Source organism: Salmo salar, chromosome ssa25 (assembly GCF_905237065.1).
Source record: "Salmo salar chromosome ssa25, Ssal_v3.1, whole genome shotgun sequence".
In the NCBI taxonomy this organism is placed as follows: domain Eukaryota; kingdom Metazoa; phylum Chordata; class Actinopteri; order Salmoniformes; family Salmonidae; genus Salmo; species Salmo salar.
Window position 1 is genome coordinate 17,939,128 of NC_059466.1, and position 72,089 is coordinate 18,011,216.

Below are 72,089 nucleotides of genomic sequence, written 5' to 3' on the forward strand. Positions count from 1 at the left end.
AAAGCAACTAGCATGCATCACAAATACCCAAAACACAGCTAAATGCAGCACTAACCTTTGACAATCTTCATCAGATGACACTCCTAGGACATCATGTTACACAATACATGCATTTTTTGTTCGATAAAGTTCATATTTATATATAAAAACAGCATTTTACATCGGCGTGTGACGTTCAGAAAATATTTTCCCTCAAATGCTTCCTGTGAATCAGCGCTACAATTTACAAAATTACTATTCGAAAACATTGTTAAAATGTAATATTGTCATTCAAAGAATTATAGATTAACATCTCGTGAATGCAACCGCATTGCCAGATTTAAAAATAACTTTTCTGGGAAATCACACTTTGCAATAAACGAGGTGGTATGCTCAGAAAAATAGGCTAGGCGATACATGTTAGCGCCATCTTGGAACCATCTAAAATCAAATATACTATTGTAAATATTCCCTTACCTTTGATTATCTTCATCAGAAGGCACTTCCAGGAATCCCAGGTCCACAACAAATGTAGTTTTGTTCGAAAAAGTTAATAATTTATGTCCCAATAGCTCCTTCTTGTTAGCGCGTTCCGAAGGCTACTCATAATGTACGAGGCGCGCTGGACTTGTCGTCACGAATGTGCAAAAAAAATAAATTTACGTTCGTTCAAACATGTCAAACGTTGTATAACATAAATCTTTAGGGCCTTTTTCAACCAGAGCTTCAATAATATTCAAGGCGGACGATTGCATTGTCTTACTAAACGTTTCGGAATGAGAGGGTACCCATGGGCGCCCGCGTCATAGTAGTAATGGCCCTCCCCCTGTGACCAAATTTCCAAGCCTCTCTTTCGGTCAGTTTCTACCGGAGAAGACTCAAACCACTTTGTAAAGACTGTTGACATCTAGTGGAAGCCTTAGGAAGTGCTAAATGAATCCTAACTCACGGTGTGTTTCATAGGCAAAGTGTTGAAGGTGATTCCACAAATCAGATTTCCACTTCCTGCATGGAATCTTCTCAGGTTTTGGCCTGCCATATGAGTTCTGTTATACTCACAGACACCATTCAAACAGTTTTAGAAACTTTGGAGTGTTTTCTATCCAAATCTACTGATTATGCATATTCTAGTTACTGGGCAGGAGTAGTAACCAGATTAAATCGGGTACGTTTTTTTTATCCAGCCGTGCAAATACTGCCCCCTATCCCCAACAGGTTAAGAACAAATTCTTATTTTCAATGATGGCCTAGGAACAGTGGGTTAACTGCCTTGGTCAGGGGCAGAACAACAGATATATTTTTTTTACCTTGTCAGCTCAGGGATTTGATCTTGCAACCTTTTGGTTACAAGTCCAACACTCTAACCACTAGGCTATAAGCCAACAACATAATTATGACCATAGAAACATCAGGAAACAGCATGGAAGTCCCATGTGATCAACTTTCAGTTAAATATGTTCGCTTCAATCTCCACCTCTTTCTGTTTCACTCTCTTCCTGTGTAGGCCATGTGGAAGCCAGCCTATGACTTCCTGCTGACGTGGGCGGCCCAAATCGGGGACAGCTACCGGGACGTGATCCAGGAGCTGCACATGGGCCTGGACAAGATGAAGAGCCCCATCACCAAGCGCTGGAAACACCTGACGGGCACGCTCATCCTCGTCAACTGCTTGGATATGCTCCGGAGCTCCGCCTTCAGCTCCGCCTCTCAGGACGACTGTGCCATCTAGACCAAACTGGCCATCATCATCACCATCGTCATCCCTCACAGGTTGCAACTTGTCTCTTCCCCTTTCAATTTCTTTCCCATCAGTATCGATAAAAGAACAAGGAAGAGAGAAAGCCCCTTTATACTGTTGAGTTGGACCTATAGACTCCGCCTTCTGCTGTCCTTCCAACGTCGATCACCATCCTAACCCAACCCCTGACCCTACCCTTCTGGATCATTTTACATATCTACATAAAATGTAGAACATACCTTATTCCCTGTTTGTATTGGAGATTCTGCACAACAGCTGCCTGTCTGTCTGCTCCCTCTGAGTCCTGCTTCCTCCGATTCTGCCTTCAGTCCCTCACCCCCAGGAGGACGAGAGCACTAGACTGCCTCCCTCACCCACCAACCTTCGTATTGCCACCAGCCAAACTACACAATGCTACAGTCTCAGTATTCACAAATACTATTTTAATTGTCACTGTCTGGCGTAGTATGTATTTTTTTACTCTAAATATGGCACCACATTTTTTTAAGACTCTTTGACACCTTCCGTTCATAACTGTGGACTCGACCCATTACTAAGAGAATAAACATTTTAAATGGTATCCATGTTCTTTAGTCTTGTCACGTGTGTCAAACAAGCTGAATATGTTTATTTATAAAGCTTTGTAATTGTTAAGATGAACGCGCACTCTTATTGTTCAGGGTTTCCTCCAGCTGTGGTCCATTTTTTTATTTCAACTAATTTGTTTGAGAACTGTGTATATTTCAAATAGTCTTTCTGCTTCTTCTCTCAGCTCTTTATCACCTCTTTAACGCTCTTTTAAAAGGAACCTTTCTTGCCTGCCGTTGTTTTTTTTTACTCCTTTTTTAAGATATTTTGTACCAAAGCTTGTCAGCAGTTAATATGCATCTACATATAGCTACTGTAGATGGCCTCATTCAATGTCCAACCACTGTTGTGCAATGCTAACTCTATGTTAAAGATTATGTATATGTTTTGACCCCTGTATGTGTTGTATTCGGTGATGAGTACTGTATAGCTAGCTTCATGTTCATCCACATTTTGCATCCGTTTTGACTGCCTACTTTTGTGGAGAATAATATGAATAAAATGTAAATATTTATACACAATTCCTTATGCTGATTGCTGAATAATTGGATTTATTACCGCAGTATCCATATTTTATCTTCATGTCAGATTTATTTGTGTTTTTTTATTTACATTTTGCCTTACAAGCACGCAAATAATGTTAAAGAGACAGAAAATTACAAGAAAGGTATTATCTGAAAGCGAAGTGACAGGTTCTGTTTAGTTTCTAATCAGCATTCAGTTTGCGCAGACCACCCAACAACATCCCAGAGAATACAGCATGTTCTGCTGAGAACAAAATAAATGTACTGGCACACAGGGAGATAATCTCTCACCCCATCTTCCCTTTGTCTAATGGCTAACTGGGTGATACAGACAGTGTGAAAGAGAGGTCAAAATACACCAGAGAGGGGGATAGATAGACACCCATGAAAGAGAGTTAGAGATAGAGACACGTATGGAATAGAGGAGGAAGGGGGATGTTTTAGTTTCAGTCTGGATGACCTCCAGCAGCCGGTTTGCTTATCTAACTTTCTGCTTTGCCAAGCATTCCCATCACTCAATACGTCTGATATTGAAAGCAACCATGAAACCGTTTACAGCTCCAGCAAAACGGTTCCGAGGGGTGTCTCTCTCCGTGTCCCATAAAAGCAAGGAGGGCCTTAATTAAATACACAGATTAATGGAGGAGAAAAAAAGCCAAAAGGAGTAGAATTAATTACGACAGAATATGGGCAGACATGCATCAAAACCCTGCTTTGAGGGTGGGTAATGAGCTCCCCCAGGCAATGGCAGGGAAAATACAGTTTGCCACTTTGCATAGCACAGCCAACTTTCTGTATACACTTTCTAAATGTGTGTTTAATCTTGTATAATCCATAAAATGATGTGAGTTCTTGGTGTGCCACTGGGAGTCAAGTTTAAGCTTGTCTTGGTGTTTTGAAATGACACTTGTCCAACTTGGTGTTCAGTTGTTATTAGTCAGTTGCCTTGGATTTAGCTCCTCGTGCTAATGTTTAGCATAGCATTTTTTTTTGCTTAGTATGGAGATTGCTCATTTTCAGACGTGTCTTGGTCTAACCAGTGACTGGACAGAAATGTTAAGCTTTTAGTCTGAGCTGATGGAGTAATGGAAATGCATAGATCATTACTGTCCTGGGCGCTAAAGATCTGAGGGATGAAAACATAATTCCTTACTTCTTACACACACCCATATACTCTCTTCTCATTTGAGAGGGATAAGTGTGATCCCTTATTAATTCCCTCCCTGCTACTATCTCTTGCTCACTCTCTCTCTCTCTCTCTCTCTCTATTTCTCTCTCTCGCTCTTCCTGTATATAACTCTCCCTGTCTCTCTCTCTCTCTCTCTCTCTCTCTCTCTCTCTCTCTCTCTCTCTCTCTCTCATAGCTCTGATCTAAATGTGGCCCTTTGTGGTGACCAGACAGGAAACACATCAAATCAAAGTGCAGATTTTATGGGGCTTGCAGCTTAGGCCTCTAATGTGGTGTGTCATCTATATGTTGCTTGAGGTGGCAGGTAATTGAGTGTAAGGACTAACAGTGGGATGAAGGGATACACAGAGATGAAACAGAGAAATGAAGGTGAGAAGAAGAGCTAAAGCAATACAATTGATGATAGCTTCCCTCTGTCATTATTATCTCTTTCCTATTTAGACGTTATCCATCGAACAACAACTATATTTCCAAGAAATACCTCTGATCTCTGTAGACAGCCTAGTTTTAATCTTAACACAACTTTTGTCACATTTTATGAGGTGAAAAAACAGAGGGAACACAGTTGGGTTGTGAAAATAAAGCTAAGAAAGATCCGACTTTGATTGTTCATAGAAAGGCTTCACATGACCTCAAATCATTGCTTATGCACTTTATCCTTTCCATCATCTTTGCAAGGAAATATTAAAGTATGAATAATATCTTTGTTCATTTTGACATCTGACGCAGGCTAAGATAGCCACTCACTTGTTATTGACTGAGATTAGTGGGCTTGGAAGTGGAATGGTTCTTTCTATCATCCTCCTGCTGGCAATTAAGTGTATGCGGCTGAATTTCACAGGTAAGACTTGTTATTGACTCCTCATTCAATCCTGACCATCATTCACCCAATCAACCTAACAAGGTAAGTAAACACCCTTTCACCTATTTATAATGACACAGATCTACTTAGGCATTGCAATCACACCTACTGTCTGCTTATCCAAATGACATATGAATCAGAGATCATTGCTAAAGCCAAATAAAACCTGTTCCTTTAATGTGTCTATGTAGGTCCAACTGGCTGGCTTTGAACAATAGGGTGAGCCAGTGATAGCGAGCAGAAGTCAGCTGTGGTGAGTGTGATTATATTTTATCTTTCTCCCAGAGGCTTTAAAATGGCTGTTGATTGAGACAGAGTGATATTGTCACGTCCTGACCAGTAAAGGGGGTTATTTGTTATTGTAGTTTGGTCAGGGCGTGTCAGGGGGTGTTTCTTTTATGTGTTTCGGGGTTTTTGGTTTATGTTCTATGTTAGTATATTTCTATGTTTGTTCTAGTGTGTCTATTTCTGTTTAGTTTCTTGGGTTGACCTTCAATTGGAGGCAGCTGTTCCTCGTTGCCTCTAATTGAAGGTCCTATTTAGTAGGGGTGTTTTTTTCCTGTGTTTTGTGGGTGATTGTTTCCTGTTTTGTGTATGTTGCACCTAACGGGACTGTTTACGGTCGTTTTGTTTGAGAGTTAAATAAAAGTGAAGATGAGCACGTCACACGCCGCGTCTTGGTCCCCATTAGACGACCCACGTTACAGATATAGACTCATCAATTTCACAGCGGGTCACCCGCTGACATTTTCCAGACATTTTCCCAGACAGGTCCCCCTTGAATTTTTATTTTTAATTTAATCTGACATTAGGTGAACAATAGGTTGCTTGTTCTCTTTGTGTGTGTGTGTATCAAATGGTGAGCAAGATCGAAACCTTGTCCTGCTCCTGCCTGTGTACATAAGACCCTGTGTAGACCCCCCTTTTGACATTGCCTTAGTGGGATGGCAATGGACCCGCTTAACCCTTTCTATGGTCTCTCAGAGAGATGAACAATATTTCTAATTGATAGGCCATCTAACCTGTGCATCAGTTTCTAGTGAAAAGGATTTTGGTTTCACACTTTAAAAGAGCTAGGTTTAGAGGTGAGAGACATGCTAAAAGACTTTGGCTTTGTGTTCCTTCAAATCCTATGTGTCATTGTCAGTTTCACCACAGCTGACTCCTCTCCACCCGAAGGCCAGTTAAGTGTCCATTTTTCAGTCCTTAAATGACAGACATGGCATAATACGATGTAGGGGTGAATTGTTGGTCTCCACGGAAACAGCTTTAATGTTATTGGCTACAGGGAGAAAGAACAGTGAGTGTGTGAGAGATGCTCCTGAAAATGCCACTACATAATAAATGTAGGTTCTATTCTACCCTACCCACACAATAGTCAAACTGCCACACTACTTGGTTAAAGTGCCATGTTCCTGTGGAGACAATTCATATATTTACCTGATCAGACTTCATTAACACTTCCTTGATACGTCAATGCCTATTTTTCCAACACACGTTTACCACAATCACTTCATTTCAAGTCAAACTCTCAAGAATTTATTTTTCATTAAAGACGGATTATAAAAGGGATATAAAGGGCATAGGACAGAATTAAGTAACAATGGAAAAAGATATTGGAAAAACAAATGATTAGGATGAGCAGAGAGGGGAGAGAGTATTTTCTCACTGTGTCATTATCTGTGAATATGGGGTAATGGTCTGAGAGAGGCTGGATTTCACCGGGTTCAGATGGTCTCTCTCTCTCTCTCTCTCTCCTCCTGCAGAGACATTCTCTCTCTCTCTCTCTCTCTCTCTCCTCCTGCAGAGACATTCTCTTTACTACCTGCTCTTCCCTTTAATGTATCACTAGACAGAGGTATCCAGCCATGAAAAAAAGTTATATCATTGATAGCCTGGTATCATATCTAGATAACTCTGGAAAAATACACTTTGTCTCAATAGGCAAAAATATGAAGTAAAATGGTGACTACGTTTAATATATTACTTGCAAATGTTCATCTCCAAACGTTGGTGAAAGGGGATAATAACTGTGTTGTCTGGTATTGACATTTGCTTTATCTCAGGATAAAGGAGGTAGATTGTTGCCACATAAGGCCAAGGAGAGAGGGCCCTGTCTTGTTTCTGCCTCATGAATTCTTATGGGGCTTGCAGCTTAGGCCTCAGTCCAGCTTTGAGGTTGTTTGGTGTGAGTCTGATGATTGTCTGGAGCAGGAGCTGAAGAATGGAAGGGATCAATGTGTACTGTCATGTGTCTCTCTCTCTTTCCTTCTGCCGTTCTCTTTGACACTGTCTTTCTGTATCTCTCTAACTCTCTCTCTCTCTTGTTATCTCTCTCTCTAAATCTAACTCTCTCTCTCTCTCGTTATCTCTCGTTATCTCTCTAACTAACTCTCTCTCGTTATCTCTCTAGCTCTTTCTAACTCTGTCTTGTTATCTCTCTAACTCTCTCTAACTATATCTCTCATCTCTCATTATCTCTCTAACTCTCTCTAACTCTCTCGTTATCTCTCTAACTCTCTCTAACTCTAACTCTCTCTGCCTCGCTCTCTCGTTATCTCTCTAACTCTCTCTCGTTATCTCTCTAACTCTCTCTGCCTCGCTCTCTCGTTATCTCTCTAACTCCCTCTCTGACTCCCTCTCTAACTCCCTCTCTCTCTAACTCTAACTACCTCTTGTTATCTCTCTCTCTCGTTATCTCTCTAACTCTCTCTGCCTCGCTCTCTCGTTATCTCTCTAACTCTCTCACTAACTCTCTCTCTAACTCTCTCTCTAACTCCCTCTCTAACTCCCTCTCTAACTCTAACTACCTCTTGTTATCTCTCTCTCTAACTCTCTAACTCTAACTACCTCTTGTTATCTCTGTAACTCCCTCTAACTCCCTCTAACTCTAACTCTCTCTCTCTCTCGTTATCTCTCTAACTCTCTCTCTCGTTATCTCTCTAACTCTCTCTAACTCCCTCTCTCTCTCTCTTGTTATCTCTCTAACTCTAACTACCTCTTGTTATCTCTCTAACTCCCTTTAATAACCAGCCAGTTGAATCCTGTGGCGCGTTATTCAAATCCTTAGATATGCTATTACTTCAATTTTTCAAAAATATGACTATTTTACACCATTTTAAAGATAAGACTCTCGTTAATCTAACCACACTGTCCGATTTCAAAAAGGCTTTACAACGAAAGCAAAACATTAGATTATGTCAGCAGAGTACCGAGCCAGAAATAATCAGGCACCCATTTTTCAAGCTAGCATATAATGTCACATAAACCCAAACCACAGCTAAATGTAGCACTAACCTTTGATGATCTTCATCAGATGACAACCCTAGGACATTATGTTATACAATACATGCATGTTTTGTTCAATCAAGTTCATATTTATATCAAAAACCAGCTTTTTACATTAGCATGTGACTAGCATGTGACTAGCATTCCCACCGAACACTGCCGGTGAATTTACTAAATTACTCACGATAAACGTTCACAAAAAGCATAACAATTATTTTAAGAATTATAGATACAGAACTCCTCTATGCACTCGATATGTCCGATTTTAAAATAGCTTTTTGGTGAAAGCACATTTTGCAATATTCTCAGTAGATAGCCCGGCATCACAGGGCTAGCTATTTAGACACCCAGCAGGTTTAGCACTCATCAAAGTCAGATTTACTATAAGAAAAATGTTCTTACCTTTGTTGTCTTCGTCAGAATGCACTCCCAGGACTTCTACTTCAATATGTTGGTTTGGTCCAAAATAATCCATCGTTATATCCAAACAGCGGCGTTTTGTTCGTGCGTTCTAGACACTATCCTAAAGGCTAAATAAGGGTGACGAGCATGGCGCCATTCGTGACAAAAGAATTCTAAATATTCCATTACCGTACTTCGAAGCATGTCAACCGCTGTTTAAAATCAATTTTTATGCCATTTTTCTCATAAAAAAAGCGATAATATTCCGACCGGGAATCTGCGTTTAGATAAACAGACAAAGGAAAAGAAACCATTCAGTCGAAGCGGGCACGCGCCTAAGCCCATAGTACTCTGAGTGGCCACTTGCCAAAAGCGATAAAGTGTTTCAGCCAGAGCCTGCCTCGATATCGTTCAATGTTTTCCCGGGCTCTGAGACCCTATGGACGACGTAGGAAGTGTCACGTTATTGCACAGATCCTGAGTCTTCAATAAAAAGAGCCAAGATGAAACACTACTTCTCAGACAGGCCACTTCCTGCTTGAAATCTTCTCAGGTTTTGGCCTGCCATAGGAGTTCTGTTATACTCACAGACACCATTCAAACAGTTTTAGAAACTTTAGGGTGTTTTCTATCCAAAGCCAATAATTATATGCATATTCTAGTTACTGGGCAGGAGTAGTAACCAGATTAAATCGGGTACGTTTTTTATCCAGCCGTGCAAATACTGCCCCCTATCCCCAACAGGCTAACTCCCTCTAAATCTAACTCGCTCTCTCTCGTTATCTCTCTCTCTCTCTCTCTCTCTCTCTCTCTCTCTCGTTATCTCTCTAACTCTCTCTAACTCCCTCTCTCTCTCTCTCTCTCTCTCTCTCTCTCTCTCTCTCTCTCTCTCGTTATCTCTCTAACTCTAACTACCTCTTGTTATCTCTCTAACTCCCTCTAACTCTCTCTAACTCTAACTCTCTCTCTCTCTCTCTCTCGTTATCTCTCTAACTCTCCCTCTCTCATTATCTCTCTAACTCTCTCTAACTCTAGCTGTCTTTAGTTATCTCTCTAACTCTCTCTCTAGCTCTCTAACTCTCTCTCTAGCTCACTCTCTAACTCTCTCACTCTATCTCTCTCTCTCTCTCGTTATCTCTCTCTCTCGTTATCTCTAACTCTCTCGTTATCTCTCTAACTCTCTCTCTCTCTCGTTATCTCTCTAACCCTCTCTCTCTCATTATCTCTCTAACTCTCTCTAACTCTAGCTGTCTTTAGTTATCTCTCTAACTCTCTCTCTAGCTCTCTAACTCTCTCTCTAGCTCACTCTCTAACTCTCTAACTCTCTCACTCTATCTCTCTCTCTCTCGTTATCTCTCTCTCTCGTTATCTCTAACTCTCTCGTTATCTCTCTAACTCTCTCTCTCTCGTTATCTCTCTAACCCTCTCTCTCTCGTTATCTCTCTAACTCGAACTCTCTCTAGTTATCTCTCTAACTCTCTCTCTAACTCACTCTCCAACTCTCTCTAACTCCCTCTCTCTCTCTCTCGTTATCTCTCTAACTCTCTCAAACTCTAACTCTCTAACTACCTCTCGTTATCTCTCTAACTCTCTCTCTCTCTCTAGTTATCTCTCTAACTCTCTTTCTGGCTCTCTAACTCTCTCTCTCTCGTTATCTCTCTAACTCTCTCTAACTCTAACTCTCTCTAACTCTCTCTCGTTATCTCTCTAACTCTAACTACCTCTCGTTATCTCTCTAACTCTAACTCTCTCACTCTCTCTCTCTCTCTCTCTCTCTCTCTCTCTCGTTATCTAACTCCCTCTAACTCTAACTCTCTCTCGTTATCTCTCTAACTCTCTCTAACTCTCTTATCTCTCGTTATCTCTCTAACTCTCTTTCATTATCTTTCTAACTCTAACTCTCTCTAGTTAACTCTCTCTAGTTCTCTCTCTCTCGTTATCTCTCTAACTCTCTCTCTCATTATCTCTCTCTCTCGTTATCTCTCTAACTCTCTCTCATTATCTCTCTAACTCTCTCTCTCTCGTTATCTCTCTAACTCTCTCTCTCTCGTTATCTCTCTAACTCTCTCTCTCTAACTCTCTCTCTAACTCTCTCTCTCTCTAACTCTCTCTAACTTTCTCTCTCTAACTCTCTCTCTCTCTAACTCTCTCTCTAACTCTCTCTCTCTCTAACTCTCTCTCTCTCTCTCTCTAACTCTCTAACTCTCTCTCTCTCTAACTCTCTCTCTCTCTAACTCTCTCTCTCTCTAACTCTCCTTATCTCTCTCTCTCGTTAACTCCCGTTATCTCTCTCTCTCTCTCGTTAACCCTCCTTATCTCTCTCGTTATCTCTCTAACTCTCGTTATCTCTCTCTCTCGTTATCTCTCTCTCTCTCTCTCTCTCTCTCTCTCTCTCTCTCTCTCTCTCTCTCTCTCGTTATCTCTCTCTCTCTCTCTCTCTCTCTCTCTCTCTCTCTCTCGTTATCTCTCTAACTCTCTCTCTCGTTATCTCTCCCTCGTTATCTCTCTCTCGTTATCTCTCTAACTCTCTCTCTCTGTGTGTGTTCTACATCTAATGTGGTGTGTCATCTATATGTTGCTTGAGGTGGCAGGTAATTGAGTGTAAGGACTAACAGTGGGATGAAGGGATACACAGATGAAACACAGGGAAAAAAAGGTAAGAAGAGCTAAAGCAATACAATTGATGATAGCTTCCGTCTGTCATTATTATCTCTTTCCTATTTAGACGTTATCCATCGAACAACAACTATATTGTTGCTGTAAATGGAGATGCAATCAGAAGACATGAGAACCAATCTTCTTTTCTGTCCCCTGCTACTAGAGGCAGAGGGACTAGAGAGACCACCTATTGAAGGAAACACAGTTACTGTGCTCCTAGTAAACACTGATGCCATGGCAACCCCCAGAGTGCACTAGCAAATCTCACTAGCCTTTGTGTTGAAGAGTCTGTGTGTTTGTGAGAGAGATGGGGAAAGGGATAGAGAGAAAAGAAGAGAGAGAAGGGAGTGCAATATTTACTCATAAATTTGATTAGTTTTTGTTAATTTTGTTTTGTGTCTTCTAACTTTTGTTTATTTCACTTGCTTTGGCAATGTAAACATGTGTTTCCCATTCCAATAAAGCCCATTGAATTGGAGAGAGAGAGAGAGAGATAAATAAATAAATATGGGGTGCTATATGCTGTTCCTAGCGGCAGAATCTGAGAATGCAAATGAGAACTATAGGATTTATTACAATCAGAAACCACCAGTGACTGATGTATTCAATTACTAGCATTTGTGATACAAAGTGCTCAAACGGCTTTAATGAACAACAACAATGTACCAGTACACTAAAATATCTAAACATTGAGTGATGGGGTTTGTTAGAGCATGAATGTTCATTATTAGTTGGCATCACAGACACCATTAACTGAAGCTATTAACTCTGCATCCAACATTTTTTGCCCCTTCATTTATTTATACGTAACATGGTATGTAAATGAAATCAGCAAACTGTGGCTGCGAGATGGCTTGGCATATTCACATTAATATAGGAGTAGTATATGCCAATTAGATTGCCGTCTCTGCAGACAGTTGTGTGGAAGGGTAAAATCAGTGGTAAATTTGTCGCATCCTGAGGCAGAGTCTATTATTATGTCCCCCAGTTTGAGTGACGGCTAAAGCTAGACATACATTAGACGACAATCAAAATCTTGGGAGCACTCACATTCAAATCTTATCCTGAAGTCTGCTGACCGGTGCGCTCACATTATGCACATTTTCTCACATTGCGACCTGTCTAGACCCCTCCCCTTTCCTGGGATTTCCAGATGTGTCGTGGCCCTTGAGCTATAGATCGCTATCACAAAAACATCACAATACGGTGCAGAGCGTTCGATTTGGCATGTTAACTATTTGGTTTTAATTTCCTCACCTTTTGAATCGCATAGTCAGAACAACATATTTACGATTATTCCACATTTAGCTCTATCATCAGAGTTATACAGCAAGTAACTGCCTGCTTTTCATGATCAATAAACATAAATTGATCATGCAAATTCACATACATGAGGGTAACCTATTCATTTGGGATGTAGCTAGCTAGCTAAGCAAACAACATGTGCCATTTAGCTTGTTTCATCAGAGATCAGGCTTTTGGAAAGACCTTGACACCGGCAAGTCCTCATCCTGGTAAAGTTGTCTGTTGGACTACTGTCATCACCACTATAGATGGCAAGCAAGATGGCATGCAAAACAAGCAATATAGCCATCTAGTCTATCCCCTAAAAGTTAGTTTGTTAGCTAGCCATATTGACGTGATCTGTTATTAGCTAGCTAGCCAATTTGATGTGGTCCATCAATCAATGTTGCCTATCATGTCTGTCAGCATCAGTTGTGTTTAAACACTGAAAAACAATGTTGAAAAGAGGATGTTAGGTAACTTCGCTGGGTAAGCCTACATTGTTTGGAGAAAAAAGTACATTAGGTCTACTTACCACTATGTTTAGCCAACTGTACAAAGTTTCTACTGAGCTTGCAAAGCAAACATGTTCAGCTAACAGTAGGCTACATCGGCAAATGTGCCCTTCTGCTGCTCTACAGCCAGTCCACAAGGATGGGAAGTTAACCTAAACCACTCATATTTGTCAGGTATAGTTCACTTTTATTTTATATCACTCAAATATCCAATTAATGGTGGCCAATATTGAGAGATATCGTGAGCCTACCCTCACCAATCTGAATTTACATGATCAATTGATGTTTACTCATGAAAGCATGCAGTTACTTGCTGTATAACTGATGATAGAGCTAAATGTGCGCAATTGTTTTGCACGGAATAATCAGACATTTGTAGTTCTGACTATGCTCTTGAAGAGGGGATGATATTACAACCAAATAGTTCAAATGAATTTAACAATCCCTTGAAAACGACATGCAGTTGTCAATGGTATTTAGCGTAGCTGGGAGTCTCCTTACCCCCCCAGCAGGCAAATCGAACGCTCTGCACCGTATTGTGACATTTTATTGATAACAACCTATACAATATATGAATGCCCATGGCTTTAAGAAGTGTCCCCTTCCACTCTGTGGTTGCAGCCGAGCAAAGGAGCACAAGTTGCATTGTAGCAGCTCCCTTACTACACACATTACGTAAATGGCTAGCATGTCAGAAAAACTATTGGGACCTTCGATGCGGATCGGGAGAGAGCAAAAACCATATTGCACATCTTTCATCCACTCACATTATGTGACCTATGACATCTTGGTCAGAGCCTACGACTATACAATTCACCAGTGATCCCAGGAGTTGCTTGTGGATCCCAAATTGTTTCAAAATCGCAGTTTAAAATGGTGTAATGTGTGGCCAGCTTATGTTGATTTGGCTGGCATACATTTGGAAAGGCTGCTGGCTTCGAATACCAGGGTCATTTTCTTTGTGGAAACTTGAATTTCTTATCTCTGCATTGAGATGATATTACTCTGCTTGAAGTGCAGGGCAGAAAATTACAAATGGCATCCTACTCCTGTATCCAAACCATGATCTTAATGGATATTGCAACCTTCCCAGAATGCTCTCTGTCAAACAGAAGCCAGCTCCGTTCCCATGCAGCCCCTCTCTGACAAGACCCTGGTGAATCAGCTGATTGTCTGCCGCCGTGCCGCCCGTAAAACATTTACCATGTCAACGTGGGGAAATAGGCCACAGCCTGAATGGATGCCATCATCCCAGAGTCTCTTTGGTACAGCTTCCCTTTCAGCTACTACTGTATATTTCTGTGCAATGGGATGGGAGGTTGATGAACTAAGGCAAGCTTTGATATCAACAGCAGTAACCTAGTGGCTACCCTCCCAAACATGAACCCTAACTCACCATCTCATTAATCTCTTTCTCTGTAGAAAGATGAGAATTGTATCTGTCACAGTTGGGACTCAACTACCTTCACCGGTTTCCCCATCCTCCAGCCTATTGGCTTTGCAGACGGCACTCATTGTAAGAGCGAGGTAGTATCATTTATTAAAAGCCACTTTATGGGCTGTTTGGCTTTGTGCATAGGCCTACAGGCTCTCCATGTCATAGTGATGTCTGCTCTACTTTCTCAGATCATGTAATGCCATAACATCAACCCTCTACAACGTATACACTACTGCCATACATTGGGTAGCTTTTTCGCACATCTTACCTCCTCTGCCTTGTCTCTGCTGAACGTACTATGTGAGAGTACACAAACTACGAGCACAATGTGTGAGTACACACACACGCACTCTACATCCTCCACCTTTCCATCAAAGCATTTCAATGCTTTTGTTGATACATGAAGCATGAAAGTGGGATTTCATTCAATCTTCCTATCCTCCATACACCCTCTCTCCCAACCCCCAGAAAGCACTCTCATGCTCCACCTGAGGATAGAAGACAGGATGCTCTCTTCAGTGATGCAAGCTGGGGATGTCTGCTACCATTATCCCCCATTACAGCTTATGGCGAGGCGTATCTACCATGACATAACCCAGGCTTTTATCTCCAACTGTCAGCCTCAGAATAATATCAACATGGACCTCTTTTAAAGTCAGCACGGGTGCGTGGTCCTGTGTGCCTGTGATAAGGAACGGCTAAGCATGTGTAGAAGTCTATGGATATCCATTCAGATGCAGAATTGTTGTTCCTCTTGTTCAATGTGTAAGAATGTATGATGTGTGTTGTTTAATGGGTGGGGTAAACATGTGTGGTAGTTGTCTATGAATGAGGAAGCTCATGAAAATAGAGCCTTCACGAATCTGGAGGGCTACACGCTAAACGTCCATAGTTACATCAGAAGTTACATCAGTGTATTATAGATACGATCTCACTTGTATTCATTTCAACATCAGCAGGTCCATTTCAACCACAGCAATAGTAGTGAATGATGAAAAAGATGGACATTAAAAGGCGCATAGGCTAACATGGCAGCTTGAGAACGTTTTCAAAGAGCATTGGTTGAAAGAAGTCTCAGGTATGCCTTATTGAATATCAGTAGACATTTCTAGAGATAAATGGTGCACTGTACAGGGGGTTGTGTGTGTGTGTGTGTGTGTGTGTGTGTGTGTGTGTGTGTGTGTGTGTGTGTGTGTGTGTGTGTGTGTGTGTGTGTGTGTGTGTGTGTGTGTGTGTGTGTGTGTGTGTGTGTGTGTGTGTGTGTGTGTGTGTGTGTGTGTGTTGTGTATCTGACAAGATAACTGCGTAAACTGGCTATAGATTACCAGGACCTACAACCTGCTATGGGCCACCCTATTATAAGTACTGAACATGATGTCTTTTTGTCCTCGAAAATCTAGTCATTAATATTCTCATTATCTTTTCCTCCTTCATCTATTCATAAATTATAGCTTGTTGTAAACCTGGTGTACTGGTTCTAGATGGTGGAAAACCTGGTGTGCTTTATTAGTTATGGAGGAAGTACAGTAGTAGAGCTGCAAAAATGTTACTTGTAGCCGTGGTGTGAAGTACTTAAGTAAAAAATACCATAAAGTACTACATACTCTAAGTACTTTTTTGGAGTATTTGTACTTTGCTATTTATACTTTTGACAACTTTTAGCTCACTACATTCCTTAAGTAATATATGTTTTACTCCATACATTTTCCTGACACCCAAAAGCACTCGTTACATTTGAATGCTTCACAGGACAAAACAATTGTCAAATTCACATACTTATTAAGAGTCCGCCCTGGTCATCCCTACTGCCTCTGATCTGGCGGACTCAATAAACACACATGCTTCATTTGTAAAGGATGTCTGAATGTTGGAGTGTGCCCCTTGATATCCGTAAATTAAAATAAAAAAAATTGAGCAGTCTGGTTCTCTTAATATAGGAATTTGAAATTATTTATTATTTTACTTTTTCTTTTGATAGTTAAGTATATTTGAGCAATTAGGCCTAGATTTACTTCCAATACTTAAGTATATATAAAACCAAATACTTTTTTACTTTTACTCAAGTAGTATTTTACTGTATGACTTTCACTTTTGCTTGAGTCATTTTCTATTAAGGTATCTTTACTTTTCCTCTTGACAATTGGGTAGTTTTTCCACCACTGGCCATTGGTTTGTACCGTGGTACACAGTTCAATGTGACCTAGTTCCATTCATTTAATTCATGAATGTTTAATATCTTGTCTTTGCATCACAACGATACCATGTTTAGACATGATGAGCTGCAACATAGCATGAAATTTGCACAAGGCAATGTAGTAACTGGAGTGTAGACTAAAACGATTTAACCACACCTTGTGGTGTACTCTAGAGACTTGGGCTGACCGAAACTAACAAAAAACATGTCCAAGCACAGTCCAAATATTTGGGGTAAGGCTCACTCCCACACAAAGAAAAATCTTAAAAACAAAATGCTTGGTGACATAAGAAAATGCTAGTTTTTATTACTCTCATTGGAAATTGTAGGATTTACTCCAAAAGCACTCAATGATTGCAGGTTCTTGAAATGAAACTTTAATGAATCTTTAAGAGGTCTTATCAAAAGCAGGAGGAGCGGAGGTAACTAAAAGGAGATGGATTATTACTGACAGCACATCTGCTGGGTCTCCTCTGAGAGTCCAGGTTGAAAAAAACTCTTTCTCCCTCCCTCTAGCTCCTGCTGCAGGATGAAACACACCTGGGAGTATGTGTGTGTGTGCACTCGTTGGTACGTCCGTGTGTGCGAGAGAGAGGGGGTGGTACAATGTTTCTGCAGTGACTGGCACACCGAGGAATAGTGATAAACAGTCGTACCTGGGGGGGAGTGTAAGTGTTAGCATGAGAGTGTGTTTTTGCTGCTTTGACTGATGTTACATGGCACGGTGGTTGACTTTGTAGTGTGTATGTGTGTGTGTTCTGCTGTGGCTGTGAAAATACAAGATACAGATGGTATTAAACCATCCATCTATTTCAGTTGTGAACTAGACATGACCCTAATCTCTGATCCTGGCTAGTGTAAATAGTGCGATTTTAGCTTATTGTAATAACCTCTAGAGAAGATAGCGAGAATTTGATGCAGGGGTTTTGTGTCAGAGTCTGCCATCTAGTGGACAAATATTCAAATGTATTTGGGTTCTGTTCTTTGAGCATTAAAGTGCTGAAGTGCTAAAACATTACCACCATCATAAATGTATGAAGTTATTACCACCCAACCTAATGTCACATCGCTGATCTCCACCATAAACCTGAAGCATAATGTACTAAAAAACGTACAATTTCACCCTGATAAGGCAGTGATAATGAGTTGTGAACTAAAACATCTTCAGTCCTTCACAAAAGCCTTTAAATCTTGAAACGTAGAGAAAATACATTCCAATATACTCCCACGATAATGAGCCATCTTCTAGGTAACCTGTTCCTCCCGTGCCTCTCTGTGGGGGATTGTGTGTCCATTAACAGGCTTGAAGCATCATGCCAGGCGTGCAGGCTGGAGCTCAGAGAACCATTCCATTTGGCAGGGTCAGCAGAGGGGAGGCCCAGAGAGATGAGATATTAACCAGTGCCCATTACCACAGTGAGAGTAGAGGCTGCATAGGTTGAGGGAGACTAGGGCTGTCCAATTTCGTTATTAAGAGCTCCTCGTGACTTCAGGAGGAGAGGAGTGTGTGTGTGCGCGCGTGTGTGTGGTGTGTGTGTGTGTGTGTTTGTTTAGAAGTCCTCACAAGGATAGTAAAACAAGGAAAATTCGGACAAGTGTGGACATTTTGCCAGTCCCCACGAGGAAGAATACTATTTTAGACTTAGGGGTTAGGTTCAGGGTTATAGTTAGGGTTAGGGTTAAAATTAAGGTTAGGGTTAGGGTTAGAATTAGGGTTAGGAAAAATATAATTGTGGATGGGAATCAATTATTTGGTTCCCACAAGGATAGCGGTACAAAACTGTGTGTGTGTTTGTGCGCGCACGTGTACACCTTTCTGCTGGGAGAAAGGGAAAAGGACGGTGAGGACTGAAGAGGGAAAAGATAGGGAGAGAGAGAAAAGAGAGGGAGGCCCCCTCCCCTCCAGTCTTCAATCAGAGTGAGCACTCCTCTGTTGCTACTTCATTAGATTATATAAAACAAGGCCTGTGGAGGACAGATAAATTCTGATGAAATGATAAAGTGGCTAACGAGGATCCCTTTAACATTATTATAAATCTGGGTTCATAGCAACTCTGCTAATGGCAATTAACAATCACTTCCGTATTCCCATATGTTCACAATGAAATAAATCAAACATCAATTGCTGAAATTGAATATGAGTAGGCTATTTTATGTTTTTACTAGGGTCAAGTGGAGCATTAATTTGTACAGCCTATGCCCTTTCATGCCCTCTGCTAATATTTTGAGTTTCAGACCCAACCAGGAACATATGGGATGGGGCACCTATCAGATACAGTATGTGCATGTGTTGTGTTCTGTTAAGTAAGGGGCTTATCTCTTTGTATTTGTGGAATGAAGGCTACTAGAATACAACAGGATTACAGTTGGTTTTCTGGGGCTTTTTAGGGTCAGAGTGAATGACGATACCAATGTTTTTCAACTGTTTTTGACAGTTTCATGTATTGTAAGCCTATCAGTTCTAAATGTGAAAAATCGAATAAAAGTTTATTGGTCAAGTACACCGTTTATCAGATGTCATAGCATGTGCAGCGAAATGCTTATGTTACTAGCTCCTAACAATGCAGTAAAATGTCAAACACGTCCACAAATAATCAATTACATTAAAGTCATTTAGCAGACACTCTTATCCAGAGCGACTTACAGTATTGAATGCACACATTTCATGCATTTTTTGTTGTTGTTCTGGCCCCTGTGGGAATCGAACCCAGAACCCTGGCGTTGCACACACCATGCTCTACCAACTGAGCCACAGGGAAGCTGCAGTAAGAGCAACAAGAAATCAAGAAATGTTGGAACAAATCCAATTAACAACCCAAATAGCACTGTAATAGTAATCCACATGCAATCAAAACGCATCAACACTGGATTAATTTACACAGGATATTCTAGGAATTATATGTACAGTAGTAGATATATTAGCGTGAGCTATGTCAAGAATCTTGTATATAAATAAATATGTGGTGTGTATAAACAGTGTAACTAAAATGCACTGTACAGTAGTATAAACATTAGAATAAGCTATGTCGAGGATACAGTATATACAGTGCATTCAGAAAGTATTCAGACCCCTTGATTTTTTCCACATTTTGTTACGTTACAGCCTAATTCTGAAATTGATTTTTGTTTAAATCCCCTCAGCAATCTACACACAATACCCCATAATGACAAATTGAAAAAATGTTTTTAGAAATGTTTGCATTTTATCCTTGAGATGTTTCTACAACTTGATTGGACTCCACCTGTGGTAAATTCAATTGATTGGACATGATTTGGAAAGGCACACACCTGTCTATATAAGGTCTCACAGTTGACAGCGCATGTCAGAGCAAAAACCAAGCCATGAGATCAAAGGAATTGTCTGTAGTGCTCCGAAACAGGATGTATCGAGGCACAAATCTGGGGAATGGTACCAAAACATTTCTGCAGCATTGAAGGTCCCCAAGAACACAGTGGCCTCCATCATTCTTAAATGGAAAAAGTTTGGAATTACTAAGACTCCTGGATCTGGCCGCCAAACAAAACTTAGCAACCGGGGTAGAAATGCCTTAGTCAGGGAGGTGACCAAGAACCCAATGGTCACTCTGACATGGCTCCAGAGTTCCTCTGTGGAGATGGGAGAATCTTCCAGAAGGACAACCATCTCTGCAGGACTCCACCAATCAGGCCTTTATGGTAGAGTGGCCAGACAGACGACTCTCCTCAGTAAAATGCACATGACAGCCCGCTTGGAGTTTGCCAAAAGGCACCTAAAGGACTCAGACCATGAGAAACAAGATTATTAATATTCAAAACAAAATACTTTCAGACTTTTACTCAAGTAGTATTTTACTGGGGTACTTTCACTTTTACTTGAGTAACTTTCTATTAAGGTATCTGTACTTTTACTCAAGTATGACAATTGGGTACATTTTCCACCAGTGCCACACAGTCATGAGTGAACAGGAAGTACAGGAGGGGGCTGAGCACGCGCACCAATATGGGGCCCTGTGTTGTGGATCAGCGTGGCAGAGGTGTTGTTGCCTTTCTTCACCACTTGGGGTTGGCGTGTCAGGAAGTCCAGGACCCAGTTGCACAGGAAAGGGTTCAGACCCAGTATGTATGACCCAGTATGTATTATGTACCCAAATGTATATGGGTGTGTAGGAGGGTTATTATTGTGTGGAATCAGGTCAAAGGCACCTACCGTATCCCTACTACACCTATATAGGACATCCTCTACCTCTACAACACAGCTTTCACACTTGATTTTTCAACACTGTCCACAGTTCTAAATCACCGTTTTGGATACCTCGATTTCTATGGTTTGAAATAGTAAACCCAGTCCCATAACACTCAATAATCTGTGTTTTTTGAGAATGACAAGCATAACCTGGAACAGCATGTTTGGAGTGTTGCTGAGGGGATGGATGCTTTTCACATGAGGCAGGTGCAGTCCTGCTAGTGCCCTGCTGTAATTTGTCACCTCAAATTCCTGTATCATGGTTAGCAAACGAACGCTCTTGTAGCTTGGATTAGTAAACCATGTTTAACCAACACAAAGTCAAATGCTTTACCCTTTCTGAACATAAACCTATTATATCATATAGGTTAGGGGAGGCCTATCACATGAGTGGATTTGTTTATGAACCTATTCAAACATGACTTGATAGAGGTGTCATTGAAATGTCCCCAGTCCCCACAAAACAGCATGCGCTTGGGTTAGACAACAGGCGCACATGCGCTTAAGCGGCTAGGCATGCATCTATTTATTTACGGTCTGTTGTTGCTGGGCTTCGACAGAAGGTGGCGTCGTCCTCCATGTATAGACTTTCAAAAAACCTCTTTACCCTTATGAAAATATTGCATTAAAATCTCAGGATGGAATTCTGAAATTGTTAACCCTATACAAATGCTCTCTACTGAATATAGGTCAGTTATAGTTAATCGTTTAATTGTGCATGTATTTAGGATATTAGGCATATTACTAGAACCAGTTCATTTGTTTTTACGTTATAATAATGTTATGCACATAAAGTGACATCGAAATAGTAACTCGTAGCCAATACCTACAATAAGGTGCTCATTCTCAATATTAAAATACCTACTAATGTATTAACTAATAGCATTGTAATTGATCAATAGCTTGCACAGCTGTATAGGCGTATGCTTTAAACCTAGGCCTATGCTTTGCACTGTATACATTTTCGTTATCATTATCTGATCTGGAATATTCTCACTCCTTTAATCCACAGGCCTATTGGTGAATCGAATCAAATTAAAAATACGCAAAGGGCAAAGGGGTAGGCTATTTATTACGCCTATACATTTCTAGCTATATGGATTTCGATATGCATGTCGATAAGCACGACCATAGCAACGTGCATGTGGCCATAGCAACGTGCATGTGGCCACCATAATAATAAATGTGCACTTTGTTTGGCATGGCCCGAATGGGTGGAGCGTATGTTATGGTAGGCAGGCTACTGCGCTGTTTTGCTTTCTGCTCCCTCATCCTCTCATCAGTGTGTATGCTGCGGCCGCAGTGGTAGGAGTCGGACCGCATGTGCCGTCACGTAGCCCACCATAGAGCTCATAACATCAACCCAAATTCATAGCTGCAATAATTGTCATTTTGTTTATGGACGCAGTGTAGCCATTTCTCGGGATAATTTGGACTCATCCACGACTCGCAGGTGGATTTCTTTTTCTTCATTCCCGGAACGGAGGCTCGTTTTTTGGACAGCCAACGTGCCTATAGAGGAGACTTGGGGACGGGAGACAAGTGCCAGTGCTCACGGGGAAAACAGTAGAGCGAGACAGCAAGCAGTGTGTTTATTGTAACCCACCAGGATCGTCCTTTAGGTGTCTGGTGAGTGTGGGGAGTTCGACAGTTGCAAAATGAAATGAATCTTAACTGGAGTGTGGAGAAGAATTCTAATGAAGCCCGCGCTGCGTCCTACAGACGAGAACACTGTTCCCCAATGCTTCTGAGGGGAAAACGAGGATGAACCATCCAAAGCGCACGTCGGGCCTGTAAACACATTGACTTTACGTTTTTTGATAGGCTATCATTGTGTATTCAACGACGAGCGTATTGAACATTGGAACGCTGTTTTAGGTCATCACATAGGTTCTGTAGAGAAGCTAGACGTTCCTTTCACCTGCTATTGAAAATGGGCAACAGTTTCTCCAACATATCTGCTTTCCAATCCCTTCACATTGTGATGCTGGGGTTGGATTCGGCTGGCAAAACGACTGTTCTTTATCGTCTGAAATTCAACGAATTCGTAAACACCGTGCCAACGATTGGATTCAACACGGAGAAAATCAAACTCAGTAATGGTACTGCAAAGGGGATCAGCTGTCACTTCTGGGACGTCGGAGGCCAGGAGAAGCTCCGACCCCTATGGAAATCCTACAGTCGGTGCACGGACGGCATCATCTATGTGGTGGACTCGGTAGACGTCGATCGGTTGGAGGAGGCTAAAACGGAACTGCATAAAGTTACCAAATTCGCGGAGAACCAGGGGACACCGCTGCTGGTGATAGCCAACAAGCAGGACCTGCCCAAATCTCTTCCAGTCGCGGACATCGAAAAACAGCTGGCTCTCCACGAGCTCACCCCATCCACCACATACCACGTCCAACCTTGCTGCGCCATAATTGGCGAGGGACTCCACGAGGGTATGGACAAATTATATGAGATGATAGTAAAGCGGAGAAAGTCTTTAAAGCAAAAGAAGAAACGATAACGACCGCCCATGGGTGGTAGCCTATGGACCATTCATTAACCTAAACCTACGCAACATTACTGTATCTAAATGCTGTTTGGGTATGCCAATGTTGCCCTAAAATGACATTTACTTTGCGGTGATTGTTGTATTTCCTTTCATTGGGTTGTAAAAGTTGCTGACGCTGTGAATCCTATAGCTGAATGATGCTTTTGCACGCAAGGGGGTGATCCTATTGGTGCAAGATATTTACTAAGGTTAACCAAAACAAACTTGATATTACTTTTATCATAGGAACAAAAGCATTGATAAATGAATGCGGGCTGGCCCGTCATTTGCTGCTTTACCATGGACTATAAATCTGTAGCTCGACATGTTATTTTGAAGAAGCATCCCATACAGTATGGGCCTATACTGTGATGGACTATGGACATTCTGACGGAATGCTTTTGTTTGGACAGCAAGTTTTACTTTGCACGTTAAGTGGATGTGGGTCACAATGAAATGGACCCTGTTCATTCAGAGAGAAGAAAAAAACTGAAACCAAGATATCTGTATTATGAAAGTCACACCTCAGTCCCTGTATGGGTTTATTAATGCAGAAGTCAACAAGGCTTTGGAGCGTTGAAGTTTACTATGCGTGGTGGACTGAGGATAACATTGTCTGCAACGTGGTCCACTACTTTGCACTTTTAATTTCCTAACAAAATAGTAGAGTACTACACTGTATAGCAAAAAAAAAACAGGCTGTATGTACCAAAAAGCCAAAATTGAATTATTTTTTGAATATTAAAATATATACAAAATGCATTGTGACTGATTACTTTTATTTCCATGATGTGATATAGGAATGTAAATGTAATCTACAGTAAGAGGATAATGTCAACAGCTGGCCAAGATGAAGGTGATCAACAGGAGATGTATTTTAAACCTGGTGAACTATTGACCTGAACACATGGACTGGTTTGTCTCTACATCTCCCCTGAGAGACCCTCACATTTCAAAGGTGTGTATTAGGGAGGGGAGAGGAAGACAGGAGGGGTGGTCACAGTCTATCAATGAACTAATGGGAATCTATTCAATGTTGTCACTTGATCTCCCAAAATGTCTCTATTTAACACATGCTCATACCCATCGTGGTTTGTGAGTTGGTGTTAGAATGTAGGTGTTTTGGATAGGCCTACCCGTTGGTGTTGGATGAGTCTCAACATTCTTTTGTATTCGCAGTCCAACATCAAGCAAAGCAAGGGGTTCATTTGTGTGTCATTTTTAGAGCTGCAATGCGTTGTCAGATGTATTCGTGCACAGACCTTGTAAGGAGAGGTCATTCAATTCCCTGCTGGGTAGCAGTAACTATCTTTGTGTGTACCAGAGTTTGGAAACTTGAGTTTCCTAGCATGCTGTATCACTCTCACTCACTAAATCACTCTCAGCTACGGCACGCACACAGCAGTCTTTCTCCCTCTTTGGCACTCATACACGTGCATGTGCTCTCTCTCAAACACACACACACACACACACACACACACACACACACACACACACACACACACACACACACCTCATCCCCTCTCCCTGTTAGTGATTAGGATATCCATTGGAGTGTGAAAGAAGAAAAGAGATTCTTTGGGAGGGGTTTTGACTAGATGTGATACAGCTTTAGTCAAATTTGACATTTTGTTGCAGGTTAGGAGAACTTACACAACAGCGTTGGATAATTAACATAGCAGGTTAGGATAATTAGGTTAAGGTTAGGAAAAGAGTTTATGGTTAGATAAAATGCAAAAACGTTTGACGTTAATTGGACAAAAGCTGTATCCCTTCTAGCCATGACCTGGGTAGGTGAACATTCCCCCTGAGTCAGAGAGGTAATAGTACCAGCTGTACTTTGTGTGACTCAGCCAGCCATACCCTGGTAATGTATTTTCTCTATAGGTCAGGTCACAGGAGGGGATGGTTACACTGATATTGGCAAGACAGTTTGATCAGTCAGTCTGTGTGTAACTATGTTCCTACTATACAATCATTATTGCCGTGTGTGTGTATGTATTGACCATGGCACTGCCATATTCTGACCATTAACACTATGAAAATAGTTTTCTTAGTCATGACTCATGAGGATGGGGATAGTAACCAGCGGTTCTTACTACAGTATATTCCCTCACTCAAAGGCCGTGTGGTGTTTTTCCATAAGTTGACCCGACTTGCGTGAAGTACAGAGGGAGAGAGTGTGTGCATGTCCTTTTGATGTTATTTAGTCTTCACTGTAGATACAGCACGTTTTCCTGTTGGGTAAACTGGCTCTGACAGATGACTCAATAGTAACTGGTATATTCCCAGAAAGAGACAGACCACACTGAGCAAAGGAAGCCATTGTGAAAGCACTAAAGCACACACAGTTAGAGGCGGTTTTCTTAGGACATCCAAGTTCTATGGTAACAACAGCAATGGGCAAACCCTCAGTGGTTTTAGAGACCTGGCCATTTTGTTAACCCTTTGGTTTGGTTGTAACTTCATAACAAAAAATAGTTTTGTAACTATTATTCACTATTAAAAATACACATTTTATTATCGATTCCTAATCTAAATCCTAGTCTAAATGTTTGGCCTTTGAGGGTTTACCAGAGTTTGATCATCATAAATGGATTGTATATACAAAGGTTATTTGTCAGGTGATAGATTTTACACTCAACTGAACAGATGTGAGTGCTAATGATAGGAAACTTCAGAGGTGACATGAGCGAACCCAATACCCATTTGTCTCCTCACATTTAATGCCTACTAATGAACTACTGCTGTTTCCTTCTGTTTTATGTTGTCTCTCACTTTTCTGTCAATTCATGAAAAACAATGAGAGTCAACGACATTCTTTTGGCAAAACATACCAAGAGTATGCAAATGTTAATAAAAGGAAATGAGCTGATATCATAGGATCTGCTGTACATTTGAGTCTAGACAACAATGTGACCTCCAAGTGCTTGTTTTGTCCCTTCTATAAGCTAGTTTCTGTTGATAAGGACGTAGTTATACTGTTACAAAGACGTTTCACGGGTCAAGAGAGACGAGGGCAAGGCAGTAGTGTACAGTTACTCCACCCAGCCAGTAGAGCAGATGGTTCCCTATTTCACAGGGCCTGCTCTCCAACTGGGCGCTAATGAAGTGCTAAATGTATCAGTTTGTTATTATTTGCTTAGCTTGAGTCTTCTTTGCTCTAATAATTATTCTCCATTCATTTGACGCAGAAGGAGAGAGAAAAAAAATCTGTGAAATCCACATTACCATTTTGGGAGGCACAGTTGTGTCAATAGCTCGCTGTTGCCGGGGAGACGGTTACCAAAATACCTACGGTAACAACAAACATCTATTAATAAAGGGATTATTATTTAATGAGCTGTGTATAACTGTTGAGGAGTGTGAGGGGCTCGCCTCGGCCTCTTGTCTGATACTGGAGAAGAGGGTTAGAGGTGGGTGGTGGCCCCTGGCCTAAACTTGATGGAAATTCCATTTGAATGGTAATCCATTTTAAAAGTTACTCTTCAATTAGACAAGGAAAGATGGTAATGCTGAGCTAGTGGGGCAAGAGGGATATGTCAGTACAACAACACTGTATGCTGCAATCCAAAGACAATGCTTCACAACCCACTCTACTGTGATGATGATCATGAACATTTTGCAAATTCGAATTATTTATATTTTTCCTCGTTCTAGTTCTTCTTCAATAGCCTATATGGTGGCTGACATACAGGACACATATTCAACATACCTTCTCACCTGGACAATGGGTTAGTTTATACAGGATGCAAAGAAGCCAGAGATGGTGAATGGAGGAGTTCAGAACATCCCAAGACATTTGACATGGTTGTTTTATTACCTTGTGTCTAAATATACAAGGGACGGTTAATAAGGCTAATAAGCCGTTAGTTAGTTGCACACGTCTAACAGTTGGAAACACACACTCCCCACGCACATTCCCAATTTGAACTCCCATATTTAAAAGGATATCTGAGGGGGAAGTCCAGGATGTTAATAGTTAGGGTGTTTGTGTAAAAGACACTCCTTAACCTCCTGGTATAATAAACCTTATGAAGCAAAGATCATGCTGATGGAGATGTAAAGTTAGGCCAACAATAACATCTAGTGAGTGGGGAGGATACTGGAGACTAGAGGGTTCAATACAAAAACAAACACGGTGTACACTCATTTCTGTCATGACATTGTGTTCTTATAAAGTAGCTATTTTCTCTTATGTGCCCCAGGCATGTTTGTGCAGGACATAGCACTCCCCTCGCAGATACTGTATTATTCTCTCAAGGACGGTATGTACAATTGTATAATATTCAGATGGGGTCAGAAGAGCTAAGTTGTTGACCATATTAGAAACATTTAATCTTTGTTAGCTACAGTACAACTATGCAATTTCGCCTCTAACTCTGCTCTCCTTTGCTCTCCTTCTTTTTTGTTTCTTTTTCTTCCTCCTCCCTTCTTTGTTGTTTTCCACTAGCTCTCTAATTATCCACTTACAGCAATAGGAGTCGTCGTGTCAGGGCAAAAGAAACCGCCTCAACAGGAGTGAGGAGGATAAACACACTGCATAACTATCCAGCAACTTGACAGTCTTTATTTTCCTGTTTTGCTTGCTGTGTTCTTATTGTTCATAACATGCTGATTGTATTATTCCAGATTCCTAAACGTAATCTTTTGCACTCACCCTGCAATCAATACCACTGAATCTTTCACTGTTGATAATTCCCATGGGTTTAGTTGTCTGTTATGAACCGTAAGCAACAACTGATTGCATTTATATAGCACCTTTCCACCTACATAAATGCACAAAGCACTTTACATAGTAAGGGGAGAAACTCATCACTAATGTGTAGCACCCACTTGGATGATGCACAGCAACTATTTTATGCCCGAACACTCACCATACATTACCATGTTGGAGATATAAGAAGTGATATATGCAAATTGGGGAAGTTATTAGCTAGACATGATTGAAAGAGGCCAGGTTGTAAATTTAGCCAGGACACCAGGGATAACACCCATACTCTTACGATGAGTGCCATGGGATGTTTAATGACCACAGAGAGTCAGGACACCCATTTAACATCTCATCCAAATGACAGCACCTTAGAGGGCTACGTACCCTTCCCTGCCCTGGGGCATTGGGCTTTCCTTAGACCAGAGGGAAGAGAGCCTCTTACTGCCCCTACAACACCACTTTCAGCAGCATCTGGTTTCCCATCCAGGGACCAACCAGGACCAACCCTGCTTAGCTCCAGAGGCAAGCCAGCAGTGGGATGCAGGGTGGTATGCTGCTGGCTGGGAGCATTCTGTTATTGCCTCATTCCTTTGTTCCTCATTTGCATTACTTCATTCAGATTTTTTTTCTTCCAATGACCCTGTCTGATAGCACATGGAAAACCATTATCCCTGGTGTGTGTGTACTGTAGATATGTGGCTATGTGACTGTGCCAACACAACGACTCTTGTGACTGCATGTTTTCTCAGCTGCATTATGTCCTGCAGGGGTGATAAAACACATGTTGTTTGGGTTGTCTCTGCATGGTATATGTATGTATTTTTTATTTTATTTCACCTTTATTTAACCAGGTAGGCTAGTTGAGAACAAGTTCTCATTTGCAACTGCAACCTGCCCAAGATAAAGCATAGCAATTTGACACATACAACAACACAGAGTTACACATGGAATAAACAAAACATACAGTCAATAATACAGTAGAACAAAAGAAAACAAAAAGTCTATATACAGTGAGTGCAAATGAGGTAAGTTAAGGCAATAAATAGGCCATGGTGGCGAAATAATTACAATATAGCAATTAAACACTGGAATGGTAGATGTGCAGAAGATGAATGTGCAAGTAGAGATACTGGAGTGCAAAGGAGCAAGATAAATAAATAAATACAGTATGGGGATGAGGTAGGTAGATATATGGGCTGTTTACAGATGGTCTATGTACAGCTGCAGTGATCTGTGAGCTTCTCTGACAGCTGGTGCTTAAAGCTAGTGAGAGAGATATGAGTCTCCAGCTTCAGAGATTTTAGCAGTTCGTTCCATTCATTGGCAGCAGAGAACTGGAAGGAAAGACGACCAAAGGAGGACCAGTGAGATATACCTGCTGGAGCGCGTGCTATGAGTGGGTGCTGCTATGGTGACCAGTGAGCTGAGATAAGGTGGGGCTTTACCTAGCAGAGACTTGTAGATAACCTGTAGCCAGTGGGTTTGGCGACGAGTATGAAGCGAGGGCCAACCAACGAGAGCGTACAGGTCGCAATGGTGGGTAGTGTATGGGGCTTTGGTGACAAAACGGATGGCACTGTGATAGACTGCATCCAGTTTGTTGAGTAAAGTGTTGGAGGCTATTTTATAGATGACATCACCGAAGTCGAGGATCGGTAGGATGGTCAGTTTTACGAGGGTATGTTTGGCAGCATGAGTGAAGGATGCTTTGTTGCGATATAGGAAGCCAATTCTAGATTTAATTTTGGATTGGAGATGCTTAATGTGAGTCTGGAAGGAGAGTTTACAGTCTAACCAGACACCCAGGTATTTGTAGTTGTCCACGTATTCTAAGTCAGAGCTGTCCAGAGTAGTGATGCTGGACGGGCGAGCAGGTGCGGGCAGTGATCAATTAAATAGCATGCATTTAGTTTTACTTGCAGGGTGTGTGTGTGTATGTGTGTTCAGCAGTCTATATAAACACTGTATGATGTATGCATGCACACGTGTGTGTGTGTGTGCGCGTGTGTGTGTGTGTGTGTGTGTGTGTGTGTGTGTGTGTGTGTGTGTGTGTGTGTGTGTGTGTGTGTGTGTGTGTGTGTGTGTGTGTGTGTGTGTGTGTGTGTGTGTGTGTGTGTGTGTGTGAGAAATTTATAGGAAATGTACAAAAAAATTAAAATCTCTCTGCCGTCAAGAAGGGGTCCACCAAATCTCGCTTAGGACCCCCAAAAAGCTAGGGCCGGCCCTGGTTAAGTACACACTATTAGTATGGACACTGGTAAGGGAAAATGATCCGTTGAACTAGATGTCGTGTGATGTTTGAATGCTAAGTTATTTTACTGAGCTGGACTGGTGTAGTTTTGACTTGCCGTTGACCAACTGAAGGCTAAATGGTGTTTAGATTGGTGGTAATCACTAACATTAGTTTGTAATATTCGGTAAACTGCTGAGTTGACTCGTAACAGGTAATGAATGCAGACACAGACAATGGATAGATTGAATGCACACGCACTCCCACACACACCACCATACACAACCACACAGCCTCCTCAATTAAAATACTAATGTGCTGGTGCAGGCAGAACAGCCAGCGAAACTGACAGAGGCTGAGAAAACTTTGGGTGAAATGAGCATTTGGAGCAAACAGGCACAGCAATGCTCACACAGGCTAAAGGGGGATGGGGAGGGGTGAGATGGGGTGAAGTGGTCGGGATACAGCCAGCCGGGTGTTTAAGCAAACATCATCTGTCAAGGCCCAGTGACCACTAGTCTTCTCACCAGTTAATTTGTCCATGACCTTTTCAGGTCTGACAGATAGCTGCTGAGTCACACGGTATGAATGGTCATGCAGGCAGCACCATCTCTCTCTCTCGCTCTCTCTGTTTCTCCACCCCTCTCTTTCCCCCTTCCCTATCTCTCTCTCTCTCTCTGTTTCTCTCTCTCTCTCTCTCTCTCTCTCCACCCCTTTCTTCCCCCCATCTCTTGCTCTCTGTTTCTCTCTTTCTCCACCCCTCTTTCCCCCCTCCCCATCTCTCTCTCTCTCAATTTCAATTTAAGGGGCTTTATTAGCATGGGAAACATGTGTTTACATTGCCAAAGCAAGTGAATTAGATAATAAACAAAAGTGAAATGAATATATTTTTTTTTACAGTAAACATTACACTCACAAAAGGTCCAGAAGAATAAAGACATTTCAAATGCCATATTATGTCTATGTACAGTGTTGTAATGATATGCAAATAGTTCAAGTACAAAAGGGAAAATAAATAAACATAAATATAGGTTGAATTTACAATGGTGTTTGTTCTTCACCGGTTGCCCTTTTCTTGTGGCAACAGGTCACATATCTTGCTGCTGTGATTGCATACTGTGGTATTTCACCCAATATATATGGGAGTTTATCAAAATTGGATTTGTCTTTGATTTCTTTGTGGGTCTGTGTAATCTGAGAGAAATATGTGTCTCTAATATGGTTATACATTTGGCAGGAGGTTAAGAAGTGCAGCTCAGTTTCCTCCTCATTTTGTGGGCAGTGAGCACATAGCCTGTCTTCTCTTGAGAGCCAGGTCTGCCTTTGGTGGCCTTTCTCAATAACAAGGCTATGCTCACTGAGTCTGTACATAGTCAAAGATTTCCTTAATTTTGGGTTAGTCGCAGTGGTCAGGCATTCTGTCACTGTGTACTCTCTGTTTAGGGCCAAATAGCATTCTAGTTTGCTCTGTTTTTTTTGTTAATTATTTCCAATGTGTCAAGTAATTTTGTTTTCTCATGATTTGGTTGGGTTTAATTGTGTTGCTGTCCTGGGGCTCTGTGGGGTCTGTTTGTGTTAACAGAACCCCATGACCACCTTGCTTAGGGGGCTCTTCTACTGGTTCATTTCTCTGTAGGTGATGGCTTTGTTATGGAAGGTTTGGGGAATCACTTCCTTTTAGGTGGGTGTAGAATTTAACGGCTCTTTTCTGGATTTTGTTAATTAGCGGGTATTGACCTAATTCTGCTTTGCATGCATTATTTGGTGTTTTATATTGTACACTGGGGATATTTTTGTAGAATTCTGCATGCGGAGTCTCAATTTGGTATTTCTCCCATTTTGTGAATTCTTGGTTGTTGAGCGGCCCCAGACCTTACAACCATAAAGGGCAATGGGTTCAATAACTGATTCAAGTATTTTAGCCAGTTCCTAATTGTTATGGGGAATTTTATGTTCCTTTTGATGGCATAGAAGGCCCTTCTTGCCTTGTCTCTCAGATCGTTCACAGCTTTATGGAAGTTACCTGTGGCGCTGACATTTAGGCCGAGGTATGTATAGTTTTCTGTGTGCCTAGGGCAACGGTGTCTAGATGGAATTTGTATTCGTTGTCTTGGCAACTGGACCTTTTTTGGAACACCATTATTTTTGTCTTACTGAGATTTAGTGTTAGGGCCCAGGTCTGACAGAATCTGTGCAGAAGATCTAGGTGCTGCTGTAGGCCCTCCTTGGTTGAGGACAGAAGCACCAGATCATCAGCACTTTCTCTGTCTCTCTCTCTCTGTCTCTCTCTCTCTCTGTCTCTCTCTCTCTCTGTCTCTCTCTCGCTCTCTCTCTCGCTCTCTCTCTCTCTCGCTCTCTCTCTCTCTCTCTCTCTCTCTCTCGCTCTCTCTCTCTCTCTCTCTCTCTGTCTGTCTCTGTCTCTCTCTCTGTCTCCTCACAACATGGCTGACTGCAGAGGAGGCTGCTGAGGGGAGGACGACTCATAATAATGTCTGGAACGGAGTATGATGGCTGGAATGGAGTGAATTGAATGGTATCAAACCAGCAGCCTCCACTGGCTTACAGCCTGCACACTCCCAGACATGGCCAAGGGCATCTAGTCTAGTCTGTCGAGGCTGGAGGCTCGAGTCACGCCAAGCCACAGGGGGAGGATGAAGTGTTTACAGAGCCCTGACTGCAAGTCTTGGGTAAACTCTACGGCACCCCCACTCTACCGTTTAATCCTCTCGATTGGCATCAGGATTAGTGGGAAATGCTGTGTGTGTGGTGTACGTGTGTGTGTGTGGGGGGGGGGGGCTTAAGGTGTGTATATGCGTGCATATGTGTGTTCACCCAAATGAAAAAATATTACATCTTACTATAGAATTCTGTAGTAAACTCTAGTATACTGTAGAATGCTATACTACACATTGTAGTGTCCCTCGATCATGTGTATTACTTACTATAGAATGTTATAGTATACTGTAGAATACTATAGTAAATACTACGGTATTATACTGGAAAACCACTGTAGTAACTACTGTCCGCAATAATACTACAGTCCGCAATAACACTACACTTTTTAACTATAGTAAATACTACAGTATTTAATTTGCATATACCCTGCCCATTCCCCATATGCCAGTTTGTGCCACCCATAAGTGAGAAAACTACATGCCAAATATAGACCACATTGTGTTCTTACAGATTATAGAAAAGAGCAGAGGCACTGAATTACCTGTTCAGACCCCAGTCCTACCTACCTACCTACCTACCTACCTACCTACCTACCTACCTACCTACCTACCTACCTACCTACCTACCTACCTACCTACCTACCTACCTACCTACCTACCTACCTACCTACCTACCTACCTACCTACCTACCTACCTACCTACCTACCTACCTTCCTACCTACCTACCTACCTACCTACCTACCTACCTACCTACCTACCTACAGTGCCTTGGAAAATATTCAGACCCTTTGATCCCTTTTCCACATTTTGTAAGGTTACAGCCTTATTTTATAATGGATTCACTTGCTTTTTCCACTCATCAATCTACACAGTATACCCAATAAAACAGGTTTTCAGAATTTTTTGCAAATGTATAAAATAAACTGATATCACATTTACATAAGTATTCAGAGCCTTTACTCAGTACTTTGTTGAAGCACTTTTGGCAGTGATTACAGCATCTAGTCTTCTTGGGTATGACGCTACAAGCTTGGCACACTGTATTTGGAGAGTTTCTCCCATTCATCTCTGCAGATTCTCTCAAGCTCTGTCAAGATGGATGGGGAGCGTTGCTGCACACCTATTTTCAGGTCTCTCCAGAGACGTTAGATTGGGTTCAAGTCCGGGCTCTAGCTGGGCCACCCAAGGACATTCAGAGACTTGTCCTGAAGCAACTCCTGTTGGAAGGTGAATCTTCACCCCAGGCTGAGGTCCTAAGCGCTCTGGAGCAGGTTTTCATGAAGGATCTCTTTGTACTTTGCTCCGTTCATCTTTGCCTCAATCCTGACTAGTCTCCCAGTCCTTGCCGCTGAAAATCATCTCCACAGCATGATGCTGCCACCACCATGCTTCACCGTAGGGATGGTGCCAGGTTTCCTCCAGCCGTGACGCTTGGCATTCAGGCCAAAGAGTTCAATCTTGGTTCATCAGACCAGAGAATCTTGTTTCTCATGGTCTGAGAGTCTTTAGGTGCCTTTTGGCAAACTCCATGCAGGCTGTCATGTGCCTTTTACTGAGGAGTGGCTTCTGTCTGGCCACTCTACCATAAAGGCCTGATTGATGGAGTGCTGCAGAGATCGTTGTCCTTCTGGAAGGTTCTCCTATCTCCATAAAGGAACTCTAGTGCTCTATCAGAGTGACCATTGGGTTCTTGGTCACCTCCCTGACCAAGGCCCTTCTCCCCCAATTGTTTGGCCGGGCGGCCAGCTCTAGGAAGAGTCTCGTTGGTTCCAAACTTCTTCCATTTAAGAATGATGGAGGCCACTGTGTTCTTGGGGACCTTCAATGCTGCAGACATTTTTTGGTACCATTCCTCAGATCTGTGCCTCGACACAATCCTGTCTCTGAGCTCTACGGACAATTCCTTCAACCTCATAGCTTGGTTTTTTCTCTGACAGGCACTGACAACTGTGGGACCTTATATAGACAGGTGTGTGCCTTTCCAAATCATGTCCAATCAATTTAATTTACCACAGGTGGAGTCCAATCAAGTTGTAGAAACATCTCTGGGATCATCAATGGAAACAGGATGCACTTGAGTTCAATTTCGAGTCTGAATACTTATGTAAATAAGATATTTCTGTTTTTATTTATATTTATAGATTTGCAAAAATGTATAAAAACCTGTTTTTGCTTTGTCATTATGGGGCATTGTGTGTAGACTGCTGAGGAAATGGTTTAATTTAATCAATTTTAGAATAAGGCTGTAACATAACAAAATGTGGAAAAAGTCAAGGGGTCTGAATACTTTCAGAAGGCCCTGTACGTACCTACAGGTTATGGAAAATCTGTTATTTTGGTATTTCTCCGGTAAGTTTCCTAAAGGAGAAAGCCTCTACTTCTGTGTCAAAGACAATAAAACAAAAACATATCAAATACTACAGTAATGTCCGCAAAACCACTACAGTAGTATGTAAATATAGTAATTCTACAGTATTTAGACCTATGTATAATATAGTACTTTTTTTATTTGGGCATGTATGTGTGCGTATGTGTGCATTCATATAAAACTACATCCATGTTTGTCACTCTCCTTCTATTTGGAGATCCCACTGCAGTGTTTTCAGTGAGGAGAGTTTTCTTCTGTTTTCTTCTGGTGTACAGTTTAGTCTGTCAGAGAGTCGTGCACAAAGCTGTGCTCTGGGGATCATGCCTCTTTATATGGTGAGAGAAGAGGCTTCTGGGACATGTGCTAACACAGGCAAGCATTACAGCCCATTCATCTTAGCACCTTGTGCTAACACTACGCTATGGACAAAAGCTAGCATTACAGCACATCCATTTTAGCACCAACACTCTCCTCTTAACCCCCCACACACACACTGGGAAATCAGGATCTATTCTGCTCCTGTCCTTCCCTCCGGGCAAATGTGTGGATGAATAATACATTTAATCTGGTGACAAAAAGGACCCTGTCAAACGTTGAATAAGGAAGCGGCCGATCAACATGACTGACTGGGAACATCAGTCATCGGCTGGGCCAGAGGCTGGTCACTCAGCTAAAGTGCACACTGAAAACGTACAAATGAAACGTACAAGATGGAGAGGGGAGGATTCTCCTTTATGGCTGTGTTGTCAATGTGTTTTGGTGTGTTCGGATATGTTTGTGTGGGTACAGAACAGGTTAAAGTGCTCATACTGCTGCACTTTCTGCACCCGGTAGACAAGCTCAGCAGCTTAATACATTTCAATCGGACTTCTTGCTTTTGCTGGGTGAAAATACGAGACACACTTTGTCATCTGAAGTGTCCTGTTTGCTCAATTTATTCTACCACCTTCACCTCCTATTGGGAAAGCCTGAGAGTGCCTTATATTGGAATTGAAATTGTATTGAACAGTCTTATGAGGTGGTTGGTAGTGATAAGGATGACTGCAGTGGAGGCAGAGGGGAATGAGTGGGTGGGTATGAATGGTTGGGTTGGTGCAACAGGAGGGGGATTTTGGAGTAGTGTAGTTTTGTGTAGTTGTGTGTGTGTGTGTGTGTGTGTGTGTGTGTGTGTGTGTGTGTGTGTGTGTGTGTGTGTGTGTGTGTGTGTGTGTGTGTGTGTGTGTGTGTGTGTGTGTGTGTGTTGGGGTGGGGGGGATACACACCCCAGTAGTGTCGTGCCCTGCCTCATTTCTCACTGAGTAAGCGCCCAGCAACAGCTGAGGCAAACATTATTTCCTTCCATGAGTCTTGCTGGGCCAAGCAGGGAAACTTCTTTCACATGGAAATGAAGCAGACTCTTTGTTGCCACTGTTTTCTTCCGCTTCTCTTCTCCGCTTCTCTTCTCCCACTCACTCTGTCTCGCTCTCTCACTTTCCTGATTTATTTCAGTCCTTCCTCATTCTTCCTCAGACTGGTACAGATGTGTATCGTCTATTGTTATCTCTGTTGACTTAACCAGACTTCTTACCAACAGAATATTCAAGTGTTTTGGTTTCAAATCACTGTTTTCCTCTGTTACTTCTACTACAAGAAAACAAAATGTTTATTTTTCTCTAGTTTGCTAAGGGCTGATGGTGTCCTTTACATCTTGGGGAAAGACATGGAGCTTTCTTGTGGAATGGTCACAGTTGAAATGAAAGCCTTTATAGAGGAATCACATTTTCATGATGGTCTGCGCCACGCAGCAAGCACCTATTAATTCATTGAAATGGGCACATATCCTATTTGGTCAACTTTCTTATGCTTGGCCAGTTTAGTTGATACTCTACTATAGTCTACTAGCTTCACTCATTGTAAAAGGGATTTGGTTTTTATAAGGATTTACAGTATCACCTCATTTTAGCATAACTGGTCAGAGAAACAATGGTAGTTCATCTCAAATAAGAAAACATTTGTCCATATAATTTTTCTGTGAATGTGTATCAAATACACCTTAGGAACGCACTGCACCACTTTCTCTTTCCCTGTCTTTCGCCTCTCTCCCTAATCTCTCCTCAGATGACATAGATGTGACTGCAAGATAAGCAGAAGATTGGGTTAAACATAACTGGTCATGAAGGACAGCAGTGTTCCCATCCGTAACAGCCAAGGTGCGCACAGATGGAGAGGCCTCAATTGGTATGGATTCTCCGGTAGTCTATCTGAAAGAAGATACAGTCGTTTATAATATTCTTGTGTTTACACACTGATTAATGTTGTTTGCCTTATCTTTGACAATCTTTGACAATTTTGTCTTCCCAACATGGAGTGATGTCCTTTCCTCCTCTGACCTGTAGCTCCATCTATGTACTGTACATGACCTATGACCAGATTTCCTTTTGATGTGTACAGTATGACTTCATCCATGTCCCTGTGGAACAACCTGCAGCATAGTTTGAAACGTGGCAGACAGACTTAGAACATTGTGGCGAATTGTGTTTGGAGCAGGTCACCCAGAGGCAAGGTGACGTGAGGTCCAGCCCATTGGCAGGAACTGCAGCAGTCACAGTGGGCTGGTTCATGTCTATAGCCACTCTCTGTTCTGTGTGGTTCACTGACTTTCACAAGCAGACAAGCTGTCTACTGCTGCAGAAAGTACACCTACTCACCGGCTATGATGCATACACATGCAGGTACGCAGGCACGCATGCACACACACACACACACACACACACACACACACACACACACACACACACACACACACACACACACACACACACACACACACACACACACACACACACACACACACACACACATCAACACACAGCACGTTTGTTCGTAAATCTGTCCAGTCTGATAGGTTTATTGTCTTATTGTCTCACACCTGGGCCTGAACTCTAGTGCTTTGATCAGTTGCCTTGCCAGGTGTGTGGTTTACAACAGGAGCCTTTGTACTAATGTATTTTCCCTCCTGACTGAATGAAAGAGCTATTTCTGAACAAGCTTCACTGACCTCACTCTAGTCTTAAATCTAAGCCAGACTCACTTTAGTGCATTGAATCCGTTTTACATAGACAAACCATTCCACTTCTAGAAAATGTTCTGTAAGGACAGTCCCTGCCCCTTTGTTTCTTATAGCACTTTTCACACAAATTTTCATCACACATTTTAAACAATTTTTGTTCGCAATGTCAATTTTCTGCTGAGCAGTTATTTCTTATGGAAAAATGGCATGTTGAGCATTTAGCTTATGACAGACATTGAAACATTTCCCCACGTGTAACCAAAGTGTGTTGAAATGGCTCCACAAAGACTAAACTATCATAATCTCATGATGTACGCTGAGTTTGAAGTGATGTGTTTGCATCAAAGCCTGTGTGACCTTAATATAAGAAATTAAACAGACATTTTGCAGCTGCAGTACACTTTGGTTCTACAGCATTTCCAAGAAGAAAGATCTACTGTACATATCACTGGATACTGTGTATCTTTTCACCATCTCAGCATTCCCTTTGGAAATAGATGCAATCTTCGCTCACATTGTTTCTATTGTTAAAATCCAAGCTGCAAACACAAAAACACCTTTTAAACCATGTTTTTACTGTTTTTAAGACTTTGTCCAAATCATTTAAGCTGAGCTCTGGTCTCCCCTCAGTCCATTCTGACTTGTTGCATAACATAGCGACTATAATGAACAGCGCTATCTGTGACCTTGCACTGTGTCTGAGTAACTCATTTGTCCTTGTCTCTGCCGGGGTCTGCTGCCGTCTCTGCCGGAACTCCCTCCCTGGGAGCCGGGTGCTAAATGCCACACTCAGTTCATTCTGTGGGGAACATGGTGGAACATTCCTATTGGAGGAGAGGTCAGGGTTCACCTTTCAGAATGCGCCGGCTGGTGAAAAGTAATGTGGCAGGATTCCACAGGCCCTGACCAGAGTCCTTCTGGAGAAGTGCTTTTCAGTCAGGGGTGGGTAGGGGTCAGGGGTTAGAGGACAGAGGTGAGAGGTCGTTGAGGCCCTGTTTGAGCTGGGTAAACAAACAACATTTGGCCATGCTGAACCCCACCAACCTTTAGAGATTTAGAGGGTCGCTAGTGCTTGGCCACTTGAAGAATAACCTTAAACTGTTTCACTTGTATGTTAGAGTACTCTTAGAGTTGATATATAGCATTCTAATGTTATCACGGTGTTGCAACTTCCTGTGAGTTCTTGTTTACTTTACATTAAAATGTATAGCAATAGGTTGAAATATTTACATTCACAAACAAATGCTTTCCTTTTTCAGTGAGAGGTTTTCTCCGGGGGTAGATCTTCCCAGGTGTTCATGAGGAGAGGAGTTTAAATCCTACGCAATAATCGATGGACCAAGAAACAGGATAAGCTGGAACAGTTCAAAGCTGCAGCTTGAATGTATCCAATTAAGATCCTCCTTTAGTAGTCACATAACAAATATGTTAACTGGGATTCATTACCAGTGTGATTAATGTGGTTGTTGTCAAGTTATTTTCATTAGCAGACATGAAAGCTGCAGAACAGAATCAGGGCCGTTTAACAAATGGCTGTGACATGCGCTTCTCCTCCGGTTATCAAATGCAGAGATACAGGCGGTCGGTGCCAAAATAACTTGGACGCTCCATTTAATGCAGCACTTGAGTAGAGACAGAGAGTTGTAACAAGGTCCATTAAACACAAGGTTAAACCATGAAGGGGAGTGATTGGGAGGGAGGGATGGATTTGGACACTAACCCCAAATAATTGACTTTGCTCTCTGTCAGTCTGTTACTGTGAAAAAGAATGATCGTAGTATTTCTGTGGGAGATGTAGTTTAGTGAAACCGGTGTGAAAGATGATGATATTCAGACCATGGAATGGCTGTGGAATATAATGAAATGGTTCAGCTGTGAAAACAATGTTCTGATGAACTCACACTACCCTTTCTTGTAAATTAGATGGTGTAGTGTAGATTCTGCTACAAGTTTTGTTTCCTCTTACTTTCCTATTGAGAGGTCTGGTTCCAGATCAGTAGATTTACTGTAACTAGTTTGTCAGGGTTGAAATTAGATTAACATGAGAATGAGTCCCTCTATATATGTCCCAGAGGAGTCCGTGGGCGTGGTTTTGTGTGTGTGTAGACTTTGAACAACATTTGTGAAAAAGCTGAAAGTATCTGTTGTTGTAGTGGCAGGCCCAGAGCCCCCGACCTTTCACACTAGAGTGGGGGAGAGGCAAAAGCTAGCATGGAGGAGAGTGTCCATCACAGTACAGAATTGGAGGCACATGTAGGCTGCTTTGGAAGCACTTGTCTGGATGGTGGAAACCCATTTGTGACGGCAGGCAGCGGGATCGCACACTAGACAGCACAATAACATCCATTATTAATATTGAACCACATGTTACATATTGCCACATCTAAGTCATCCGTCTCTGACAGAAACAAGGGGATGTAATGGCAGTGAAACGAACCCAGAATGTGTTTTTAACCTTTAACCCCTAGAGACCACACCCTGACCCCTCTGACTGGTCCAATCTCTTACTTGTAACCCTGAGCTACATTATAGTGAAATGAAATGAACATTATTTACATATAAATGAAATAACAATCATTATACATTCTTATGGTACTGTAAAGGAATGGTTCAACAAACAACAATGCGCATCATAATGGATATCAAGATGTCAAATGTGTTCATGAGTTGTCTCACATCTGTTGAAGTGGCCATCTGTTTTAATTCCATCCTGACAAACCTTGATTTTCAAAGAAATACCATAATACCTGGCCATAATACCAGACCAGGCAGAGCAGTAGAGAAGTTGAGTGGAAAGCTTTTACAGGCCAGTGTGTTTACGGAAGGACCAACAGACGCGTCGTGCTGGCTTGCTGGTGAGACAAATGAAAACATCTCAGGGTTTGTTTGGTCTGAGAAAATGTAGCGTTGTCTTTGGAGAGCTAGTCACTGTGTGAGAGTGCAGTAAGTGCATGTGAGTGTCTGTGTGGGCAGGAGCTTGTGGCTTGTCATGGTGACCCTTTGGCTAGGATCTGGGACACCCAGGTTCGGTCCAAAATGGCACCCTATTTCCTACAGAGTGCACTATTTTTGGCACAATATACTTTTTGCACTATGCATACCATTTCCGATTGGCCCCAGATTGAAAGATTGAGCTGTACTGTGATAACCAATTGGCAAGGATTTGAAACTTCCAGATTGAACTGCTGTCCTAAAGCTTTGTTGTTCACCCTCTGGGGTCTGACTACTGATGGACCAGAGGAGTGAAATTTATGCCCAGTATGTCAGATGTATAATTGATGATTACACTAGGATTGGTCTTCCTCTTTATCTCTCATATAAATCCCTCTCAGGACCTCATGCTGAGGTGCAAATTGAGCAAAAAGCGGCCATTATGTTCTTATAGAAAAGACACTGATTCATACAGAAGCCTTTGATTTTCCAAGAATGAGAAACGGATGGTCTGGGAGTTTTCTATCCATATCCACACGCTTTACAATTTACGCAGGCAGGGGGCTTCTTGAGCAGCGTACATATTGGACTTCAGTTTGTTTTCCCAATTCACTGGCTGGCTGTTATATTTCCATCCCCACAGTGTGTGTTTTCCTAATCTTAGTTAAGTCTTTGTTTTTTGCTGACAGCAGGCGGTTGTCGTGGATATGTGGAGAGTGGAAAAAGAAGCCAACGTGTAAAGAGGAGATATCAACAGTTCGGAAGTGCGATTACCAGAATCGCACCTCCCATGTGTGAGATGAGGATATCAAAAAGAAGTCATTATCACTTCTCGGCAGGGAAGAAAAAAAATATGCAGAGAGAATTTCTTATATTTGTCTGTCTTTTCAAAGGAAACATAGAGCCATTATAGTATTGTATTGTATTGTGGCAATGCAAGGCTGATGTTAGTGCTCCAGCACTTCTATAACCAGCCTCTGAAGAGTAGTGAGGAGTAATGCTAGATATAGCCTTCTATCGATTTCCTTTCTCTGTCTGGCGAGTGGATCAGCAGAGTTGTTTCCCCAGCAACCAGACCAACAGAGAGGTTTGGGATAGAGCAGAAAGAATGTAAATGAAAGCAAGGAGTCTGTCTTATTGTCAGTTTGTTTGGGTCTGTAGAGATGTCATTACCTTGTTGTAGAAAGTGGGGAATTGGAATTGGAATTGTCTAATGATACAATGAATGACTGGTGTGAGCAGAACAACAGCTCAAAAACAGGCTATCTAAAAAGTCTGGGCACTTATTCTATGACTTTGGACTGGCAGACTGGGGATTGGATTAAAGGGGGATTGTTGTGGTCAGCCGATTTGTTTCAGGATGAAAGGGTGCAAGAGGTTGACATAGCAACCAGTCAGCTGGTCTTAGTCCAGCTGTCTATGGGTGTAGGGGTGTTTAGGAGAGGCTATGCAGCCGTCGGAATGCAGCGGATTACTAGTGAATAGAGTTCAGTGCCCTGGCGGCACAAACTCTCTCTCTCTCTCTCTCGCTCTCTCGCTCTCTCACTCTCTCACTCTCTCACTCTCTCACTCTCTCGCTCTCTCGCTCTCTCGCTCTCTCGCTCTCTCACACACATTTCAATTTAAGGGCTTTATTAGCATGGGAAACATATGTTAACATTACCAAAGCAAGTGAACTAGGTAATAAACAAAAGTGAAATAAACAATACAAATGAACAGTAGTGTCTTATTATGTCTATATACAGTGTTGTAACAATGTGCAAATAGTTAATGTACAAAAGGAAAAATAAAGAAACATAAATATGGGTTGTATTTACAATGGTACTTGTTCTTCACTGGTTGCCCTTTTCTTGTGGCAACAAGTCACACATTTTGCTGCTTTGATGGCACACTGTGGTATTTCACCAAGTAGATATCCTCTACGGGATCGGTGTCCCTATACCGGGATGGTTGATGCTAACGTGCGCTAATGGGCGCTACTGTGACTAGAATGACGTTGTAAGTAACAACAAATAGACATATCTTATATGGGCAGAAAGCTTCAATTATTGTTAATCTAACTGCACTGTCCAATTTACAGTAGTTATTACAGTGAAAAAATACCATGCTATTGTAACCCTCTCACCAGGCTCGAATGTGACTCTCACGATGTTAACTTACGTAAACTATCTCAACAGGATGTTAGGTGAGAAGGACATCTCCAATAAGAATTCCTATTGTAAACTATCTAGGGTGATGACAATAGGGTATTAACTTCAGATGAAATGATTATAGGTTTCTCTTATTGTATCAGGATAGGCTATCCCATGCATTAAATTAGATTTGAAACATTAAATGACTCCACCAAGGCAACATACATAAGGTTCAATATGTGTATTATTACATTTTCATAGCACAACATCAAAAGAAATAAAAACAATAAACCCCAATGAGTCGTGCACAACCCATGTCCAAATTAGTTAAAGTTTGCTTAATAACCCGTTGGCGCGCGTTGGAGCTCCAAAAAAAGGCCGACACACATAAAGTCCAGAAGCACCTCATGTTGTGGTTACTCACTATGTGTAGATATTCCTTCAGCGAAGTATGGCAGTTCCTTGCAGGTTTCCTCACAAGATCCACAGCAAGCACCGCTATCAATGCAGACAGTACTCCTTAGCCGTAACCGATATCCCATGGGAACATGAAATCGTTAAGCTTTCCCAAGCAATTCTCTCTCGGTGTTAAACGATGCTAGGCTAACCTCAAGGCTGTCAAATACCTCCACGATGAGACGGTAGCTTCAGTCTTTACTAAGTCTTAACAAAATTATAACAACTCTCTTATAAAATAAAATCGGTATTTCCCTTCATGTCTTAGTAGGTATGGGTTCTGTTCTAGTTTTGTCGTCTTCTTTTATAATTTTTCTTCACCAACGGTCCTAATGTAAAAGTCCATCCTTTTCTCAATGTCTCTCTCCCTCTCTTTTTTCCTTTCCCAGACCTCCCGTTAACCAGGTCAACTCTCCCATTGGCCACAGCTTAACAAGTGACCCTATTGGTCAAAACTTAAACTTAAAAGTAAACCGACTTATTCACTTATACATTAAATACATCTAGACGTTCCGCTAGCGGAACACCGCTCCAATATCCAATGATAGGGCGTGGCGCGAAATACAAACTCCTCGAAAATCCGAAAACTTCAATTTTTCAAACATATGACTATTTTACACCATTTTAAATACAAGACTCTCCTTTATCTAACCACACTGTCTGATTTCAAAAAGGCTTTACAACGAAAGCAACACATTAGATTATGTCAGGAGAGTACCCAGCCAGAAATAATCAGACACCCATTTTTCAAGCTAGCATATAATGTCACAAAAACCAAAACCACAGCTAAATGCAGCACTAACCTTTGATGATCTTCATCAGATGACACTCCTAGGACATTATGTTATACAATACATGCATGTTTTGTTCAATCAAGTTCATATTTATATCAAAAAACAGCTTTTTACATTAGCATGTGACGTTCAGAACTAGCATTCCCACCGAACACTTCCGGTGAATTTACTAAATTACTCACGATAAACGTTCACAAAAAACATAACAATTATTTTCGGTGAAAGCACATTTTGCAATATTCTGAGTAGATAGCCCGGCCATCACAGGCTAGCTATTTTGACACCCACCAAGTTTGGTACTCACCAAACTCAGATTTACTATAATAAAAATTGGATTACCTTTGCTGTTCTTCGTCAGAATGCACTCCCAGGACTTCTACTTCAACAACAAATGTTGGTTTGGTTCCAAATAATCCATAGTTATATCCAAATAGCGGCGTTTTGTTCGTGCGTTCAAGACACTATCCGAAGGGTAACGAAGGGTGACGCGCGGACACGTATCGTGACAAAAAAATTCAAAATATTCCATTACCGTACTTCGAAGCATGTCAAACGCTGTTTAAAATCAATTTTTATGAGATTTTTCTCGTAAAATAGCGATAATATTCCGACAGGGAGTCGTTGTTTTCGTTCAAAGACTGAAAATGTAAAATGGCCTCTTCACGTGCACGCGTGCAGCACCCGTCTCATTGTTCTCAGATCGACCACTATCCAAATGCGCTACTGTTTTTCAGTCAGAGAACGCAGAGTCATCATTCAACGTTCTGGCGCCTTCTGAAAGCCTATGGGAGCCTTAGAAAGTGTCACGTTACAGCAGAGATCCTCTGTTTTGGATAGAGATGACAAAGAAGGCCAAGAAATGGTCAGACAGGGTACTTTCTGTACAGAATCTTCTCAGGTTTTGGCCTGCCATTTGAGTTCTGTTATACTCACAGACACCATTCAAACAGTTTTAGAAACTTTGGAGTGTTTTCTATCCAAAGTTACTAATTATATGCATATTCTAGTTTCGGGGCAGGAGTAATAACCAGATTAAATCGGGTACGTTTTTTATCCGGCCGTGAAAATACTGCCCCCTATCCATAACACATTAAATAAATATTTCCTCAAAAGAAATGCATTAACATTACAATTTAGGAGCAATTCGATCACCTTTTAAATATAATACCAATTAATTATAACAAATAAACTCAATACTTGGTTCTAACAAGAATAAACTCAATACCTAGTTCAAACAAGGGTATTACACTATTGTTTGAGGAGAGTGCATAACAACAAAACATTTTTATCACGGCAACTGGTTTGATACATTCACCTCTGAAGGTAAATAATGTACTTGCATTCAGTAATCTTGCTCTGATTTGTCATCCTGAGGGTCCCAGAGATAAAATGTAGCATAGTTTTGTTTGATAAAATACATTTTTATATTCAAATGTAGGAACTGGTTTCTACAGTTTGAACCCCTGCTGTCTTCAGCTCCACACCCACCCCGCCCATCCATCTAGATGTGTGAAAGTTAGTGTATAAGCTAATGATCCATAATGTATGACATTCCTGGGACTGTATAAACTTACATTTTGTATTCCTATATAATTTTTGTATGTTCTCTATAGTTATGTACTTGAAAATGTATCAATTGACCAATCCGGCACATTTGGGCAGACTTGATAGAAAATACTGTGCAGTATTGCAATGCTTCACTGGATCAATCTGAAACTTTACACACACTGCTGCCATCTATTGGCCAAAATCAAAATTGCACCTAAACTGCAATATTATATTATGGCCTCTTGCATTTCAAAGATGATGGAACATCATCATGTATTATCTTTTACCATATCTAATGTGTTATATTCTCCCACATTAATTTCACATTTCCACAAACTTCAAAGTGTTTCCTTTCAAATTGAATCAAGAATATGCATATCCTTGCTTCAGGTCCTGAGCTACAGGCAGTTAGATTTGGGTATGCCATTTTAGGCGAAAATTTAAAAAAGGGTCCGATCCTTAAATATGGGAGTTATTTGTGGATCTGTGTAATCTGAGGGAAATATGTGTCTCTAATATGGTCATACACTTGGTAGGAGGTTAGGAAGTGCTGCTCAGTTTCCACCTCATTTTGTGGGCAGCATGCACATAGCCCGTCTTCTCTTGAGAGCCAGGTCTGCCTATGGCGACCTTTCTCAATCGCAAGGCTATGCTGCCTCTCTCTCTCTCACGCTCTCTCACTCTCTTGCTCTCTCTCTTGCTCACTGTTTCTCTCTCTGCTTCTGTCTCTGTGTTTCTCTCTCTGTGGGTGTGTCTCTCTTTCTCTCTCTCCATGGTGACATCTCCAGTTTAGTGAGCCAATCAGCCCCACTGCACTCAGTCAAGCCCAACACCAAGAAGTACAACTGTGTACAAACTGTTTGGAGTGGACTGCCCCCACATAGGATCCGGAAAGTTTGTACTTTGCTTTTCTTCTCAGAAGGACGTGATAGACGACATTTTAACTTTTCATTAGTCCAATCGGCAAAAGGAAATTTTGTAAATAAGACATACCAAATGACCAACCAAGGCATAGATTGGCCTGTAGGCTTTTACATGCAAAAGGACATTCCCTTACTAGCTGTAAGCTTGTAGTTTAGTTGAGGTTGAATGAAATGGCACATCTGACACAACAGATCTTATTCGACAGGGATATCCCTATTCCTCTGTGGTGGAGCATTTCTAAAAGCGGAGGGGTGGAGGGGACATCATTAGTGCTTGTGTCCTTGACTGATTTCTGGACTCTCATTATGAATTGAATTAGGGTGTCAGAGCTGATCTCTCCTGGAGCCGTGGTTGGGTCTGGGTATCTCTCTCAATAAGCCGCACCAAGCTGATAAATGAAAAGAGATTTGAAAGAGAGAGAGCAATGAAGGATTAGAAAGTGAGACTTGTATAGTAGTTTTAACATCCACCTAATCTTAACTCTAAGAATTAACTATCCTTTTCGCTATATTTCAAATGGGGATAGAATTTATTACGATCCCCATTAGAAGCTTGGGGCGGCAGGTAGCCTAGTGGTTAGAGCGTTGGACTAGTAACTGAAAGGTTGCAAGATTGAATCTCCATGCTGACAAGGTAAAAATCTGTCGTTCTACCCCTGAACAAGTCAGTTAACCCACTGTTCCTAGGCTGTTATTGAAAATAAGAATGTGTTCTTAACTGACTTGCCTAGTTAAATGAAGGTTAAAAAAAAAGTTACTCTTCCTGAGGTCCAAACAGGGTTAAAACAATTACATCACAACAAAACACAAAGTATATCAAACAATAATTAGACATTATTACTCTATTATTCAAAATCTACAATATAACACAATGTGTGTGTGTTTGTCTTTTCACAGTCTGCATTGTTCCATGTGGTCATGGCTCTATGTAGTACTGCACATTTCCCAGAGTCTGTTTTGGACTTGGGGGACTGTGTTGAGCCATCTGGTGGCATGTCTTGTGGGGTATGTCTGGGTGTCTGAGCTGTGTGATAGCTGTTTGTACAGACAGTTCAGTGCTTTCAACATGTCAGTACCTCTTACAAAGACACGTTGCGATGCGGTCAATTTCTCCTGTACTTTGAGCCAGGAGAGGTTGACATTCATGTTATTGATATTGGCCCTCCCTGTACATGGAAGGGTCAGCCATGCTGTTCTGGGCCGACTGTAAATTGCCTATGTTTTTCTTTGTGATACTTGAGCATATAACTGGGTACTAGTCCAAGTGTGATAAAACTAGGGTCTGTAGGACTTGTTTGGTTGATTGGGATGTCAAGAAACCAGAGCAGTGCTTTATCAAGGACAGACCTCTCCTCATTTTAGCTACCGTTGCATCAATATGTTTTGACCAGGTCAGTTTACAATCTAGGATTACACCAAGAAGTTTAGTCTCCTCAACTTGCTCAATTACCACATTATGCATTACAATATTTAGATGAGGTTTAGGGTTTAGCAAATTATTTGTCCCAAACACAATGCTTTTTGTTTTTTATATATTTAGGACTAAGTTTATTACTTCACACCCATTCTGAAACTGACTGCAGCTCTTTGTTCAGTTTTTTTTATTTTGTTAAGTGATTTTTTTGCAGGGATAGATTGTGTAAGGAAAAACCATTACATCATATACTGCAGCTCTCTGATCCAGTCTGCTTTTAAAGGATTAGGTCCTCTTTACACTACACTACTTTGACGACACAAACTAGGTCCAGGGGAGATACTTGTGTAGTGTAAAGAGACGGATCTAGATTCAAATCTCTCTTTAAGAGATGTCTCCAACACTACCTCCGGAGGTAGTGTGGTAGATGTCTGCACCAAATACCCCCCGCTGAGTGGTGCCGTGTATGGACAAAGGCTCTCCCACACCACATGTCCCTGCCAGAATTACCTTCATTACCGTAATACCAGAAGACTGCATTTTTGCTCTATTAGCCAAATTGAAAATGACAGGCTTTTAAAATATCCACACATCTGTGAATCATTGCAGTATGTGCAATATGGTTTAGATGAGAAGCTCTTGTATAGTTTGAATTGCTATCCTTATTTTGTTTGTCTGTATACTATGGTATTTACGGTATGCTAATAGCTACACTCACACATGAAGCAGGAATGTGGCTTTAGTCACACCACATCCAAGGCTAGTGTAAACAGAAAAGTAGCAAATCTGATGTAGAAGAGAGATAGAACTCACTAGACATATTTTACTAATGTAAAACGTACCCAATTGTCATACTTGAGTAAAAGTAAAGATACCTTTAATGTAAAATGACTCAAGTCAAGTGAAAGTCACCCAGTAGAATACTACTTGAGTAAAAGTTCAAAACTATTTGGTTTTAAATATACTTACTTAAGTACCAAAAGTAAATGTAATTGCTAAAACATACTTAAGTATCAAAAGTAAAAGTATAAATCATTTCAAATCCCTTGTATTAAGCAAAAAAGATGGCACCATTTTCTTGTTTTTTAATTTACGGATAGCCAAGGGTACACTCCAACACTCAGACATAATTTACAAACGAGGCATTTGTGCTTATTGAGTTCGCCAGATCAGAGGCAATAGGGATGACCAGGGATGTTATCTTGATAAGTGTGTGCACTGGACCATTTTCCAGTCCTGCTAAGCATTCAAAATGTAACAAGATACCCCAAAAAACGACTTAAGTACTTTACACCACTGCCTATAGTTCTGCCTTATCTCCATCCCAGAATCCCAGATAGACAGAGGTCAGGGTTACAGACAGGCAAACACCACTAAATGCTCACAAGGTCTCTGTGCGTAGAGGGAAAGGGGGAGGTGACCCAACAGTGGTGTCATGGTTTCTCCTGAGGCATTGGTGATCCATCGTCCAGCCTCACCCTGTAAAATAATGTTTATAGAAGCACCCTCTCTGGCCCTGACCAGCCAGGCTGACTTACTACATGTTGGTTAATCATCCAGCCAGTTCAAAGAGCACTGCTGTGATCCTATAGAGCAGTGGTTCTTAAACTGTGGGTCGGGGTCCAGGTGGGTCGCCGGATGGCATTTTCTGTGCATAGAAAACAATTAAAAAACTTTTTAGAAATATAATTTTTGGGATGGAAAAACACTTTCAGTGTAAACTTAAATGATTAATACAAATATAAAGTATATACTGTATAAAAGATAATGGACAAACAGGTTTTAAGAAATGTTTGCAAATTAAGTAAAAAGAAAAAACAGAAATACCTTATTTATTTAACTATTCAGACCTTTTGCTATGAGGCTCAAAATTGTACTCAGGTGCATCCTGTTTTCATCTATTATCCTTGAGACATTTCTTCAACTATATTGGAGTCCACCTGTGGTAAATTCAATTGATTGGACATAATTTGGAAAGGCTGTGTGCCTTTCATCAAGAAAATGACAGTGGTGTCCACCAGGATATTCAGCATGTAACCCTAAAGCAACTCTTCCCCTCTTCCTGACAATAGAGCATTGGTGAAGGATCATAAACTGTGTAAAAACTGTAAAAACAGCCACATTTGCTGGGTCCATATCTAGTGTGGCTGGGAACGTTTTTGCTTTGCTTCTTCTCCACTGCAGTATATTTATGGAGGCTAGGACTGGAAATATATTTTGCACATTAACTGGTTGGATAGCCAGCCAGTCATGAAAATGGCTGCTAAGTAAAGTTACTACTAGTAGCTAGCCAATATTGACAAGACAAAACCAAAAAGAGGAATATTTGTCAAGTGTCATGATTCATGCATGCTATGTATACCTAACTAGGCAAGGCAGAAGCAGTACCACTCCTCATCAGCATAAATCCCAAAATATTTATGAGAAAACAACATCACCACCTTGTGCATTTCAATGACCCGGGCCAGCTAGTTGTCGTCGATGACAGATCAGGTTTGAATAACCTAAATGTGTTTTATGGTTGGGAAGGCCTGCACGGCCGAAAGTGAGTGATCAAGCTACTGCTAGCTATTGAGCATTTTGAACGTTACAACTTTCAAGCAACCCAAAGACAGCAAATTATCTAGCTAGTTAACTATTTTTGAATCAGGCATTAGTTTCATAGCCCATCTAGTTAAGTTTGCAAGCTAGCTTTATCCTGCGTGCATAATACTTTTTGCTTTGTTTGTCGATCTGTAATGCTAGCTAGCTAGCTATGCAGTTCCAACCTGCCTAGCTGCCCATCCAACCAGCTAGCAATAGGCAGCTATCTAGACAAATATTTATTGTACAAGAGATTCTTCAAGTCGAAGTTGGATATTATCAGTGCTGTAGTAAAGGATCTATTATACATCCAGTTAAGATGGCATGAAATATGATTATATAGCATGTTAATTTCAAGCAAAACACATGTAAGTGAATGGGTTATCCAACGTTCTGAAGGTTTCTTTACCCTTCCAGGTCTTTGCTAAGCTAAACAACGGACCTCACGTCATTGATGACACAAACCTGTCTTCAATAAGCCCTTTATTTTACTCTGCATCTCTGCCTTCATCTTGAGAAAGGATGATATACAGTGAGTGGACATGATGCAATCCATGACATCATAATCACTCACTGTAAGTCCTCTGGGATTGTTTGGTTAAGTTTATTATGAATCACAGTTGGTTTATGACTTTTAATTGATTATGTAAGTATTTTATTTTCCTGGATTTAATCCTGGCTTGTATAGTAAGTTTAGTTGCTAGTTGCTATGACTCATTGGTGCATATGCAGTACACTAGCTCAGGCTGGCCTTTCGTTTACCCGTGAGGTTAACTTTAGGGGGGAAACTGTTTCATCGCCAACAGCCAACTGCACAAGATTTAGGGGAGATAAAATGTATATGGATTTGGTTTAGCAGCGATTTGCTTTGGCATTTAAGGGTTGATAAGGTAGAGAAATCAGTCAGTCACAGCTGTTGTCTTCTGGACCAAGAAGTATCCACTGGCTCTTAGTCATGCTTCTGGTAAGTGTGCAGTCCTCTCATGAGAATAGAGGGTTGGGAAATTGGCACAAGAATCACTGTCCCATATGGTTATGATCCTCCACCATTGCTCTCTTGTCAGGAAGCGGGGAAGAGTTGCTTTAGAGGTTACATGCTGAATATCTTGGTGGACACCACTGTCATTTTCTTGATGAAAGGTACTAATCTACGTCAGAAGTATTGTCATTATGGTCATCTGACTCACTCTGTTCTCAAAATCCGTTGTGAGTAATGGAAATGAGGAGGGAAGTACAGTAGCCAGTGCTTCAATCAACATGAGAAGAGATGCAGACAAAAATCACACGCATCGAAGAGAAAAATAGACGTGACTCTCGCTGACAATTAAAAGCTGATGGTTTTATTTTTATTTAGACTAGGGACTGGAGGCCATTTTCCTCCCCAAAGCCAAAGCCTGCTGTCTGCTGGTGTCTAGTCTGGTGAAATGATGTCTAGTCTGTCTAGTGAAATGAGGGGGTGATAAATACCCTCCACTCCTCTGGGGACACGCTACATTCACTTCAGGAGGCACAGAGGCATGATCTCATTCTCAAAGTAAATTATTGATGTGAAAATTGATTATTTGAAACTGGCCTAATGGCTTTTGAGGAAATGGCAGTAATCTGACCAATTTCACATAATTTATGTTAACAGAACTCCTGTCACATGACTAATGAGGAAAGGATGTCCATGTGATGTATAAAACAATATCTCTGTCCAGTCTATATGGTGTTGTTAGTGTCCTTTTACTATTATATTCATACCACAAATGGACCATTTTAAATGTTCTTCCAAATTATTGTGATGTACATTGATGATGTCACAACTGCATCTGATCTTTTCATTGGTTGCTGACTGACTTCCAATTTCTTTAATGGTTGCCAGTGTTGTTAACCCTGGGACACCCCCAGCATGGCAATATCAGGGATTATGGGAGTAGTAGGGATATTTCCGGTTCAAAGTCAGGGGGAACACATTCATAAAGCCCACGCTTGAATTATTGAATGAGCTCTGCTCCATGAATCATTGAGAAATTTCATGAGAACTCCCCCATTTTCCCCCCGACCCACTCTGCCAGAAGCTTCCTCTACCCTACCCACCCAGCTGTGAGATGGGCCTTAAATGCCGGCGGCTGAGAGTTTAAATTATTCAACTACTAGAGATGCCTCTGATGCTATCTGGAAAACAACAACAGAGGAACACATGGAGATTCCTGCCAATGGAAACCAACTGATGGAAGTCGGTGAAAGCCCCCACCAAAGTTCTGTCGTTGTACTGTTCCTATGCCTTTAATGCTACACAAGACCAGAGGCTTGTGGGAGGAGCTATAGGAGGACGAGCTCATTGTAATGGCTGGAATGGAATCAATGGAATGGTATCAAACACATGGAAACAACATTTTATTCCAGCCATTACAATGAGCCCATCCTGCTATAGCTCCTCCCACCAGCCTCCTCTGCATTAGACCTACTCCATAATCCAGTCCTGTTTTTTTTATCTGTTTTTTATCTGTTCTCCACAAATCTATGTCATCATCATGTGAATCTACCATCCAGCTATGCAATCGTTGTATTGACAGGGTAGAAGGGAACTGGACTGAAACCCTAATACGTAGAGGTCAACAGCTTTGAGCAGGATATTGTCTGTCTGTGCCAGATACCTGACTCTCTGTGGACACAAAGTCTTAGCCCTCCACTCTTATATTAGCCAGAGACAAAGCTCCTTGTTCTCCAGTCCTTGAAGAGGTGATGGACGGGGAGGTTCTGTTTTCAGCTAGAATAACTGTGCTAGCTTCCATACTCTTCAGGCAGGACTGTGCTATTTGCTAAGGGAACTAAGAGGACCATTGCTTTTACTCTGACTGTAACAATCCTCTCTCTCTGTCAGTCTCTCGTTCACTATTTCCTTCTTGGTTGCAAGTGCATACTTGCATACTTGCATACAAACACACACTCATGTAGGGCGACTAAACCATATGCATGTGGTCAGTCAGGCTTTTTCAGCAGGACTTTATCAGACCTCCATGACCTCTCTTTCCTCTTTCCCACCAGGTTCGAAAAATGAAAAGTGGCATAAGCCTTACATCTCCAATAATGGAGAATGATTTGCACCACAGCTACAAAATAAATATTTGGTCAGTCATGCATAGTTCCCATGGTATGTTATCAGCTGTGTGTAACACTGAATGACCTTGTACCACCTGCCTGTTTACCATATCTTAGTTTATTTTCCCTGTTAGCCATGTGGCCATACTGCAAGAGATCAGACTTGTTTGATTTGCATAATGGCTTTCATTGCTGTGTGGTAACACATTTTATTTTGTTCAAATAATGGTCAAAAATACAAACTAATACTTTAAACCTATACCTTCTCTAAAAGCAACATGTCAAATCAAAGAAAATCAAATTGTATTTGTCACATGTGAAATGCTTACTTACAAGCCCTTAACCAACAATGCAGTTTTAAGAAAAATACCTAAAAGAAAATAATTAAAATAACAAATAATTAAAGAACAGCAGTAAATAACAATAGCGAGGCTATATACAGGGGGTACTGGTACAGAGTCAATGTGTGGGGGCACTGGTTAGTTGAGGTAAATTAGGTAATATATACATGTGGGTAGAGTTATTAAAGTGACTTATGCATAGATAATAACAGAGTAAAAGAGAGGGCGGGGGGTGGCAATGCAAGTAGTCTGGGTAGTCATTTGATTAGATGTGCATTCGTCTTATGGCTTGGGGTTGAAGCTGTTTAGAAGCCTCTTGGACCTAAACCTGGCACTTCGATACCGATTTCCGTGCGGTAGTAGAGAGAACAGTCTATGACAAGGGTGGCTGGAGTCTTTGACAATTTTGTGGGCCTTCTTCTGACACCACCTGGTATAGAGGTCCTGGATGGCAGGAAGCTTAGCCTCAATGATGTACTGGGCCGTATGCACTACCCTCTGCAGTGCCTTGCGGTTGGAGGATGAGCAGTTGCCATACTGGGCAGTGATGCTAACAGTCAGGATGCTCTCGTTGGTGCAGCGGTAGAACTTTTTGAGGATCTGAGGACCCATGCCAATTTTTTTCAGTCTCCTGAGGGGGATAGGTTTTGTCATGTAGTCCACAATCATCTCCTTAGTCTTGATCACGTTGAGGGAGAGGTTGTTGTCCTGGCACCACAAGGCCAGGTCTCTGACCTCCTCCATTAATTCTGTCTCATCGTTGTTGGTGATCAGGCCTACCACTGTTGTGTCATTGGCAAACTTAATGATGGTGTTGGAGTCATGCATGGCCATGCAGTCATGAGTGAAAAGGGAGTACAGGAAGGGACTGAGCACGCACTCCTGAGGAGACTGTTAATGATCAGCATGGCAGATATGTTGTTACCTACCATTACCACCTGGGGGCGGACTGTCAGGAAGTCCAGGATCCAGTTGCAGAGGGAAGTGTTTAGTCACAGGGTCCTTAGCTTACTGACGAGCTTTGAGGGCACTATGACGTTGAATGCTGAGCTGTAGTCAATGAATAGCATTCTCCCATAGGTGTTCCTTTTGTCCAGGTGTGAAAGGGCAGTGTGGAGTGCAATAAAGATTGCATCATCTGTGGATCTGTTGGGGCTGTATGCAAATTGGAGTGGGTCTAGGGTTTTTGGGATAATGGTGTTGATGTGAGCCATGACCAGCCTTTCAAAGGACTTCATGGCTACAGACGTGAGTGCTACGGGTCGGAAATCATTTAGGTAGGTTACCTTAGTGTTCTTGGGCAAAGGGACCATGGTGGTCTGCTTGAAACATGTTGGTATTACAGACTCAGACAGGGAGAGATTGAAAATGTCAGTGAAGACACTTGCCAGTTGGTCAGCACATGCTCTGAGTACACGTCCTGGTAATCCGTCTGGCCCTGCGGCCTTGTGAATGTTGACCTGTTTAAAGGTCTTACTCACATCGGCTGCGGAGAACATGATCACACACTTGTCCGGAACAGCTGGTGCTCTCATGCATATTTCAGTATTACTTGTCTCGAGGCGTGCATAGAAGTAGTTTAGCTCATCTGGTAGGCTCGTGTCACTGGGCAGCTCTCGGCTGTGCTTCCCTTTGTAGTCTGTAATAGTTTGCAAGCCCTGCCACATCCGACGAGCGTCGGAGCCCGTGTAGTATGATTCCATCTTAGTCCTGTATTGACGCTTTGCCTGTTTGATTGTTCGTCGGAGGGCATAGCGGGATTTCTTATAAGCTTATGGGTTAGAGTCCCGCTCCTTGAAAGCGCAGCTCTACCCTTTAGCCCAGTGCGGATTATGCCTGTAATCCATGGCTTCTGGTTGGGGTATGTACGTACAGTCACCAGGGGCAACGTCATCGATGCACTTATTGATGAAGCCAGTGACTGATGTGGTGTACTCCTCAATGCCATTGGAAGAATCTCAGAACATATTCCAGTCTGTGCTCGAAAAACAATCCTGTAGCTTAGCATCTTCTTCATCAGACCACTTTTTTATAGACCGAGTCACTGGTGCTTCCTGCTTTAATTTGTGCTTGTAAGCTGGAATCAAGAGGATAGAATTATGGTCAGATTTGCCATATGGAGGGCAAATGAGAGCTTTGTACGCGTCTCTGTGTGTGGAGTAAAATTGGTCTAAAGTGTTTTTCCCTTTGGTTGCACATTTAACATGCTGATAGAAATGAGGGAAAGCAGATTTAAGTTTCCCTGCTGTTTGCTTATGGCGGTATACAGCTCACTGAGTGCGGTCTTAGTGCCAACATCGGTCTGTGGTGGTATGTAGACAGCTACGAAAAATACAGATGAAAACTCTAAGTAGATAGTGTGGTCTACAGCTTTTTGGTTGGACACTTACCCAGTAAAGGGCCAAAGTGCATATAACAATAAGGTTAGATAATTGCCTGGAACGAGCTTGAGTCTAGCTTCTAGACACTTTCCCAGGCTTTCTTCCTCTGTCTCAGAAACATATGCTGTGTAAAGTAAGCCCTCTGAAGGCTTGACTAATTCTGAAGCACTGAGGGAGGGCTACCTTTACAGAGCCTGTGCAAACATCTCCTACATAGAGGGAGCCTCATTCAGCCATTGTGCTTGACGGGACAGGTGGAACTACCGCCTTTGTTTCCACAGCAAAGAGCTCGGGACTAAATCACAATGGCTGATCCTGGGCTGAAATGCCATCCGTCAGGAGGAGTACATTGCCCTGTTGGATTTTTACCAGTTGGGGAGATTTGGGTGAGGGAGTGGAGGTATTGGTAGGTCTTTAGCCAGGTAGTAACTTGAGAGAGAATGAGTGAGGAAAGGAGAGAGGGAGGGAGGAAGGGAGTGGGGGAGGGAGGGAGTGAGAGAGAGAGAGAGAGAGAGAGAGAGAGAGAGAGAGGGTGAGAGACACACAAAGAGATATATACAGGGAGACAGGGAAAGAGAGGTACCTCTCCCTTGGGATAGAATGGCTGGGTATGGGGCTATGTGAGAGGGAAGGATGAGAGGCAGTCTATAGTTGCAGTTAGTCCCAGCAGCTCCTGTATGGTGGTGGGTAGTGGTGGAGGTCAGGGGTATAGGGAGACCTCAACACAAAGGGCCTGTTGTCTGCTCTCATTTCAGCAGAGGTTTCCCAGGATGACATTGCTATTCAGAGCCATACCCCTGATAAGAGCCCACCTTACCCTCCTCCACCCTCCCTTTGTGGGGTGAGAGCAGAGGGGTCAGGGGAGGGGGCCGGAGAGGTCCCCAGATGGAGAACGTAAATCCAGAACCTGTCCAAACCATCAGGCTGTGAATGGAGGCATGGAGATGGAGCCCCCTGTTAACTGAGATCAAGCCTGGCCTATAAAACAACTTCCCCTCTGGGCTTACAAAAGTCCCAGGGTACAACAATCTAACACTGATGATGTCCTACTTAAACTGTGCTAAATGAACACCACCAGGGACTGGTTTCCTTTTTTATGTGATTTAAAAATTCTGACCTTCAGAGTTATAATGCTGCTTTTACACCCAACTTCCTATATTATTGATCACACCATTGGTGGCTGCTGAGGGGAGGACGGATCATAATAATGGCTGAATCGGAGCAAATGGAATGTCGTCAAACACATGGAAACCATTTGTTCGATGTATTTGTTATCATTCCACCAATTCCGCTCCAGACATTACCACAAGCCCGTCCTTCCCAATTAAGGTGCCACCAAGGGGTTTCCAAACAGTTTGAACGTTGAGTCATATTATTTTGTGTGTTTCCTGACTTGTGTTACAGCCTGAATTTAAAAAGGATTAAATTGTATTTTTGTCACCTGGCCAACACACAATACCCCATAATGTCAAAGTGGAATTATGTTTTTTGAATTTTTTACAAATTAATAAAAAATGAAAAGCTGAAATGTCTTGAGTCAAAAAGTATTCAACCCCTTTGCAAGCCTAAGTAAAAATGTGCTTAACAAGTCACATAATAAGTTGCATGGACTCGCTCTGAATACAATGATAGTATTTAACATTATCTTTTTATGATTACCACATCTCTGTACCCCACATGTACAATTATCTGTAAGGTTCCTCAGTCAAGCAGTGAATTTAAAAACAGATTCAACCACGAAGCCCAGTGAGGTTTTCCAATGCCTCGCAAAGAAAGGCGCATATTGGTAGATGAATATCTACCAATAGATAGAGATGAATATCTACCAATAGGTGCCTGAATATCATGGAGTGCATTCTTCTGAAACTCGTCAGTCTATTCTTGTTCTGAGGAATGAAGGCTATACCATGCGAGAAATTGCCATGAAACTGAAGATCTCGTACAATGCTGTGTACTACTCCCTTCACAGCACAGCACAAACTGGCTCCAACCAGAATAGAAAGAGGAGTGGGAGGCCCCGGTGCACAACTGAGCAAGAGGACAAGTACATTAGAGTGTCTAGTTTGAGAAACAGACGCCTCACAAGTCCTCAACTGGTAGCTTCATTAAATAGTACCCGCGAACACCAGTCTCAACGTCAACAGTGAAGAGGCGACTCCGGGATGCTGGCCTTCTAGGCAGAGTTGCAAAGAAAAAGCCATATCTCAGACTGGCCAATAAAAAGAAAAGATTAAGATGGGCAAAAGAGCACAGACACTGTACAGATGAACTCTGCCTAGAAGGCTAGCATCCCGGAGTCGCACCTTCACTGTTGACGTTGATACTGGTGTTTTGAGACTGGTGTCTCGTATGGAATAACCTTCATTTCTCAGAACAAGAATAGACTGACGAGTTTCAGAAGAAAGTGCTTCGTTTCTGACCATTTTGAGCCTGTAATCGAACCCACAAATGCTGATGCTCCAGATACTCAACTAGCTTAAAGAAGGCCAATCAGAACAACAGTTTTCAGCTGTGCTAACATAATTGCAAAAGGGTTTTCTAATGATCAATTAGCCTTTTAAAAGGATAAACTTGGATTAGCTAACACAATGTGCCATTGGAACACAGGAGTGATGGTTTCTGATATGGGCCTCAGTACGCCTATGTAGATATTCCATAAAACAATCAGCCGTTTCCAGCTACAATAGTCATTTACAACATTCACAATGTCTACACTGTATTTCTGATCAATTTGATGTTATTTTAATGGACAAAACATTTGCTTCTCTTTCAAAAACAAGAACATTTCTAAGTGACCCCAAACTTCTGAACAGTAGTGTATGTTTTTCAGATGTGCTGTGATTTTTCCAAAAAGTTCTGAACCTTTCTATTCTCATATTTTCTAAAGATTGTAAATAATGATTAAATGTTTTGCTAAGAGTATTATTATATTATTGATCGATTGACTAGGACTTTTCAAATCACCCAACAGTACTTTTTGCAGAGTTTGCTCCAGGTGTTGCAATTCTTCAGCCATTCCTGAAAGGCATTTCACTGTACTTGTGCATATGACATTGAAACTTAACTTAACTTGAAACGAGACCTGCGACCAAAAACAAGCTAGTACCAAAACAAATAATCGAATGATTCTGTCTCGTCGCAGCAAAATCAGCACAGCTTGGATGGTTGTATCTTATACAGTGCATTCAGAGAGAATTCAGACCCTTTGACTTTTTCAACAAAAAAAATTACATTACAGCCTTATTCTAATATCGATTACATTAAACAATTCTCAGCAATTTACACACAATACCCTATAATGGCAAAAAATAAAATAATAACTTATTTACATAAGTATTCAGACCCTTTGCTACGAGACTCCTAATTGAGCTCAGGTGCATCCTGTTTCCATTGATCATCCTTCAGATGTTTCTACAACTTGATTGGAGTCCACCTGTGGTAAATTAAATAGATTGGACATGATTTGGAAAGGCACACACCTGTTTATATATAAGGTCCCACATTTGTCAGTGACGGTCAGAGCAAAAACCAAGCCATGAGGTTGAAGGAATTGTCCGTAGAGCTCAGAGACAGGATTGTGTTAAGGCACAGATCTGGGGAATGGTACCAGCATTGAAGGTCCCCAAGAACACAGTGGCCTCCATCATTCTTAAATGGAAGCAGTTTGGAACCAACATGACTCTTCCTAGAGCTGGCCACCCGGCCAAACAATTAGGGGAGAAGGGCCTTGATCAGGGAAGTGACCAAGAACCCGATGGTCACTCTGACAGAGCTCTAGAGGACCTCTGTGGGGATAGGAGAACCTCCCAGAACGACAACGATCTCTGTAGGACTCCAACAATCAGGCCTTTATGGAGTGGCCAGAAGGAAGTCACTCCTCAGTAAAAGGCACATGACAGCCCGCTTGGAGTTTGCCAAAAGGCACCCAAAAGGCCATGAGAAACAAGACTATCTGGTCCGATGAAACCAAGATTGAACCCTTTGGCCTGAAAGCCAAGCGTCACATCTGGGAGAAAGCTGGCACCATCCCTACAGTGAAGCATGGTGATGGTAGCATCATGCTGTGGAGATGTTTTTCAGCTGCACTGGGAGACTAGTCAGGATCGATGCAAAGATGAACGGAGCAAAGTACAGAGAGATCCTTCATGAAAACCTGCTGCAGAGCACTCAGGACCTCAGACTGGGGTGAAGATTCACCTTCCAACAGGAGTTGCTTCGGGACAAGTCTCTGAATGTCCTTGGTTGGCCCAGCTAGAGCCCGGACTTGAACCCGATCTAACATCTCTGGAGAGACCTGAAAATAGGTGTGCAGCAACGCTCCCCATCCAACCTGACAGAGCTTGAGAGGATCTGCAGGGAAGAATAAGAAAAACTACCAGCTTGTAGCGTCATACACAAGAAGACTAGATGCTGTAATTGCTGCCAAAAGTGATTCAACAAAGTACTGAGCAAAGGGTCTGAATACTTATGTAAATGAAATATTTCAGTTATTTATTTTTAATACATTTGCAAAAATGTAACTAAAAACCTGTTTTTGCTTTGTCATTATGAGATTGATGAGGGGAAAAAAAACAATAGTCAATTTTAGAATAAGGCTGTAATGTAACAAAATGTGGAAAAAGTCAAGGGGTTTGAATACTTTCCAAAGGCACTGTATATATAACATTCAATTGGTTGAAAACATTTTGTAAAATAATTTCCACAGAAAAACTCTGTTTTTGAATACGGCATTGTTTTTTGTATCAGTTCATAAACCATGTGCCATGGAATTGGTACATCAAAAATCTCTTCCCATCTATTTTGCAACCTATATGGCACAGCTGTAAATGTTTTGGTCCTTAAATTAAACTGGTATACTTTTTTATTTATCACAGTTTTCTTTAAGCAATTTTGGTCTTTAATGCAGGGCCGACAGACAAGTTCCTTACTTTCCCCCTCTTCCACCAGCCTCTTCTATTTTTGCGGTAATGCTGCAATGAGTTGATGTTAATTTTGAGTAGAGTCGACATTTCCATATATTTTTGTTAGCTGCATGTGTGGCATAACTCCACTAGTCCTATTTATGATATAATTTACAAATATTATACCGTTTGTAAAAAAATAAAAAATCATTAGTATAATATCAATTAGTATATTTCAGTTCAATCATAATATTTGCTGTAATATTTGTTATGTGTTTTCTGGTGGATTAAACTTAAATTGCAAGCAACTCTCTAGGGCTTGTTTTAGAAGTAGCGATATTTTGGAGATTTTTTCATTTTCAAATAACCAAAAGTGAGAGGTTGTAATCTGAATAAACATAGGGTAAAACATTCTTACTATAGGGATAGGGAACCATATTCATTATATAAATAGGCCCATAAAATTATGTCTGTCTCACCGTTCCAAATAAAATGGAATACTTGTTGCTCATATTAATAAAAAAATCAAGTCGCTAGGTGTAGGCAAGGCCATAAGAAAATAGGTAAACTGGGATATGACTAAAGAGTTAATCAGGGGGATTTTTCCACAAATAGACAGGTATTTTCCTTTCCATGGTAGCAAGATCTTATCTATTTTTCCTAACGTTCTATTAGAATGTATTGTAGTAAGATCATTTCTTTCTTTCAGGAGTATGTCCACTTCGCCATCAGACCATTTTATTTGGTAAACTACACGGTAATGTAATTTTTTTAAGAATCCAATACGCAGTATAGCACTGTACATTTATCATAATTTGATTGTAATAAAGTGAGGTTAGAACAATTGTCTAGATCCTCTATGAGGCTGTGGAGGGATCCAAATTGTGGATTTAAAAGAAAACATTAATCATCAGCATACAATGACACCTTTGTTTTTAAGCCCAGTATTTCTAGCCCTTTGATATTATTGTTGGATGTGATTTTAATAGTAACATTTCGATGGCCATAATAAATATATATACTGATAGTAGACAACCTTGTTTTACTCCTCTTGACAGTTTAATACTTTCTGAGAGGTAAGCATTATTTACAGTGACTTGCGAAAGTATTCGGCCCCCTTGAACTTTTCGACCTTTTGCCACATTTCAGGCTTCAAACATAAAAATATAAAACTGTAATTTTTGTGAAGAATCAACAACAAGTGGGACACAATTATGAAGTGTAACGAAATTTATTGGATATTTCAAACTTTTTTAACAAATAAAAAACTGAAAAATTGCCCGTGCAAAATTATTCAGCCCCTTTACTTTCAGTGCAGCAAACTCTCTCCAGAAGTTCAGTGAGGATCTCTGAATGATCCAATGTTGACCTAAATGACTAATGATGATAAATAGAATCCACCTGTGTGTAATCAAGTCTCCGTATAAATACACCTGCTCTGTGATAGTCTCAGAGGTCCGTTTAAAGCGCAGAGAGCATCATGAAGAACAAGGAACACACCAGGCAGGTCCGAGATACTGTTGTGGAGAAGTTTAGAGCCGGATTTGGATACAAAAAGATTTCCCAAGCTTTAAACATCCCAAGGAGCACTGTGCAAGCGATAATATTGAAATGGAAGGAGTATCAGACCACTGCAAATCTACGAAGACCCGGCCGTCCCTCTAAACTTTCAGCTCATACAAGGAGAAGACTGATCAGAGATGCAGCCAAGAGGCCCATGATCACTCTGGATGAACTGCTGAGATCTACAGCTGAGGTGGGAGACTCTGTCCATAGGACAACAATCAGTCGTATACTGCACAAATCTGGCCTTTATTGAAGAGTGGCAAGAAGAAAGCCATTTCTTAAAGATATCCATAAAAAGTGTAGTTTAAAGTTTGCCACTAGCCACCTGGGAGACACACCAAACATGTGGAAGAAGGTGCTCTGGTCAGATGAAACCAAAATCGAACTTTTTGGCAACAATGCAAAACGTTATGTTTGGCGTAAAAGCAACACAGCTCATCACCCTGAACACACCATCCCCACTGTCAAACATGGTGGTGGCAGCATCATGGTTTGGGCCTGCTTTTCTTCAGCAGGGGCAGGGAAGATGGTTAAAATTGATGGGAAGATGGATGGAGCCAAATACAGGACCATTCTGGAAGAAAACCTGATGGAGTCTGCAAAAGACCTGAGACTAGGACGGAGATTTGTCTTCCAACAAGACAATGATCCAAAACATAAAGCAAAATCTACAATGGAATGGTTCACAAATAAACATATCCAGGTGTTAGAATGGCCAAGTCAAAGTCCAGACCTGAATCCAATCGAGAATCTGTGGAAAGAACTGAAAACTGCTGTTCACAAACGCTCTCCATCCAACCTCACTGAGCTCAAGCTGTTTTGCAAGAAGGAATGGGCAAACATGTCAGTCTCTCCATGTGCAAAACTGATAGAGACATACCCCAAGCGACTTACAGTATCTGATAATCGACCATTTTTATAGGAATGGTTAAAACATGCTAATAACGGTCCTCTGACTACATCAAAAAAGGTTTGGTATACCTCAACTGGTATGCCATCCAGCCCTGGAGTTTTCCCACACTTAAAGGCTTTAATTGCATCAAGAAGTTTCTCCTCTGTACAGCAGATCATTTTACGTTATTAATATAAAAAATCTTTACAGTTAACATCGGTTAGTGGAAATGGAGGAGACTGAAATGAAAACATATGCTTAAAGTACTTTGCTTCCTCTTTCAAAATACCTTTTGGTGAACCATGGGTGACCGTCATAGGTAACAAGTTTCAGTAAATTATTTTTGGTAGCATTTCTATGTTGAAGATTAAAATAGAATCTTGTCATTTTCCCCCATATTCCATCCAGTTCGCTTTATTTTTATAATATATTTCACTTGATCTTTCTTGAATAAGTTCCTCCATTTAGTTTTTCAACTGATTCTATGCCTCTATGGTACAGTTTTTATCACTATCTATCTGTACCGTTAGTCCCTCTATTTCCATTGTTAGTATGAACTCTTGTGACCTAAAATTCTTTTGTTTTAAAAGATGAGTATTAAATTGTGTGGCATTTAAAGGCACACTTAAATGTGTCCCATACAATAACGGAGATCTGCTGTACCTATGTTATGTAAGAAAAGTAACTTGTAAATTCTTCGGTCCTGGTTAAAAACAAGTTGTAATCCAATAGACTTTGATTCAATTTCCAATATCCTCGCCCACGTGGAAATTCAGTAAAAGTAATTAACAGTACCAGTCAAAAGTTTGTCCAACTTTAGAATGGTACTGTATATGCCAATTATTTGATGGTCCGACCGCTTTCTGTCCCCTATCAACACTTTTTAAACTTTTTGTGCCGGTGAGAATGACATAAGAAAGTAGTCAAGACGACTAGCTTGATTGAGCCTCCGCCATGTATATCTCACTATGTCAGGATAATTAAGCATCCGTAATATAGGGAAAGGCAAAGGGGGATACCTAGTCAGTTGTACAACTGAATGCATATATCCACTATATACACTGCTCAAAAAAATAAAGGGAACACTTAAAAAATACAATGAAGCTCCAAGTCAATCACACTTCTGTGAAATCAAACTGTCCACTTAGGAAGCAACACTGATTGACAATACATTTCACATGCTGATGTGCAAATGGAATAGACAACAGGTGGAAATTATAGGCAATTAGCAAGACACCCCCAATAAAGGAGTGGTTCTGCAGGTGGGGACCACAGATCACTTCTCAGTTCCTATGCTTCCTGGCTGATGTTTTGGTCACTTTTGAATGCTGGCGGTGCTTTCACTCTAGTGGTAGCATGAGACGGAGTCTACAACCCACACAAGTGGCTCAGGTAGTGCAGCTCATCCAGGATGGCATATCAATGCGAGCTGTGGTAAGAAGGTTTACTGTGTCTGTAAGCGTAGTGTCCAGAGCATGGAGGTGCTACCAGGAGACAGGCCAGTACATCAGGAGACGTGGAGGAGGCCGTAGGAGGGCAATAACCCAGCAGCAGGACCGCTACCTCCGCCTTTGTGCAAGGAGGAGCAGGAGAAGCACTGCCAGAGCCCTGCAAAATGACCTCCAGCAGGCCACAAATGTGCATGTGTCTGCTCAAACGGTCCGAAACAGACACGATGAGGGTGGTATGAGGGCCCGACGTCCACAGGTGGGTGTTGTGCTTACAGCCCAACACCGTGCAGGACGTTTGGCATTTGCCAGAGAACACCAAGATTGGTAAATTCGCCACTGGCGCCCTGTGCTCTTCACAGATGAAAGCAGGTTCACACTGAGCACGTGACAGACGTGACAGAGTCTGGAGACACCGTGGAGAACGTTCTGCTGCCTGCAACGTCCTCCAGCATGACCGGTTTGGCGGTGGGTCAGTCATGGTGTGTTGTGGCATTTCTTTGGGGGGCCGCACAGCCCTCCATGTGCTCGCTAGAGGTAGCCTGACTGCCATTAGGTACCGAGATGAGATCCTCAGACCCCTTGTGAGACCATATGCTGGTGCGGTTGGCCCTGGGTACCCTCCTAATGCAAGACAATGCTAGACCTCATGTGGCTGGAGTGTGTCAGCAGTTCCTGCAAGAGGAAGGCATTGATGCTATGGACTGGCCCGCCCGTTCCCCAGACCTGAATCCAATTGAGCACATCTGGGACATCATGTCTCGCTCCATCCACCAACGCCACGTTGCACCACAGACTGTCCAGTAGTTGGCGGATGCTTTAGTCCAGGTCTGGGAGGAGATCCCTGAGGAGACCATCCGCCACCTCATCAGGAGCATGCCCAGGCGTTGTAGGGAGGTCATACAGGCACGTGGAGGCCACACACACTACTGAGCCTCATTTTGACTTGTTTTAAGGACATTACATCAAAGTTGGATCAGCCTGTAGTGTGGTTTTCCACTTTAATTTTGAGTGTGACTCCAAATCCAGACCTCCATGGGTTGATAAATTGGATTTCCATTGATTATTTTTGTGTGATTTTGTTGTCAGCACATTCAACTATGTAAAGAAAAAAGCTTATTTCTTTCATTCAGATCTAGGATGTGTTGTTTAAGTGTTCCCTTTATTTTTTTGAGCAGTATATATCCATGATATTCGTGATTTCCTTCAGTGCATGAGGGTAATAGTTTGTAGCGTGATTTCCTTTAAGGTCCATTGAGGTATTTAAAACCGTATTATAATCTCCCACCATAATAATAGAGTCTTGTATTGCTTGTAGTCTTAATACATTATTATACATATTTTCAAAGAAGCGTGGATCATCATTCTTCTGAGGTGTTGCTTAGATCCAACATAGTAATGTGTATGTCGCATATGGGATCACGCTGTAGCGACAGTTTCAGGTAGAACGCTTTTGGGTTCCATGTAGAACCCATGGCTTGAATAGGATTTTGTTATAGTCTCCAAAATCCCATGAGAACTAGGGCTCCTCAGTGGAAAAGCACAAACGGTTGCCAAAACATGTTAAAACATACAATGACAATGTGACAGACTGTTGTGTGATGACGATGTTGTTTTGATAAAGGTAGGTTTGAGGGAGGCCAACTGGAGTGAGTCCAGAAAACAGCTGTGTTTGAGTGTTCGATCTGAAGAGACAAGCTTGTTCAGCAGTTGAAGACATTTCAAAACATGGCTGTGTTTCTGGTTGTAAGCGAGCTAGGACAGAACAGTTTTATTAGGGATAAATAAGCCTTTATCAGATTACATGTTTAAAGGTCCATCTAAATCCTATTTAATGTATAATCATTGACAGTGCATTAGTTGAGGGTGACAGTCTATTGAATATCCAGTGTGTTTGGATTTTGCTGCTACATTTTTGTCTGATCAGCATAGGTTCATTAATAATCAACTAATTTCCCTGCATGGAGCTTCTATGCTAACCAAAACAACAAACGCTTTGGCATTAATCTGGCTTTGGCATTGTGTCTGGCACAGCTTTGAGCAACCCCACACACCAGCCCCTCCAGTCTCCCTAGCACCCATTCCCATCTTTGATCCACACAATGGAAATGGGCAGGTGCCATAGGAGAGGATGTGATTGATAGTCTATATACCCAACAAAGGTTTCAGAATCACATTGCCCATTTCAGCAAGATCTGATTGCTAGCAATACTGAAGTTAAAGCTTAAGGATACTGTGCACAGTCAGTTTTCTGAAAATGTGCAAATGAGTTGAGAGATCATAGCAGTGGGTATGGGTGTATCAGTGCAAGCTTGGAGGGTTCTAGAATCATCCTTTAGTTTTCGAGGCATGGTGATAGATAGAATGTAACAGGGGTTCTGTCTTGGCTCGGTGCTGACAGAGTTCAGAGTGAGGGTTCGGCCTCCATATATAGCCTCCACAGCACCAGGAATGGCTCTAATCCAGTCGGGCTCTCAGCCTCTGGCTGCTTGAATAACCTGACCCCCTTCCCATGTGCAAGGCCTTGAGTTGACAGACATGCAGGGAATTTTCGGACCAGCTGTCCCATGCACTGTTGTTTTTGATTTGGGGGGGATGTACGGAGGCCAAGTCCAGCGTTCTGCATAGTCCAGACTCCGACGAACCCCTCACGTGCTTCGACGCTTCCATACATCTCATCCTATAGATAGACCGAGACAGAGGACATGAGTTATAGGGGGAATGTCAGGCCGATATTTCAATACAGCTTGAAATAGAAGGGCAGTAATACCGCTGTGCTGATGGAAGCAGATTCAGCACTGGGAGATGGAGCTGTGCTGGAGAGGACTTACCCAGATGGGCTTCACTATCTGTATTATCATCAGCTTGAAATACATTCCTGTATTTTACAGCCAAATGTACATATCCCACAAATCATTAACATGTTATCCATACAGATGTAGAATCTTAATTTGATCTTCCTGTTGCAGGAGAACTTTCCTGCAATGCAGGAAATATAAAACGTATAGTGTATTTGAGGTTTAAAAAGGCTTCTGAAGTTTGTAATTTCCACTTTGAAATTTCAGACTTGATTTTCCCTAACGAAAAATGTATCGACTCCTTCAAAAATGTACATGAATTATAATCCACATAATCCACATTTCCTGTTGCTGCAGGATTATTTTCCTGCTTTAGCAAACTTCTGAAAATTAAGATCATACATCTGTATGGTCATCTCCCCAGTGTACTCTGTCCTCGCTCTGTGGAGCTTAGTTTCACTGACACAGAGTCATTGCTCATCACTGTAGTCCAGATATAGGCTACAGCATCTCTCCCATGCAACATCCTCCTGCTGAGTGGGTCAATGGCGAAGGCCAGGAGACTAACTATCCCTCTCTCTAGCCCTTCATCTTCTGTACCTCTCTCTCTCTATAACAACAGTAACAGCAGGGTTCGGCCAACCCCCGGTTAAGAGGAATTTATTCCTGAGGTGTAGTTAGTTCAGAGGGTGTGTGTACTACCGTGCACAGACGTCCCAGAAAAGCTGCTAAAGTACATTTCAACCTTTTAAGTCTTGAACAAGGGGGCTTGCTGAGCAGTGAAATCACACATGAAAGCAAATATTGATCATTTCTCGGAGGGCAGGCAAAGGGTAGCTTTTTCTGTCAGTGACAAAGCAGCATTCCTGTCTTAATATGCAGCACAATACTATGGCACACTATCATGTGAGATATAATGCATAGTCACTCAAACTCCACATTTCTTCCTTCACCAGTACAATGTGAGTATTTCATACTTTATTAGGATCCCCATTAGCTGTTGCTGAAGCAGCAGCTACTCTTCCTCGGGTCGACGCAAAACATAAAATATGACATAATACAGAACGTCAATAGAACATAGTTAACTCAAGGACTTAACTACACAAATTCTAAATAAGAACAATATAACCAAAAAAGGTTAGACGTATACGTACACTGAGTGTACAAAACATTAGGAACACTTTCCTAATATTGAGGGGCAGCACCTTTTGCCCTCAGAACAGCCTCAATTCGTCAGGGCATGGACTCTATAAGGTGCCAAAAGAGTTCCACAGGGATTCTGGCCCACGTTGACTCCAATGCTTCCCACAGTTGTGTCAGGTTGGCTGGATGGCCTTTGGGTTGTGGACCAGTCTTGATACATACGGGAAACTGTTAAGCGTGAAAAAATAGCAGTGTTGCAGTTCTTGACACACTCTCACAGGTGCGCCTGGTACCTACTACTTTACCCCGTTCAAATGCACTTAAATCGATTGGCTTGCCCATTCACCCTCTGAATGGCACACACAATCCATGTCTCAATTGTCTCAATGGTTAAATAAGGATTTTTAAGCCATCTCCTCCCCTTCATGTACACTGATAGAAGTGGATTTAATAACAAGCGACATAAATAAGAGATCATAGCTTTCACCTGGATTCACCTGGTCAGTCTAAGTATGTAATGGAAAGAGCAGGTGTGCCTAATGTTTTGTACACTCAGTGTGCTCATCACAGTACATATGCCTATTGTTTAATAAGATAAGGGAGAGGTGTTGCACTGTGAGGTGTTGTGATTTGAATCAGGTGTGTAGTGCTAGGACATAAACAAAATGTGCACCCCTTTGGGTCCCCAGGACCAGGATTGAGAACCACTGCTCTATGTAATACCGTGTTTTGCCTTGAATTTGTTCTGGATTTGGGTAATGTGAAGAGAACCCTGGTGGCATGCCTGGTGGGGTTAGTATATCTGTCAGACCTATATGTAAATTGATTACACAGATCATTTGGAATTATATCAAACAATAATATTTCTCACAAAAACAAGAATTTATGCAGTCAATCGCTACTCTACTTTGAGCCAAGAGAGACTGACATGCATTCTGTTGACGTTAGCCTGCTGTGTACATCAAAAGACAAAAATTGCTGCTCTGTTCTGGGCCAGCTGCAGCTTTTCTAGGTCCTTCTTTGCAGCACTTGACCATATCACCGGGCAAGAGTCAAGATTAGATCAAATTAGAGCCTGCATGACTTGTTTGGTAGACTGTGATGTTAAAATGCTGAGTATCTCTTTGTCACAGACAGACATCTCCCCATCTTTACACCAATAGAATCAATATGTCTTGACCATGCTAATTTACAGTCTAAGGTGACACCAAGAAGTTTAGTCTCCTCAACTGCTCAACAGCCACATCATTCACTACCAGATTCAACTGAGGTATAGAACTTAGGGAATGATTTGTACTAAATACAATGCTTTTAGTTTTAGATATGTTGAGGACTAGTTTATTACTTGCCAACCATTCCAAAACTGACTACAAGTCTTTGTTTAGGGTTACAGGGATTTCACTATCATCAGTGTACAAAGACTCACAGGCTTTGTTTAATGATAGTGGTCGATCATTAGTAAAAAGAGAGAACAATAAAGGGCCAAGAGAGCTGCCTTGAGGAATATCACACTTGACATGTTTTACATTCGAGAAGTTTTAAAGAAAACCCTATGTGTTCTGTTAGATAGATAGCTCTCAACCCATGATACATCAGAGGAAGTAAAACCATAACACATACGTTTTTCCAATAATAGATTATGGTCGATAATATCGAAGTCTGCACTTCATAACAATACAGCTCCCACAATCTTCTTATTATCAATTAATTTTCCAAAAGTTTGCTAAGCGTGGGCAGCAAGCTGATTGGTCGGCTGTTAGAACCAGCAAAGTGAGCTTTACCATTCTTGGGTAGCGGAATGACATTAGCTTCCCTCCAGGTCTGAGGACAAAAACTTTTCTCCAGGCTCAGATTAAAGATATGACAACAGGAGTGGCAATATAATTTGCCACCATTTCCATTTAAGTTGTCAATTCTAGGTGGTTTCTCATTATTGATGGATAACAATACATTTTTCCACCTCTCCCACACTAACTTCACAGAATTCAAAATGACAATGCTTTCTTAAATTATTAGGTATTTTATACATGAATATGATGGCTCACAGGCTGTTGGCATTTCATGACTGAGTTTGCCCACTTTGCCAATTAAATTAATATAATTGGCTATATCTAAAGGTTTTGTAATGAATGAGACTTTTTTGCATGATTTGATCAGGTGTGGTGATGGTATTTTGACATGGTCTGTATTTTCATCCTGGTCTCATAGACTAGACGTAACATAGTAAATGTAAATCTGGGATACACAAATTAATTTGATATGTTATGTTTGGCATGGTTACATCAGACAGAAGGTTA

General features: G+C 41.6%; 1 protein-coding gene across 1 annotated transcript; it reads left to right on the top strand.

Moving 5' to 3' along the window:
* Positions 1-22,197: 22,197 nt before the first annotated feature.
* arl4c (ADP-ribosylation factor-like protein 4C) lies at positions 22,198-24,180 on the top strand. The gene is given in 1 exon segment (NM_001140477.1): positions 22,198-24,180. A coding segment is annotated over 1 exon segment (579 nt). The 5' UTR covers positions 22,198-22,814; the 3' UTR covers positions 23,394-24,180.
* The last annotated feature ends 47,909 nt before the right edge of the window (positions 24,181-72,089 follow it).